Here is a 60,948-nt window from a genome sequence, read left to right as displayed (position 1 = left end):
AATGTATATTTTTTTCCTAAGAAAAAATTCATAATACATTCTTAAGTGCCATAATGTTCTGAATATTAAGAAGCCATTTGTAATTACAAAACATAGGTTCATTTGTTAACATATATGTTATTTCTTGAAAACTATTTGTAGCCAGGCAATTTGCAGTTTTCCTTGTTCTTCCATAAACTGCCACTTGTAGATTTAAATATATACTACAAAACTATATAAACTCATCTTTAATCGTATAAGTAGTTTCATGCTTATGAATATTTGCACAGATTATAAAAACCTTGCAAGTGATTTTTAGTCTCTTTCTAATTAAGAACTTACCAGGAGCTACTAATAAAATTGACGGGCTGAATATTTTCTATGTTGCTTGTTTGAATAACATAATGATATATAGCAATAACTTTTTAATTGATTTGAATAAATCTGTTGAATAGAAACAAGGTGCACTATTGTGATTGGCATAGACTTTATTTAAAGAATGCAATTTAAAATAAATTCCACACATAAATAATTTTAAATCCTCAACTCAATTTTCTTTCGTTTATATCAATCTAATTGTTAAATATATCCTGTTAGACTATTTTAATCCCCTCTCCCTGGAAGATAAGGAAATTTGAAAGACTGTAGAAATTTATTTTAAGCATAAGCAGATACCTACTATATATACATTTTAATTTTAATTTTTTTTTTTTTTTTCGGCTGCCCACGGCATATGGAGTTCCTGGCCCAGGGATCGGATCCAAGCCACAGTTGCAGTTTACGCTATAGCTGTGGCAATGCCAGATTCTTTAACCCATTGTGCCAGACCAGGAATCGAATCTGCATCCTGGAGCTGTTGAGATGCCGCCGATCCCGTTGTGCCACAACGGGAACTCTGTTTTAATGTTTTATTCACATATCATCCCAGTTATCAAATTAGCATAAAATATATACTCATTTGGTAAATTTTAGACCAAAGGCATGAGTTGATCATTGTTCTAGAAAAATCTAAATTTGATCTTGGTGAAGACTAAATATGAAACATCTTGAGCAATAGTAAGAGCCATGTACTACAGAACAAATGATGAAAACCTGTAAAGAGAAGAGAAAAAAAATCCAAATTTGGAAATATTTATTTTAGGTTTGCTAAATCTACTTACTGTGCATAACAACCAGAGATATTGTGACCTGACAACTAATAACTTTACAATAGAGCCTTCTCACAGAGATTTGTGAGAAGTTTCATCATGAACACTTGGCTGACAAATTGTAAACTTAAAGCCACATTTCTTATGTTAAAAAGGATTAAAATGTTTGATTATAAATTCCCAGGGTTAAGGATATTAGGAATAATTTTATATGGCTCAGGCAAGGAGAAATCTATTTAAGATTACCCAGAACTATTTTGGAAAAAAGTAACAGTGGGAAATAGAAATTAATCAGTTAGAAGATAATTGCCTTCTTTAATTATGTTATGAAGACTTAATCTGTTAGGAATGTTTAGCTATTTACTATTTGTTGAATATAGTAAGAGAACTTAAGTGATTTTTAAATGTAGCCCAAAGATAGTTATATAAGGTCCATATATTATTGCTAATACTGTTCTAAATATGAATAAATATTACATTATAGGATGTGGTATCAAGTAATAGAATGGCATTAGGTTTTGAAAAATTATTTTGACACCTTGACAAATACGGAGGGTCTCCTGTATATATGAGATGCTGTGCTAGATGCTATGGGGGCTAGGAATATCAATAAGATATAGTCTTCTCACTCAAAGAGTAAAATATAGTGAGAGAGACCTGTATCCAAATAACTGTTATGGTAAAGTGTGAATCTAATTCCTTATTTCCAGCATCATAGGAAGTGATTGGAGATCCAATTTATATTATAAACATTTGTGTCCTTTAGTGTCTAATTAGGTTTTATTGACAGAAGAGAATTATTTTTTAAAAAAACTCTAATATTTCCAGAATTCCAACTTTCCTAGAATTGGATTATATATTTTCTAATAGAAAAACAATTATAGAAACTTAAAAAAATATTTACTATGTTATCAAGGCTCTGGCTAACATCGAAGGATGTACATGTAAATATAATCTTGTTTGTTTTCAGTTTTGGTGTTGGATTTCTGGTATTGTCACCTAAGTGCTCATTTTCAGGAAAATCAGATTCTACAATAAATATACTGCTTAAAGTTCAATAAACTTGTGACAACCTCTATAACCTCTATAGTCTAAAAGTTAAGAACTTATAAAAATGTCACATGTCAAGTTAACATCCAGTTCTACTTCTTAACCTTTTTTTTCTTTGTAAAACAGCACTTTAATTAGACATGATTTAATTAGAGACAGTTACTCTGTGACTGGGTATATATTGGATTTTCACATACAGTATATCGATTCAGTGTTGATAGGCATTTGAAAAGAGTGACTAATACAATAAGTTTAAAATATTATATATAGGTTTACAAGTTTTCTTACTGGTGTGAATATGGAATCAAAAATCCAGTTTACATCTCTGCAGAGAAAAAACTGTTATCTATGTCTTTTTATATTATACATATTTAACTAGAGATAATTTATTGTTAATTTCATCAAGTTATCATGTGTAGGTCCCATTTATTTTAAAATACTAAGCAAAAAGTTCCAAGTTTGCCTTAAAAACAAGAGAAATTAAAGAACTGGATGATAATGCCTACATTTTTGCCTTATGAATTGTGCTGTATCATAAACCAGAAATGGTTTAGATTTTAACAGGATTCTGAAATTTTGTAGATGTAGAGTACTAAGAGCTGTACTCTCTTGCAAAGAATGTGATCTAGTTGTGGATTATGTTAATGTTTAAGTGTTTTTTTTTTTTTTGTATGTGTATTTTACCTCTGATTATATACCTTTTTAGCATCAGGGTTTTATTTTATTTCTGTTTACATAGTAAAGTGGCATTTAACTTGTTGAAGGTTGCATTCTTTTGTCTTTTGTTTTAAAAGTTCCTTATGTGTACTTTTGTGGTAATGCTCTGTTATGACTATGGTTCAATTTGATTTAATGTGAAATATTTAAAATAAATTTGAAAAACAAGACTTTATATGTGTTCAGTGTTTGAACTGACCCAAGCTAACTTTGTCATGCTCATCCATCTCTTAGATTCTTTTGGGTAGGTAGTGGCTAGTTGAGGTGTGGGATAGCCACTCTTTTACATCCTCATTATCGGGTTACAGTGAAAACATGTCTTAGATTAAATTCTGCCACATATTTATATACTTATTAAAGAAACATTAGTTAACAAAGCAGGCACAAAAGAGTTCAGTTGGTAAGATCATTGCAGTCCCAGCTTTCTATCTTTTTAGATTCATGAACTAGCCTTCTAAGGGGGGTTTACTTGAGGCAGACAAGGCAACATTCCAGAGGGTTCTGTGATTTTTATGGCTAGTGAGTGGTATCCAGCCATCCTCCTTCTTTAGGCTTGCATCCCAGGTACTGTCTATAAGAGCTGTGAACTACAGGCTTGAATGGATGCTGATAACTGTCCGTACAAGGATTGGAAATACCTCATGTTTGTAGACAATCCACGTATCTTTAAACTCTTCACCAGTAAGAACAACTTTGTAATTCATATTAAGCTAGGAGCTGCTCTTCCTAATTAAATGTCCCTGACATTTAATATTACTAATTAGCAAAACACTGGATTTTTTTTTTATCATATTATTGATAAACAAAGTATTTGTAGCTGCCTTGAGCATGGGTTTCGGAGTTGGAGTGCCAGCTAACCATCCCTCACTTGCATTTGAGGGAAACTTCTAGAGTTGAAATGGAAACTTACCAAATATATCCTGAAGTATGTAAAGTATTATAGATGACATATGTACATATGTGTTTTGTGAATACATGTTAAAATATTAGAATTAAGACTTGATGCTTTTAAATTTCTGCTTTTCACGTTATCCAGAAGTCATTGTAAAATCTGTCAGTAGATTAAGAGCTTAGTATGTTTAAGACATGGCAGAAGGTGTAAAGGAGCAACAAGCCATTTCCTGCATTCTGCCTAAATAATAAAAAGTTAAGCTTGGTTATTTTTCTTCAGGGAGGGAGAAAAGAAAAATGCTACTCTGGCAGAGCTCTAGCAGTGCCTCCTATGTTCTTTCTGAAATTACTAGATGGTTCTCTTCTTTAGGGCCAGTGCAGTAATGGGAGTGAAGTTTCGACTCATTTGAAAGACCAGGAGTTCCTGCTGTGGCGCAACGGGATTGACAGCCTCTTGCAAGCACTGGGACAGGTTCCATCCCTGGACCCATGGTGCCGCACTGTGGCTTAGGTCACAACTGTGGGTCCAATCTGATCCTTGGCCTGGGAACTCCATATACCATAGGGAAACCAAAAAGGAAAAAAAAGACCATGTGATGAGTGGATTGTAAGAGGTGGTAATAGACTCATAGTGGAGTACAAAAAGCTGTTAGAGTGAGGAGTCCAAAGCCTTAAGGCTAGGAATGAAATTGAGTTCTGTGTTATTAGAACAGTTTGAGTGGGTTTTGATTTGTCTTCCAGCGCCCCCCCCCCTTTTAATAGAAATGGGATTTCATGTACCCACCACTCAGCTTCAACAATTAAACACATTTTGTTAATCCTACTTTCTCCTTGTCTATTCACCTATTCTTTATGCTGGAATATTTTAAAGATAATGCAAAAAACGTAATATAACATGACTGGTAAATAATTGAGGCTGCATTTCTAAGTGATAAGGGCAGTTGAAAATTTCATTCTATAAACTGCACTTGTATAATTGCATTTAAATGTATTACTTTTGTAATATTTAGTAGGTTTGTATTCAAATTTCCCTTATTATCTCCCAATTTTTTTCCTGTTTGAATCAGGATCTGAAAAAGGTTTATACATTGCATTTGACTGTTATATCCCCAAGTACCTTTTAATCTTTACCAGTCACTACCTTCTTCCCCCTCTTCATGCCATTTCCTTGTTAATAAATAAAATTGTTCACATTCTAGGTTTGGCTGATTGCTTTTTTTGTGTATTGTTTAACTTGTCCTATTCTGCAAATTTTCTATAAAACAACTGATAGTTGCCTGTAGAGGCTTGATAAAATTTAGGTCTTTTGGGAGGGGGGCAAGCATAGTTTATGCTGCATACACTTCCTGTTCTGCTGCATCTGAGGTATATTATGTCTGGTTATCCCACTTTTAGCGATGCTAATATTAATCACAGTTTGGGTTCAGTGGTTGTCAACCTGATTTCTTTGTTATCGAGTTCCCCATCAAACCCTCACCTGATGGTTTTAGCAGCTATGGGTGATTACCGCTGGATCCCTTATTACATTGCATTGTAAAATGGTAATTTTTTAAATATTTGTTTGGATATATGCATTTCAATCTTTTTTTTTTTTTTTTAGGGCCACACGTGCAGCATGTGAAAGTTCCCAGGCTAGGGGCTGAATTGCAGCTGCAGCTGCTGGCCTACACCACAGCCACAGCAACATAGGTTCTGAGCTGAGTCTGCTACCTCAACCACAGCTCACAGCAATACCGGATCCTTAACCCATTGAGCGAGGCCAGGGATTGAACCAGCATCCTCGTGAATACTAGACAGATTCGTTACCACAACTCCCTCAATCAATAATCTTAAATGGATACCTCCATTAAGTTCTTTTGAAAGCCTCTTTGCTTTTAAAGACTTATTTTGACGTAATTTTATTTTTTTGGTCTTTTTGCCATTTCTTGGGCCGCTCCTGCGGCATATGGAAGTTCTCAGGCTAGGGGTCTAATCGGAGTTGTAGCTGCCAGCCTACGCCAGAGCCACGCAGGATCTGAGCCGCGTCTGCGACCTATACCACAGCTCACGGCAACGCCGGATCGTTAACCTACTGAGCAAGGCCATGGATCGACCCTGCAACCTTATGGTTCCTAGTTGGATTCCTTAGCCACTGCGCCACGATGGGAACTCCTGACGTAATTTTAAATAACGACAAACCTTGGAAGTTGTAAGAATAATACCTAAAATTTTTGTACATTTTTCAAGGTTCACCAATTTTTGACATTTTGCCACATTTGTTTTATTATCCTTTCATTATTTTCAGGCCATTTGAAAGTAAGTTACATACATTATGTCTTTTTATCCCTTAATTCCTTTTTTTTTTGTCTTTTTGTCTTTTTAGGGCTGTATGTGGCATGTGGAGGTTCCCAGGCTAGGGGTCTAATCTGAGCTGTAGCCCCCAGCCTATGCCACAGCCACAGCAACGCCAGATCTGAGCCGCATCTGTGACTTACACCATGGGTCACGGCAACACCAGATCCTTAACTCACTGAGCGAGGCCAGGGATTGAAGCCTCAACCTCATGGTTACTAATTGGATTCACTTCTGCTGCGCCGTGACGGGAATTCCCATCCCTTAATTCTTAAGCACATATATCCTAGGGCTTAGGGTATTCATTCTCTTATATAACCACAATTCAGTTATCAAATTCAAGCTTTGTTGTGTTTTTACATTTTCTTCCTTAGATCTAGAATCAGCCATTCCTTCAAGGGACTCTGGCACTTTTTGCTGAGAAGTGGTATTTAGAGAGCCCTATGTTTTGCTTGTGGTGCTTTCTACTACTGAGTTCTCTTTGTTTATAGGCTATTCAATAGGCAGAGTTAGGAAATACCTCCTTTTCAATTTTATTATTATACTTAAATGCTTGGATTTTAATGTTTTTTTCTTAGCCAGAAAATCTTGGTTTCTATCAACATAACAATTTAATTACCTATTTGATTTATCTTACAACATACTTATAATTGTTTCAAAATAACATTTTAAACAATGCTAATATAAAAAGACCAGTGATGCAGTTGATTCCTTTGTGATATTTTTCCTTTATGTTTTTTTGTCCTTAGAATATGTTTCATAAGGGTAAACAGTAAACACACTGGTTTTAGAGTCTAATGAAGTAATATTTTTATTTGGTTAGAGCATAATTGATGTACAGTTATTTTAATTGAGGTTTTAATTTTTAGGGATATACTTTAAAATTTTATCTATCTATCTATCTATTTATTTTTGTTTTTTTTTCTTCTCTAGGGCCGTACCCGCAGCACATGGAGGTTCCCAGGCTAGGGGTCCGATAGGAGCTGTAGCTGCCAGTTTACGAGACAGCCACAGCAACAACACGAGATCCCCAGCCTTGTCTGCGTCCTACACCACAGCTCACAGCAATGCCAGATCCCTAACCCACTGAGCGAGGCCAGGGATCAAACCCGCAGCCTCATAGTTCCTGGTCAGATTCATTCACCACTGAGCCACGTTGGGAACTCCTAAATTTTATTTTTAAATTATATAGAATACCTGATTCCAGTTGACATGAGAAGATGCATTCACAGAAATTTTGTCTGCATTTCCATCTCTTCCACTTTGTATGGCATCAGGCATCACCACTGTATGTTATCCCCAAGTTATGAGTGTGTATAGTGTCACAGAACTGAAGGAAAAGTGGACTTGCCTCACTCAAATGACAAAGTTATTACCTAAGGCCAGCAAGTTCAGGCGTGGTTCGCGTTCCTTTACATTTTGTATTGAGAAGCTTCTGCCACCTAGTGTTCATTTGGGAAAATGGCAAAAGTTGAAAATCTCCAATCCTGTGTCCTTCCCAAGTCTGGGAGCATTTATATAGGACTTGTCCCACTGGCCCTCTTGCTTTCCTCTCAAGCTATCTTCTTTCCTATGAAAATTAGGAAAAATTTAATGCTATTAGTTCCTGCAGATAACTTCAGCTACAATAACTTTCTTTTAAAATGTTATGGTGTTTTGAAATTTATCTTTAATTTTATGATTGATAGCTTTCTAATGGAAGTGAAAAGTGGTTAGGCTTTAGAGTCAAATGTAGAGGCAGTAGGTCCTTACATTGCCCTTGTAATTGCAAGTTGAACAATCTGTAGTCTCTGTCCCCTGAAACCTCCTCCAGGGATGCTAGGCAGCAACTGGGAAAGGACTGTTTCAAAGACCTCAGAGCAGCTGTCTGTAGAGCTCTCTGTACTCAGAGCCTAAGGTGCTCGCCCTGCCATAGTATTTCCCTCTGTACAGTCATCACTGACTGCTTCACCTTTCCTCCTTTTTAGACAGGTATACCCCTCCAGGCAGAAATCATTGCTAATTCCACGAGCAAATCATAGATTGTGTGTATTAAAAGAATGCTGCAGAGAAAGTATGCCTGCTATTGTTTGAGCTTGTAGCTCTCCTTCAAAAAAGTTCAGCCTGCTTGGGCGAAGATTTCCCTACCAGCTAGCCATTTCCTTTAAGCTTTAACACTGTCCCTTCTTGACTTGAGCACAAGTCAACTCTTCTGGTGTTAACTGCTGCCTTCTCTCCTCTCCTTTCCTCTGCTCCAGTATTCCCACATGTTGGGTGTACAGAACTATTTATTTTGCTGGTTTCCCTCCTCTTCACAAAATCCCTCAGCCAGCTTTTCCCTATCATTAGAGCAAGCTAATTATGCTGAGTGTATTTTAATTTTTCTTTGTTCTTGGTTCTTTTTAGTACTATGGAGCCATGCTGAACTTTTTTTTCTTTTGGCTGCACCTGTAGCCAGGATTGGCCACAGCAGTGACCTGCCCCACAGCAGTGACAACACTGGATCCTTAACCCACTGAGCCACTGAGAAACTCATGCTGGACTTTTCAAAAAGTCTTTACCAGTATGAACCAAAGATTATCACAGGGTGGAGAAATCGTGGATGATCATTTTCTTCTTCAAACTTTTTTTCTAGTTTATTGATTTCTTACTGATTCATATATTATATTTATAATCATATTAAAATTAGACTTTGCAAAATTCAAAGGGGAAAAAAAGCAAGTAATGAAAATAAAGCTAAGCACACAAACAGCAGGTTTCTAATTTTACCACATCGTTGTTTACATAGCTCATTGGCTCCCCACACTCTTGCTCCATACCATGTCATTTCTGAGAGCCCTGCTAGAGCAGCTCACTTGCTCATTTTCGGTGATATTCCCCTTGATACCTTGTAGACCTCACTGAGAAAACAATGAATGGACCATAGAGCTGATTGCTCACTAAAGGTAAATAATCCAGTATATATCCTCAAGTAGATATCAGCATATAAAGAAATCATTTAGCTGCAGAAGCCTCTCCACCCACTTGCTCAACTTCCTAGAAATAACATAAAAAAGTTTTCCTTGGAAACCAATTAAATTTGAAGTTAAAGACTGTCCAGTTAACTAGATTCTGAACCCTGGGCCAGTTAGATGGGTAGGAACCCCGTTTAGGAAGGCATCAAGTCATTAAGATGAACTTCAATAGCTATGTGATTTTAGTTTTTTACAAAAATCAAAGGAAGATGTGAAAAACATAAATGTTTGCTTAGGCTGCAGTTCAGTAGTACTAACTGAAGTCATTTTTTCATGAACTGCTTACCCTACCTGCTGACTTACAGTATATTACAGTTATTGTCAAATAATGCTATGTCATTAAATTATTTAATTCTAAAACTGAACTGCTGATATGCTCAACATATAGCTTTTTAAGTGTCATAGTGGTCATATGCTTATATGGCTTAGTTTGCTCAGTATCTAAGAATGAGAATCTTAGGATTCACCCTAGTAAGAATGTCTGTGGTGGTTATCTTTAGTTTTCTTCCTCTTTGATTGGGTCAGACTCAGTATCAATGCCTCAGATGTCAAGTAAACCTTAACAATAATGACAAGCCACTTTATAAAGGATAAACCTACAATATTTGTCAAGTTTGGTGGGGGTTAAGATTTCTTTTGCTGAAGAGAAGTTGGAGATTTCTCTGTAAAGGTTAGCAAGTTCTCTTTAAATTTGCTTTATTTGTTCTTTATCCCCCCTTTGATTGAGGTCAGGGTTTAAAAATTTCCGCTCTCCCCATAGGTCTAGTTGTAGTTTGTGGTATTCTGATTAAAAATACATTCTTATTATTCCCTTATATCTTTTGCCCTACTATCCTAGCATTCCAACCTCTCTAAGGGTGTTTAAGGTTATAAAAAATTTCCATACCCTTTCACATTTTGTGATAGTCTTGTTTACTTCATACTTTCCCCACCCCTTTTCTACTCACTACTTGATCATCGGGGAATAAGTTCTTCAACTACCATCATAACAATAAAATATCTATTATCTTTATATCCTAACCATCTGGGGTCCAGAAGGCATACTTACATTCCATTACACAGTAGTTCCATACCGATGTGAGCTACTGCACAAGTAAATAATTTTTACTTTCTTCTTATAGCCACACTTATGGCATATGGAAGTTCCCGAGCTAGGGGTTGAATTTGAGCTGCAGCTGCTGGCCACAGCCACAGCAGCGCAGGATGGGAGCCGCACCTACGACTTATGACAGAGCTTGCAGCAATGCCAGATCCTTAACCTGGTGAGCAAGGCCAGGGATTGAACCTGGATCCTCATAGAGACAACACTGGATTCTTAACTGCTGTACCACAACTGGAACTCCAATTTTTTAAAAAAAATCTGAAAAGTTCATTAATAAGAGAAAATCTAGGAGACTTGCCTGTACAGAAAAGAGGTAGAAAAAATGTTTTTTTTATTAGCATATTTAAGGTAGTCAAGATATTAACAAACATTTTAATCCTCACAACAACCCTGTGAGGTAGGTAAGTCAATGTTTCATGATACACTATTATTATTTCAAATAAAGTGCAATTCATAAAATAATAAATCTGCATTAGGAATAATTTTTTTAATGATACCATTTATATATGTTAATGTTCGTGTTTTTTGTACTTTGATTCATGTCCCCAGGAAAGTTTACTATAAATTAAATCCTATTTAAAGACATGTGGGGAACTATTTAAGTAAACCCCGGGGTTAATTTTTTAGTAAAATAAATCACTATTTTGAGCAAATGCTATGAATATTCCTTTTTTTACTTAAGATAAAAAGGCATTTTCATCAGCATTGCACTCACATTTATCCATTCTTCAGTAAGTTATCTCAGCATGGCACCAAAGCATGTAAGACTTAATTTATTGAATTAAACCTTTGCAATTTGGTATACGGCAGTGAACTGCATTGCTATGTAGAAATCTCCAAAAATATTGCACTCAATCTCAACCTGAAACCTAAGGTAGGCTGTTTATTGAAATATAAACACTAAAATAAATGGTGATAAATTTCAAAAAGTATTTTCCCTTGAGAATAGTACTTAATTTTTTTCTTTTAAATTGCAAAAGAAAGAGAGATCTTCGGGTCTGTGAAAAGAAACATAATATTCTGATAACTATAACATTCTGGTGATTTATATTGCAAATCAAAGAAAGGCTCATGCTATCAATTTACTATTTACAAGGGAGCACACAGATGTTACCACAAAAATTGAAGTATTTTTTCCTCTGTGCCAATATGACTTACTAGGTAGAGAAATACAGTTGACCTTGTACAGCATGGGTTTGAACTGTGTGGGTCCACTTACACATGGATTTTTTTCAATAAATACGTACTATAGTGCTACATGACCCAAGGTTGTTTGGAAGGCAGCTATGCTCATCACTATACCACCAACACACATGACCCAAGGTTGTTTGATTTGGAACCACAAATATGGAGGGACGACTGTAAAGTTACATGGGGATTTTTGACTGGGGTGGAGGGTCAGTGCCCCAGCCCCCGAGTTGTTTAAGGATCAACTGTATTCCCAGGCACCCATTTTCTCTTAAATATATATTTAAAGTACATTTCCATTGTTAATCCAACATTAGTAAACATATAGTTTGCCTAATATTTTTTAAAATAATTGTCTTTTTGCAAAATAAATTTTTGCTAGAGAATTTCTATTACATTTATTATAAATATTTAGATTAGCTATATATTTGTAACAATAACTTTAATTAAGCTTAGGATCTTAGTTAACACTTAAATACACTTGTAGATTTTTAATATTTTAGCAAGTGGTTATTAAAGTAACTTGCCATTATAAAGAAATAATTCAAGTTCAGAAGAACATTCTCACCAAAGTATTTTAAAAAATTGCTGCAGGGCCATTAGGCAAATCAACAGATAAAATAGACAGCCATCTATAAGTTGTACATTCAAACCCATACTAGATCCAATAGTGCACTTTGGATTATAGTGAGGTAGGGCAAATAAATACAGTCAGATAAATTTTGAATTTATATAAACTGAAAACTGACTTATACCCAGGTTTTATTTGGCTATCCAAAAAGAAAAATTGAGAATTCAAATGATGAAGTATTTTCTTGGATTCAAAGACAGAATTGTAAAAAAAAAAAACACAAAAAACAAACTTGAGGTACATATAAATAACAAATACAAAGGCCACAAGATACATTTTATTTAACATAAAAAATGCTTGTATAAAAATAACCTGGGATATAGAAAAAAAGAAATACAAACATTTTTTGCATAGATTCTCTATATAAAACATTTACCTGGGGGTAAACACTAGAAAATACACCTTTGAAACTAACATAGTTGAACTATTTCCTTGGATACCAAGTATATACAAAATAAAAGCCCTTCATTTGGGGGAGCATGGCAGGAGGGAAAACAATTTAATTTAGCATCAGTCTATATTTATTTCTCTGTTGCTCGAATATAAACCAATGATGACAAGAGGAGAAACTCTGGGGGTTTATTTAACAAAATTAAATTCACATTTCTGAGGCCATCATAGTGCATCCAGTGTCCATCAATTTGGAAAGCTGCAGAATAATGATGTTCCTCTTTGTTAAACAATGTGGCACCTTCCAACAAATACCTGCAAATTAAATGACAAAGTACAGTAGAAAATGACAACACTCTTCTTTAAAAAAAAAATCCCTAGAGTTCCCATTGTGGCACAGCGGTAATGAACCCTACTAGTATCCAGGAGGATGCAGGTTCAATTCCTGGCCTTGCTCAGTGGGTTAAGTATCTGGAACTGCCATGAGCGGTGGTATAGGTCACAGACGCGGCTCAGATCTGGCATGGCTATGGCTGTGGCATAGGCCAGCAGCTGCAGCTCTGATTTGATCCCTAGCCTAGGAACTTCCATATGCCTCACATATGGCCCTAAAAAAAAAAAAAGCAAAAAATAAAAAATAAAAAAATTTCTTGAATTCTTAACTAAGGAATAAGAAAACTGAGATTGCTCACATTCTTTTCCCTGAAAAAGATATCCATCTGTAAAAAGTATGTACTATATAATTGGTAATTTGGAGTAAGATGCTTAAGAATTTTAAAAGTTCATATAGTTTAAGAATTTTAATAAACATATTTTAACAGATTAATTTATAACCTGCATGGTTGTATTATATAAGAGAAAACACACAAAAAGGATTTTACTTTATTTTATTTTTTATTTCATTTTATTTTTTGGCTGCACCCATGGCATGCAGAAGTTCCCAGGCCAGGGACTGAACCTGCACCACAGCTGAGACCCAAGCCACAACAGTGAAACCTCGGATCCTTAACTTATGATTGTGCCACAAAAAATCTCCACAAAAAAGCTTTTAATGACAAAAAGTTCAAAGACCCATGAATGCCCTAATTTGTATGCAGATATTTTAAATGATGGAAGTAACATTTTGTGTTTAAATGGTGACCTCATGCTATACACCACTTTGACTTGAAATACAAGTAATAGCCAGCCAGTATTTACTTTTTACTATGTCTCAGGTACTATCCTAAACACTTTACATATACTCTTATTAAATAAATCCTCACAATAATGACAGCAGATAGGTACTGTCATCTCCATTCTATAGATAAGAAAACTGATGTATAAACTGGTTAAGTTATAGGCTCAAGGTCACATAGCTTATAAGGTAGTGCTGGGAATTGAGCCCAATTCAATCTATTCTATAGTCTGAGCACCTAATCCCTATGCACACTGCCAGCACCTGACTCCCTGCCGTAGATTACCTCATTCAGGTTGCATAAATCTAGAGATAGCTATGACTTGAACTTCAACAATATCCATTTCCTTGGGCTGTCAAAATCATGACAGAATAGCAGAAAAATATAAATTTATTTTTTACTAGTTTTATAAAACAAACCATAAAAACCACGTACTTGTGATCAGATAAATCCAAGTAATAAGGTACATATGCCAGATCTTCAGACTTCCAATGCTGCATATTTAAGACAACAAAAGGGGGTGCCCCATGGCAAAACACTCGTTGGGAAAATTCTCTTAAGCCACCGCACCTAAAATTGAAAATAGGCATGAACTTTAATACACTGGGACAAAGATGACTTTTACCACTCTGAGTTGTCTTTATTACTTAATTTCATAATAAGCATAATTAACTATTTTAGGTATGGGTAAATGTTATGACTAAACAGCTTACATACCTAACTCCCAGTGTTTATAAACTGTGAGATTCTAAATAAAAAATGATACTTTTAAAAGTCCAGGAAAAACTATTTTTATCTAAGCTTATAAAAGCATGTAGTTTTTTGAAATGAGATAAAAATTTTTATTTGTAAATACACATTTCTTTCTCTGGGCTGGTTTCAAACAGGAATAATGGCAGATAGGGAATAACATGACTCTTACCGTCCTCTTCAGACTGGAGAAAATTCGTGAATTGCTTCTTTTTTAAAAAAATTGAAGTATAGTTGCTTTACAATGTTATGTTAGTTTCAGGTGTTAAGAGATTTGGTTATACACATATACATTCTTTTTCAGATTCTTTTCCATTAAAGGCTTTTACAAGATACTGAATGCAGTTCCCCCTAAATGCTTCCTTTTGCCATTAGGATGAAGAGAATTTTGTTTTCTAAGAACGTATCAGGTATTAAGTATATGGGTCAGAATAAAACAAATACAATTATACAATAAAATCTGAATCCAGAATGCTCGGGGCACAGTATTTTGGTTGACACACATTGACTAAATAAGTTACTAGAAAACCATTTTGTTTCTGTATTTGTTGCAAAAATATACTAGTTCACTTTCTGGACTTAAGTACAATTAACCGAAGGTATTTTATTCTCTCCTTCTTTTGTGAATAATTAGGCATAAGATTATCCTTCTAAATATTAAATCTCATTGCACAATACTGCAGACATAAAAATTGTTGAGATTGAGATGAATATGTTCTGCCCCTTTGAATTTACTTTTCTAGAAAGACTAAATTAAACTTTTTGGTTGTCTTTTACCTTTCTCCTAAATGAGGAGTGCAGAAAAAAATTCCAGTTAATTTTAGGGACCTGATTTAGGGTTCTGGTTAACCAAGGTTTTATTGTACCTACTCAGTAGTGGGGAAAAAAAAAGGCATTTGCTTTGTATTCATCAAGTAACTGTAGTATTATATTCTATATAGTAATGTTAATACCACATAAAATGGCACAGTAAACTAGACAGTGTTAAGATTCCAAACTACTAGGCTTCCTAAATACTTCTGAGTGGCCACTTCATAAAGTATTAACATCAAAGAACTTATCAGTCCAGATTTCTTTATAAAAAAACATAGAAATATTTTCATCTTAAATGTCTATCATGTACTCACCCACGCTCTTCACACAGTTCAATCCTGGAACAGAATAACTCATCCACAGCCAGTCGTATCAAGTTTCCATGTGGAATTTCTTGAGGAGGACTATAACAATTGTAAAATGCATGTAAGAACTGTTTTAATGCATGTAAATACATTATTAGGATAGCAAAATTTACAGGTCTTCATTTACAGGTCAATGCATTGCACAAGCAAGCCGAGTATAACCTCTGTTATTCATCTTTACATTTCTTATGGAGAATACAGAAACCAGTTGAACTTAAACATTAATGCATGAAGCTTTCTAAGAAACACCAAATCTTTCTGTAACCTGATTTTAAAATATGTAGTTGTTGTTACTTTTAAAATTCCAAGAGGATTCAATAGAGGGGATTCTGGTGGTGTTGGAAGAAAGCAGGACCCAGAATTAGAACAGTAGCTGATTAGTGACCTGACTCAGTGCAAGTTAGAGCCACTGTTGGTCTCAATTTCCTGATTTGTTAAAAGATCTTTTCCTACATACTTTAGAAGTTTTTTTTTTTCTTTCTTTCTTTTTGGCCATACCTGTGGTATATGAAATTTCCTGGGCCAGTGATCAAACCTGCAACACAGCAGTGACCTGAGCCGCAGCAGTAACAATGCTGGATCCCTAATCTGCTAGACCACCAGGGAACTGAAGATGTGATTTTAAATACAGGATAAAAACAAGCAAAAGACTTAACAAGTTATATAGAGTATGATAAGAAATATTAAGAGAAGCATAAAATACTGGTATTAATATAGGATTGAAGGTGTTTCATTATAGCTTCAAAATACACACAGATTAAAAGATACTAGTTTTTTAAAAGCAAGACAAATTTCTGAAACACTTTTTTTTTTAGTCCTTTATGATTTAGAGTAACAACTTTTTTTTTCTTCTGATGGAGATTTCAAAATCATCATCAGTGATACAGCAAAATGGACAAAGTGTGTATCAGGACAAAAGGGACATTAATTGGTAGACTCTAAAAAGAATAATGTATCTTCAGCTTTCCCTAAGTAGCATGATGTTATAATAGTAAACTAAATATGCTATACAGAAAATGTGAATTTAAAAAGTTGGGATATGTGACATACATTCCCAAAAAGGGAACAATCTATTAGGCTGTTCTTCTGACCCACAGAGCCAAATATGCTTCTGACAACAATGTGTTTGGGTCTGTTTTTCTGTCCTGTTTCCCCGCCCCCCCCCCCCCCCCCCCCCCCCCCCGCCACACACACACTGGCAATTATCCTTTTTCCAGCTCATGTCCCCTGGGGGTTTTAATGTTTCCTAATACTCCACTGGGTCTTGCCAGTTTGGCCATCCTCCCTGTCATTTACCAACTTGGAGGTCTGCCTTTTCTCTGAAAGCCTAAAATACTCAGCAGGCTATCAGCACCTTTCCTAGCCAAGTGTTCACATACATACCCTTTTCAGGTATTCATTATTTCAGGTTTGAAGTTTCTGTCTCTGATTATGCCCTAGCCATGACATGGATCTTCCTGTTCATATAGAACTAGCCCACTTATATTCAAACAGCGAAACATTCCAATACAGTATTGTTTTTTGAAAGTTGAAATTTGTGACATAAGGGATTATCTTCATAGTCATATTAGTAAATTCTGAGCAAAACATTTTGCATACTGAATAGGTCATTACTTTGCAGGTGAAATAGTTATCAACTGGTTTTGCAAAGTAAATTCTGAGATGTTTGGATGTAACAGAAGATTAACATTTTTGTCATGGGACCTAAAGTCTTGCATTGGTGTGGTTGCTTTATGCCTAAGTTATTAAACAGGATCTGTACTTTAAAACGTACTTTGACTCTATCTATCCATCTATCTATCATTCATTATACAAAAGTATGCTATTTTTCCTAGGTGACAAAACAGACTTTAGAGCAACTTACTTTATATTAATTGTGCGCTGCTGATCTTCCTGCACTCGAGTTGGGCATCGCCAGTTGGAACAGTAACTCTCTTGTATGGTTGACATGAGATTTTCGAGATTTTTTGTAAAATTATCATGCTCATTCCCAAACAAATCTATTATTAATGAAGCTTTATGAACTTCAGATTTATATTGCTGTTTTTCCATCTTGTCCCAAATCCAAAGTAGCTTCACAGTTGTAAAACTGTAGGTGTCCATTAAATAAAGAAAACAGTCTACAAATTCTCTACCTAAATGAAGAGAGAGTTCCCTAGGGAAATTTTCATTTTCATTGAGAATGACATACAATAACATCAAGAATCCATCTATGGTGCAGGTATTTTTCAGTCTTATTTCAACATAGAGTGGTGTACAGGATACTGCTTTGCGGCCAGCTTTGATAGTAAAAACACCTCCCCAAGGAAGAACAGGCCTCCAAAATGAGCGATCTTGATTATAGTTATTTTTAATTGATGCTTTGATCTCTTCAAACAGTGTCTTCATCCTGCATTTTAAAAGTTTAAGATAGTACTTGTAAATTTGTGACTTTATATTTTAAATGCATGAGATATGTTTAAATGAAAATAAAACTATCTAAAGATTCAAATTAGGAGTTTCTGCTGTGGCACAGTGGGTTAAGGATCTGGCATTGTCTCTGTGGCAATTCTGGTGGCTGCTGGGACAAAGGTTTGATCCCCTGGCTCAGTGCAGGGGGTTAAGGATCCAGCATTGCCGCAGCTGTGGTGTAGGTTGCACATGCAGCTCAGGTTCAATCCCTGTTCAGGGAACATCCATATGCCACAGATGCCAAAAAAGGAATAAAGATTCAAATTAAATTTGGCTAGATGGACTCCCAACATAACAGAAAAATTTAAAACAATTTAAGTTATGAGTCATTTTTTGGCAAAATGCATAGTCTCCGGAAAGACCATTTAAGAAGTTTGCAGCCTTTTTTTGAGATACAGAATGGTCATTTGATAGGACTTTATACTAATTATATGGCATTTTATCACTGATAGAGGAAACCCCTGTAGTAAAAAAAATCCTAAATAAAAATGAAACTATTTAAAGATACAATCTAAATTTGGTTGAATGTATTCCTAATGTAAACCTCTTCCTCCCTCCAAAATACAAGCTGTGCTTCATTTTCTTGTTAATATGTGTGATTCCACTTATGAAATTGATATAAAGGAATTCTTAGGCTATAGAATAATGGCCAATTGGCTTTTTTTTTTCTTTTTTCTTTTTTCTTTTCATGGCAGCACCTGTGGCATATGGAAGTTCCCAGGCTAGGGGCTGGATAGGAGCTGCAGCTGCCAGCCTAGGCCACAGCCACAGCCACAGCCACACTGGATTTGGGCCACACTGCAACCTATGCTGCAACTTGGAGCAACTTAACCAACTGGGCGAGGCCAGGGATCTAATCCATATCCTCATGGAGACTATGTCAGGTTTTTAACCTGCTGAGACACAAGGGGAATTTCAGCCAGTTGGCTTTGAAAGATAACATATGAAGAGTAATCCTAAGAACTTAATTGAATAGTAGCAGAGCTAACACAAAAATCATTTCAATACACTTTGGGGTTTTTACTTGCAATTGAGGACCATGCTAGATAGTCTATAATTTTAACTACGGAGGCCATGCTGTGAAGATCTAATTGAGAACTTGATAATTATCCTGATTCCCCTCTCTGCATGTTTTGGGAATGAACTCCCTATTTGAAATGGCATCCATCTTACCTCTATCTTGAGGATAGCTAAGCATTTTGTTTTTAAAGCCACTGACAGTATTCTAATAAACATGTTGGTGTCATATGCATGTTTTATACAGCAAAATTTTAAAAATTAAAGAATAAGGTCCTAATGAAACCAAACTGAAATACTGCTTTACTTTATCTGGTACAAACAAGTGTCTAAACTAAGAATACCATAGGGTTTCCCAATATGTTACTTTTATGGAAATGAATTTTTTTAATGAAAAAGGGAAGCATCTGAAGAACAGAAACAGAAATTAGTGGCTGAGGTCAGTGTCTTACTTTATCTTTTCAAGTGCCACATCCTCCCAAGCACAGTATGAATCCAACACTCAAAGCTGCAGACCTATGTGTTTTATTTGAGTAAAGAATTACGTTCAAACCCATTTTGCAACACTGGCAGACTAAAAATTCAGTTTCCACACACACGCACACAGTATTTTCAACTGGCAAGATACTGTGGACTCTAAAATATTCAACACTATATTTAGTCTTAAGTGTAAATGTTTATATATGGCGAACATGTTGGCTGTAGTCAACCACTCAGGAATAAGAGGGCGTGGCAAATCTAGAGCCTAGGAAACCACAAACTCAGTTCCCTCTTAACAGGAACTGACATGTTCCAGAGCAGATTATTTAAAAATCATAAAACACTTAAATACTTTAAAAATAAAAATAACTTTCTTCGTGGCTTGATTGATATCTATTGAATTTTAAAGAACTTTGTAGCAAGGTTACATATTAAGCCTCTGTGTTCAGATTCCTAAATATTGCATTGGAAAGAAATTGTAAATTTCTGCAGTATTTTTGGCCAAATTATCTTTTAGACATTACAAATGAGCAACTATAGCTCTATAAAGCAATAGTTACACTCTAGGAGAATTAACTACAATTATACACACATACATACAAAATGAAACTAACTTCTCCAGCCTTTTTCTGGAAAAAAAGGGAGGGGGTAAGAGAGGATTAAAAGAACTAGAGGACACAATTTTGCTTCTGTATGAATGAGCAGATTTGTTTCAAAGCAAATGACAATAAAAATGACTTTAAAAGATGGCGAAATAGCTGCAAAGAGCTTTACTTAAATTGCCTTAAGTTTTGGCCATATATCAAAAACATTGTTTCGTTAGGCACTGATTTAGAAGCCATAGAGAAGGCACCCTGCTGGCTTTATTTTCCTGCCTCAACAGGCCTTCCAGTTTGAATAAACATAGAAAGCGCACCAGACCTCTATTTTCTTGGCAAAACGACACCTTTCTTTTGGGGTCATTTCAAAGGGTAGCAAACCACCCCACGCGGGTCGTGAGCACCAGACCATTTGCCCAAGGCACTGAATGTCGGGCTCCCTAAGAGCTCGAGGGTCCTAAGGGTTCGTTCCCGAATCAGCGCCCCGAAATAATCTGTAAAGCGGCCACGCGCTCCAGCTCGAAGCAGCGCGAGTCTGAGGGCAGGACCCGCTGGAGTGGCGGTGTGCGCCCTCCTCCGTCCGCCGCACTCCGGCCACGCCCACCCCGCCCCCGGCCCAGAGCGCAGGGGGGAGGCCCGGCACTGACGGCTGGCCCCGCACAACGGGAGGGTCTCCAAACCAGAAGCGGGTGAAAGGGATGGGCGTCCCCTGCCCGCCTGGGGCTGCGGGTAATGGGCGGGAGGGCCTGTATGTGGAAGGCATTCCCACACGAGCCAGTCTCCGTTCATCCGGAAGCCGACTTTCGTACCTCCTCGGGGACCGAAAACCGCCGGTGCCGCCGCACCCGTCGCCGCCTCCGCTTGCTCATGGAGAGTCCGTGCTGCCGCCACCGCCGCCGCCTCATCTACCAGCACCGCCGGCTGTCTCGGCCTCCCCCGGCGTGACCGCTGGGCTCCGGTACGGCCTCCATCGCACCCGCCGCGGCGGGAGCCACAGCTAGCTCCAGCGCCCAGGCCCGATCCGACCGGACCCACCGAGCCAGGACCGCGGGGCGCGTAGCTTCTTATTACGGAGGAAGGTTCGGCTTGACCTCCGCCCCCCTCCCCCCAGTCCCCACTCCCCTGTTCACAGCTGCCTGACGACGCTGCTGCGCAGGCGCGAAGACGCCCCTGCCAAACGTGCGTGTGTTGGGTGTGTACCCAGCATCCAGATTCGCCCAATGGGCACCAGGATCAGGTGTAGGGGGCGGGACCTCGCAGAGAGGGGCGGTATTCCACTGTCAGAAAGTGGGTGGGGTAGCCGGAAGTGGGCAGGGTTTACACCGAGGCGGAGCTTTGTAGGCAAAACTTGCCTGGCTTTTTGAGGTTCGTACCATTTTAGGACTTAACTTGATTTTGGCTTGTTTCTAGGTCTGGTCTTTTCATATTCTTAACTCAAAAAGGGAAAGCTTTGTTTTCTTAGTAATTTATAGTTATGGAAGCTTTTGACTTAGGTATAAGTTTGGGAAAAAAGTTGAATTACTGTGTTAAACGCTATCTTTAATAGTTCAAGGTAAGAATTGGCCAAAGTACTGTAATTTATCATGGAAGTTAATAACACTTAAAGAAATTAGGTGGCTTTAGCCCCATTATAGGGATGAACAAAATTGAGTTTTGGAGATGATAAAGTCCCACACATAGACAACTGGAAATTGAAGCTATAGCTGCTTAATGCTAGTCTGTGAGCCCAACCCAACCACTATTCCTGTTCAGTAGGTCTTGGTTCTTGTATCCTCCCTTAAAGGGTCACAGCCAACATGGTTCTGCTTACAGAGAACACAGGCCATCCTGGAAAATTACCTCCACCCGCAGTTAGAAATGAGGATGCTGTTGAAATACTGTCGGTTTAGCTGTGCAATAAAAAATGTCTGGAAAGTGAAGCTCAACTTCTAGAATACACGATGCACAGAATACACAATAAACTCAGCCCAAAATGCACAGCATTTAAGCCCAGCCCAGCGCATCAGTATGGTCTGCATTCACAGCTGAGTGTGGCAGAGTCTTGGACACCTTCTTGACGAATTTAATGGTTAGCCAGGGATATATGGCAGGGACCTACCTCTTGGACCTCTCTTGAGAAGTCTAGTGATAGAGGGATGGAACTTCTGGGAGAGAAGCTTGACTCATTCAAGATAATTACTGCTGGTGGAGTTGGGAAGAAATGGAAACCTCTCAGAGCAGAGGGAGAAGAGTCTGCCCAAAAAGGAAGAATTAATCACTCTGGCAAAAATCTGCTCTTTTTAGTTTCCTAGTTTTTCTTATTTCTTATAGCATTTCACAGCTGAGGAAACTGAGGCTTTGAGGCTTAAAATAATGAGTGTATTGTATCTGTATTGGAATTCACATACACACAGTTCACTCTCGATACTAAAACCATCTTGTAAGGAGAAAGCCCTTTAAAAATGTTTATAAGTATGGATTAGGTGTTTAACTGAAATCTCTCTTACGACATGGAATTCATTTTATACTTATTGGATCATTGTCTTCCTGAAAACAGAGTCGGTAGTGGTTATTGTCACCATTTCTGGAGAATAACAGGGAGATGGCTTATTAAATTCTGATGAAGCCTGGTGAGGCATGGATCCTTGCATACTTGGATAATTCACAAGAGACCTTTAGCTAAGATTCCACTCTGTTAAAGGTCTCACTGAGACCTTTAACCAAGATTTCCATTCTGCATCCTTTCTGCTCTGTTCAAAATCTGACACCTGAATTGCTGTTTTTTTTTAAAGACAGCTTTATTGAGGTATAATTGACATATAATATATGAAGCATATTTAAAGAATACAATTGGATAAATTTTTATATGTATATCCCCTTGAAACTATCACTATAATCATATGAATAAATCCATCATCCTTAAATTCCTTCATGCCTCTTTATAATTTCTTTTCTCATTCCTCCCTACCTCCCACACCTAAGCAACCATTGATCTGCTTTCTGTCGTTATAGATTCATTTGCCTTTTCTCAAGTTTTACATAAATAGAATGAGACAGTATGTATTTTTTTTTTTCCTGGGCTGGTTTCTTTTCCTCAGAGTTGTTACTTTGACATTCATCAAGATACCAGTAATAGCTTTGTATGCCATTCTTTTTTATTGATGAGTATATTCCATTATGTGGATGTACTGAAATTTGTTGTTTATGGAAATTTGAGTTGTGTTTAGTTTGGGGCTGTTACTAATAAAGTTGCTGTGAACATTTGTGTACAAGTCTTCATATGGACATAGATTTCCTTTTTATCTTGGATAAAAATCTAGAAGTGGAATGGTTGGGTCATAGGTAGATGTATGTGTATATATACCACTTCTTCCGAATCCAGTTGTCTGTCGATGGACATTTGGGTCGTTTCCATGTCTTGGCTATTGAGAATAGTGCTGCAATGAACATGCGGGTGCATGTGTCTCTTTTAAGTAGAGTTTTGTCCGGATAGATGCCCAAGAGTGGGATTGTGGGGTCATATGGAAGTTCTCTGTATAGATTTCTAAGGTATCTCCAAACTGTTCTCCATAGTGGCTGTACCAGTTTACATTCCCACCAAGAGTGCGGGAGGGTTCCCTTTTCTCCACACCCCCTCCAGCATTTGTTATTTGTGGACTTATTAATGATGGCCATTCTGACTGGTGTGAGGTGGTATCTCATGGTAGTTTTGATTTGCACTGCTCTTATAATCAGCGATGTTGAGCATTTTTTCATGTGTTTGCTGGCCATCTGTATATCTTCCTTGGAGAAATGTCTACTCAGGTCTTTTGCCCATTTTTCCATTGATTGATTGGCTTTTTTGCTGTTGAGTTGTGTAAGTTGCTTGTATATTCTAGAGATTAAGCCCTTGTCGGTTGCATCATTTGAAACTATTTTCTCCCATTCTGAAAGTTGTCGCTTTGTTTTCTTTTGGGTTTCCTTTGCTGTGCAAAAGCTTTTCAGTTTGATGAGGTCCCATGGGTTTATTTTTGCTCTAATTTCTATTGCTTTGGGAGAGTGACCTGAGAAAATATTCATAAGGTTGATGTCAGAGAGTGTTTTGCCTATGTTCTCTTCTAGGAGTTTGATGGTGTCCTGTTGTATATTTAAGTCTTTCAGCCATTTTGAGTGTATTTTTGTGCATGGTGTGAGGGTGTGTTCTAATTTCATTGTTTTGCATGCAGCTGTCCAGGTTTCCCAGCAATGCTTGCTGAGTAGACTTTCTTTTTCCCATTTGATGTTCTTGCCTCCCTTGTCAAAGATTAATTGACCATAGGTGTCAGGGTTAATTTCCGGATTCTCTATTCTGTTCCATTGGTCTGTCTGTTTTGATACCAGTACCACACTGTTTTGATGACTGTAGGCTTTGTAGTATTTCTTGAAGTCTGGGAGAGTTATGCCCCCTGCTTGGTTTTCTCAGGATTGCTTTGGCGATTCTGGGTCTTTGGTTGTTCCATATAAATGTTTGGATTGTTTGTTATAGTTCTGTGAAAAATGTCATGAGTCATTTGATAGGGATTTCATTGAATCTGTAGATTGCTTTGGGTAGTATGGCCATTTTTACAATATTGATTTTCCCAATCCATGAACATGGAATATCTTTCCATTTCTTTACATCTTCTTTGATTTCTTTGATTAAAGTTTTATAGTTCTCGGCATATAGGTCCTTTACCTCCTTGGTCAGGTGTATTCCGAGGTATTTGATTTTGTGAGGTGCAATTTTAAAAGGTATCGTATTTTTGTATTCCTTTTCTAATGTTTCATTGCTGGTATACAGAAATGCAACTGACTTCTGAATGTTAATCTTGTATCCTGCTACTTTGCTGAGTTTATGAATCAGTTCAAGGAGTTTTGGGGTTGAGTCCTTCGGGTTTTCTATGTATAGTATCATGTCATCTGCATACAGTGACAGTTTTATCTCTTCTCTTCCTAGATGGATGCCTTTTATTTCTTTTGTTTGTGTAATTGCTGTGGCTAGGACTTCTAAAACTATGTTGAAGAGCAGTGGTGGGAGTGGGCATCCCTGTCTTGCTCCAGATTTGAGTCCTAAATTTTGAGAATTCTTTGTATATTTTGGATACAAGTTCTCAATCAGATAGATGCTTTGCAAAGATTTCCTCCCAGTATATGGCTTGTCTTTTCATTCTCTTAACAGTGTATTTTTAAGTACAGAAATTTACATTTTAATAAAGTCCAAAATATTCTTTTGTTAATTGTGCTTTCAGTATTATTTCCAAGAAATCCTTGCCTACCCTAAACTGAAAAAGACATTTTCCTGTATTTTCTTCAAGAAATTTTACATTCTAGGATCTATAGTTAAGTCTGTGATGCATTTTGAATTTTTATTTGTGTTTACTACATATGGATACCCATTATGTTCCAGTAATATTTGTTGAAAAGTCTTTTTTTTTTTTTTTTTTAAGGGGCACACTCACAGCATATGGAAGTTCCCAGGCTAGGAGTCCAACTGGAGCTGCAACTGCCAGCCTAAACCACAGCAATGCCAGATCCTTAACCCACTGAGTGGGGCCAGGGATCGAACCTATGTCCTCATGGATGCTAGTTGGGTTTGTTACCACTGGGCCACAACAGAAACTCCCCGAAAAGGCTATCCTTTTTCCACTGTGTTGCCTTGATGCTTTTGACAAAAATCACTTGTTCAATATCATTTTGTAAACATTTTGTTTTATATTTGTTCATCTTAAACTATTCATCATCATGTGCTAGCACTGAAAATAAGTATCAGTAAGTAAGTATTCTTTGCAAAAAAAGAGAGCAAATATTTCAAAATTAAATAAAATAAAAATTTTATTGGAAGAATGTTAAGTATAACATAATTTTTTTTCTTTTTTTGTTTTTTTTTTTTTGGCTGTGCCTGCAGCATGTGGAAATTCCCAGGCCACAGCAGTGACAACACTGGATCCTTAGTGTGCTGTACTACAGCAGAAACTCCTAATACATGTTTTTGAAAAACTGAACAATAATCAGGTCTCAGCTACCTTGATTCACTCAAAGGGAGTTAGTTCCACAAAGGACAATGAGACTCGAGCGCTATGTTGGATGCTCTGCTCATTGAGTGAAGAAAATCCGCCAGCATCGCCTGACCCCAGCTACCGAGAAGGGCACCGCATCCCCAAGGGAGGGGGATAAAGACCCCCCCCCCCAACCGCTGCCGGCCCCTGAGGATATTGCCGTGAAAAAAACTGGCTCTGAAATCAGGCTCAGCGGGCTGCAGCAGGAACTGGACCTGGCACTGGAGCGGCGGCAGTGGCAGCAGCAGCAGCAGCGGTACCACCTCCTCACCCTCCAGCAGCAGCGGCGGTGGCAGTGGTGGTGGCGGCGGCGGCAGTGGCCCCTTCTCACCCGAACATCAGGGCCCTCCAGACCCAGGCGCCCCAACAAATTGCTAGAGGACCTGTGCAACAGACTCTCGAGGATCGAATCTTCACTCCTACTGTCTCAGCAGTGTACAGCTCGGTAAGACAAGTAGCAACCCCCAACCCCTTCCCCTTACTCAGCACATGAAATAAACAAGGGGCACCCAAATCTTGCAGCAACACCCCTGGGACATGCATCGTCCCCTGGACTCTCTCAAATGGTGGAATAGAAGGACTGGAGCTCAACTTCTCTCCTAAAAACAACAAAATTCACAACTAAAGACTGAGCACTCTTCACCCAAATGGGCCGGAAACTTTAAAAAAGATATCCTACTCCAGAAGAAAAAGAGGAGGACACATCAAGAGGTAGGAGGGGTGATTCCATGATATAAACAACCCCATGCCTCCTGGGTGGGAACCTCCACAGACTGGAAACTAACTGGTTCACAGAGACTCACCTACAGGAGTGAGAGTTCTGAGCCACACATCAAACCCTCACGTGTGGGGATCTGGCACAGGGAGAAAGAGTCCCTGGAGCATCTGGCATTGAAGGCCAGTGGGGCTAGTGTGCAGGAGCTCCATGGAACTGGGGGAACAGAGACCTCATTCTTAAAAGGCGCACACAGACTTTCACGTGCACTGGGTCCCAGGGCAAAGCAAACTCTCCAAGGGAATCTGGGTCAAAACTGACTGCAGTTCTTGGAGGACCTCCTGGGAAAACAGGGGTGAATGTGGCTTGTTGTGAGGGAAGGACACTGAAAGCAAAGCTCTTGGGAATATTCAGCAGCAGTGCCTTTCTCTGGAGGTGGCCATTTTGGGAAAATCTGGCCCCACCATGAGTCAGCTGCTGAGAAGCCCCAGGACAAACAACAACCCAGGTGGGATCACAGCCCTGCCCCTCAGCAAACAGGCTACCTAAAGACCCCTTAGGCATACAGCTGCCTCTGATCCTATCCAGAGACTAAGCCCCACCCACCAGAGGGATTAGAATCGGCTCCACCTACCAGTGGGCAGGCATCAGCCCCTCCCATCAGGAAGCCTACAGCAAGCCCCCATACTGACTTCAGCCACAGGGGGGCAGACATCAGAAGTAAGAGAGGCTACAACTCTATTAGCTGTAAGAAGGTCACCGCACCAAAAACCTATAAAAATGAAAAGACAGAGGACTATAAACCAGATGAAGGAGAAAGGAAAAACCCCAGAAAAACAGCTAAGTGAGGAGGAGATTCTTAGCCTCCAGGAAAAAGATTTTAGACTGTTGATAGTGAACATGATGCAAGACATTGGAAATAAACTGGAGGCAAAGATGGATAACTTACAGGAAACACTGACCAAAGAGATACAAGATATAAAACTTAAACAAGAAGAGATGCAAAATACAATAACTGAAATAAAAAATTCACTAGAAGCAGCTAACAGCAGAATACAGGAAACAGAAGAACGAATAAGTGAGGTGGAGGACAGATTAGTGGAAATTACGGATGCAGAACAGAAAAGAGAACAAAGATTGAAAACAAATGAAGAGAGTCTCAGAGAACTCTGGGACAATGTTCAATGCACCAACATCCATATTATAGAGGTGCCAGAAGGAGAAGGTAGAGAGAGGAGACAGAAAAAATACTCCAAAAGATAATAGTGAAAAACTTCCCTAACGTGGGCAAGGGACCACTCACTCAAATCCAGGAAGCACAACGAGTACCATATAAAATAAACCCAAGGAGGAACACCCTGAGACATATACTAATCAAACTGACCAAAATTAAAGACAAAGAGAAAATCTTGAAAGCAGCCAGGGAAAAGAAATAAATAACATACAAGGGAACCCCAATAAGGTCATCGGCAGATTTTGCAACAGAAACTCTGCAGGCCAGAAGGGAGTGGCATGATATACTTAACGTGATGAAAGGAAAAAACCTCCAACCAAGATTACTCTACCCAGCAAGGCTCTCATTCAGATTTGAAGCAGAAATCAAAAGCTTCACAGATAAGCAAAAGCTAAGAGAATTCGGCAACACTAAACCAGCTTTGCAACAAATACTAAAGGAACTTCTCTAGGCAGAAAAGAACAAGAGAAGAAGGAAAGGAAAAAGAGCAGCAAAAACAAATCCAAAGCAGTTAATAAAATGGTAATAAGAACATACATATCAATAATTACCTTAAATGTGAATGGACTAAATGCCCCAACCTAAAGACATAGGCTGGCTGAATGGATACAAAAACAAGACCCATATATATGCTGTCTTCAAGAGACGCACTTCACTTCTAGGGACACATACAAATTGAAAGTGAGAGGATGGAAGAAAATATTTCATGCAAATGGGGATCAAAGGAAAGCTGGAGTAAAACAATACTCATATCAGACAAAATAGACTTTAAAATGAAGACTATTTTAAGGGACAAAGAAGGACATTACATAATGATCAAAGGATCAATCCAAGAAGATGATATAACAATTTTAAATAGTTACGTACCCGATACAGTTTCACCACAATATATAAGGCAACTGCTAACAACCTTAAAAGGAGAAATAGACAATAACACAATCATAGTGGGGGACTTTAACACCCCACTTACAGCAATGGACAGATCATCCAGACAGAAAATCAGTAAGGAAACACAGACCCTGAATGAAGAATTAGACCAGGGGGATTTAAAAGGTATTTATAGGATATTCCATCCATAAGCAACAGAATACACGTTCTTCTCAAGTGCACATGGAACATTCTCTAAGATTGATCACATCCTGGGCTACAAATCCAACCTCAGTAACTTTAAGAAAATTGAAATCATATCAAGCATCTTTTCTGACCACAACGCTGTACGACTGGAAATCAACAACAAGAAAAAAATCTGCCAAAAACACAAACATGTGGAGACTAAACAACATGCTACTAACCAACCAATGGATCACTGAAGAAATCAAAGAGGAAATTAAAAAATACCTAGAAGCAAATGACAACAAAGATACAATACTCCAAAACCTATGGGATGCAGCAAAAGCCGTTCTAAGAGGAAAGTTTATAGCAATACAAGCCCACCTCGGGGAAACAAGAAAAACTCAAATAAACAAGCTAACATCACATCTAAAGCAGCTCGAGAGAGAAAAACAGACAAGACCTAAAGTTAGTAGAAGGAAAGAAATCATAAAGATCAGAGCAGAAATCAATGAAATAGAAACAAAGAAAACCATAGAAAAGATCAATGAAATGAAAAGCTGGTTCTTTGAAAAGATCAATAAAATTGATAAACCCTTAGCCAGACTTAGCAAGCAAAAAAGAAAGAGGACTCAAATCAATAACATTAGAAATGAAAAAGGAGAAGTAACAATGGACATCACTGAAATACAAAAGATCATAAGAGACTACTACATGCAACTATATGCCAATGAAATGGAAAACCTAGAAGAAATGGACAAATTCTTAGAAAAGTACAATCTTCCAAGACTAAACCAAGATGAAATAGAAAAGATGAACAGACCAATCACAAGTACTGAAATTGAAACTGTGATTAAAAACTTCCAACGGGAGTTCCCGTCGTGGCGCAGTGGTTAACGAATCCGACTAGGAGCCATGAGGTTGCGGGTTCGGTCCCTGCCCTTGCTCAGTGGGTTAACGGTCCGGCGTTGCCGTGAGCTGTGGTGTAGGTTGCAGACGTGGCTCGGATCCCGCGTTGCTGTGGCTCTGGCGTAGGCCGGTGGCTATAGCTCCGATTCAACCCCTAGCCTGGGAACCTCCATATGCCGCGGGAGCAGCCCAAGAAATAGCAACAACAACAACAACAACAAAAAGACAAAAAATAATAATAATAATAAAAAAAACTTCCAACGAACAAAAGTCCAGGACCAGATGGCTTCACAGGCAAATTCTATCAAACATTTAGAGAAGAGCTAACACCTATCCTTCTGAAACTATTCCAAAAGATTGCAGAGGAAGGGATACTCCCAAACTCATTCTATGAGGCCACCATCACCCTGGTACCAAAACCAGACAAGATTCCACAAAAAAAGAAAACTACAGGCCAATTTCACTGGTGAACATTGATGCAAAAACCCTCAACAAAATACTAGCAAACCAAATCCAACAATACATTACCAGGATTGTACATCATGATCAAATGGGATTTATCCCAGGGATGCAAGCGTTCTTCAACATCCGCAAATCAATCAGTGTGATACACCACATTAACGAACTGAAGAATAAAAACCATATGATCCTCTCAACAGATGCAGAAAAAGCCTTTGGCAAAATCCAACACCCATTTCTGATAAAAACCCTTCAGAAAGTGGGCATAGAGGGAACCTACCTCAACATGATAAATGCCATATATGACAAACCCACAGCAAACATCATTCTCAATGGTGAAAAGCTGAAAGAATCCCCACTGAGATCAGGAACAAGACAAGGATGTCTGCTCTGGCCACTACTCTGCAACATAGTTCTGGAAGTCCTAGCCACAGCAATCAGAGAAGTAAAAGAAATAAAAGGAATCCAAATTGGAAAGGAAGAAGTAAAACTATCCCTATTTGCAGATGACATGATACTCTACCTAGAGAATCCTAAAGACTCTACCAGAAAACTGTTAGAGCTCATCCACAAATTTGGCAAAGTTGCAGGATACAAAATCAATACACAGAAATCGATGGCATTTCTATACATTAGCAATGAAAGAGCAGAAAAGGAAATTAGGAAAACCATCCCGTTTATCATTGCATCCAAAAGAATAAAATACCTAGGAGTAAACCTACCTAAAGAGACAAAAGACCTGGACTCTGAAAACTATAACACACTGAGGAAAGAAATCAAAGATGACACAAACAGATGGAAAGATATACCATGCTCGTGGATTGGAAGAGTCAATATTATCAAAATGACTATACTACCCAAGGCAATCTACAGATTCAATGCAATCCCTATCAAAGTACCAAGGACATTTTTCACAGAACTCAAACAAAATATTTTAAAGTTTGTTTGGAAGCACAAAAGACCCAGAATAGCCAAAGACATCCTGAAAAAGAAAAATGGACCTGGAGGAATCAGTCTCCTGGACTTCAGACTATACCACACAGCAACAGTCATCAAAACCGACATGGTTCTGGCACAAAGACAGAAAGATAGATCAGTGGAACAGGTTAGAAAGCCCAGAATTAAACCCATGCACCTACAGCCAACAAATCCATGACAAAGGAGGCAAGGATATACAATGGAGAAAGGACAGCTTGTTCAATAGTGGTTCTGGGAAAACTGGACAGCCACATGGAAAAGAATGAAATGAGAACACTCCCTAACACCATACACAAAAATAAACTCGAAATGGATTAAAGACCTAGATATAAGACCAGACACTATAAAACTCCTAGAGGAAAACATAGGCCAAACACTCTCCGACATAAACGACAGCAACATCTTCTCAGATCCACCTCTTAGAGCAATGACGGTAAAAACACAAATAAACAAATGGGACCTAATCAAATTAAAAGTTTCTGCACAGCAAAGGAAACCCTAAACAACACAAAAAGACAACCCACAGAGTGGGAGAAAATCTTTGCAAGTGAATCGACTGACAAGGGATTCATCTCCAAAATTTATAAACACCTTCTGCAGCTCCATACCAAAAAAACAAACAACCCCATCAAAAAATGGGCAGAAGGTCTAAACAGACAATTCTCCAAAGAAGACATAAGGATGGCCAAAAAACACATGAAAAGATGTTCAACATCACTCATTCTTGGAGAAATGCAAATCAAAACCACTATGAGGTACCACCTTACACCAGCCAGAATGGCCATCATCAAAAAGTCTACAGACAATAAGTGCTGGAGAGGATGAGGAGAAAAAGGAATCCTAGTACACTATTGGTGGGATTGTAAATTGGGGCAACCGCTGTGGAAAGCAGTATGGAGATTCCTCAGAAACCTAAACATAGAAATACCATTTGTTCCAGCAATCCCACTCCTGGGCATCTACCCAGAGAAAACCACAACTTGCAAAGACACATGTACTCCAATGTTCATTGCAGCACTATTTACAATAGCCAAGACATGGAAACAACCGAAATGTCCATCAACGGAGGAGCGGATCAAGAAGATGGGGTACATATACACAATGGAATATTACTCAGCCATTAAAAAGAACGAAATACCAGCATTTTTTGCAACATAGATGGACCTAGAAGCTATCATGCTAAGTGAAGTTAGTCAGACAATGAGACACCATCAAATGCTATCACTGACATGTGGAATCTGAAAAAAGGACAGACTGAACTTCTTTGCAGAACAGATGCTGACTCACAGACATTGAAAAACTTATGGTCTCTGGAGGAGACAGTTTGGGGGGTGGGGCGATATGCTTGGGCTGTGGGGTGGAAATCCTGTGAAATCAGATTGTTATGATCATTATACAACTACAAATGTGATAAATTCATTTGAGTAATAAAAAATAATTTTAAAAAAAGGACAATGAGACTCATTACAGAAGAAGAGAGAATGGTGCTGGGTAGGTATCTCCTATTGCAGTACTTTTGAAACTTTTTTTACATCAGTGCATGGTAAATGATCAGAATTGGGCAGTGTCCAAGGGTAAACTGATGCATATTAGGAAGTGCCTGGGATGTGGTGAAAACATTCATTACTTTTCTTTATATTACATAATTGTAAGAAAAGGGCAAAGTATCAGGGAGATATGAAACATTGAATTTATATAAAACTCCTATATAAAACCTAAAAATTTAATGAGAAACTTGCGCTTGTTTCCATGATATGATTTTTCTTTCAATCCTAATTATAGTATTCATGAGGAAAAGTGTATACAGTTGTCCCTTCATATGCACTGGGGATTGGTTCCCCTCCTCTCACCATTGAGGATACCAAAATTTAAGTTTAAGTTCCTTATATAAAATGGTGTAGTCTTTGCATATAACCTATGCATATCCTCATCTATACTTCAAATCATCTCTAAGTCACTTATAGTACTTAATACAATTTAAATGCTATGTAAATTGTTGCCAACGTGCAGCAAATTCATGTTTTGCTTTTTGGAATTTTCTGGAACTTAAACATTTTTTTTTCATCTGCAGTTGGTTGAATCAGCAGATGCAGAGCCCATAGATAAGGAAGGCCAGCTGTATATCATAATTATGCAGCTTAATGAATTTTCACAAAGCAAGCATACCTGTTATCTGTTCTAGTCACATATACTTTCAGAACAAATCACTCCTAAATTTAGAGGCCTAAAACAATATTTATTTTGCTTATAGATTTGCAATTTGGGTAGAGTTTTTGTTGGGGGCTGGAATCATCTGAAGTCTCCTTCATTTCTATGTTTGGATTTTGATGCTACCTGTTGACTGGAACCTTAGCTATGTTGGTGACTAGAATACTTCCACATGGCCTTTCCATGCGACTCGACTTTCCAAAAGCACAGTGGCTGAGTATCAAGGGTGAATGTCCCAAGAATGAGAGCCAGGTGGAAACTCTAGTGGCTTTTCTAACCTTGCATTGAAGTCATATGGTGTCAAATCCAGTGCATTCTGTTTGCTAGCCATATTCAAGGGAAGGGAAGTGGATTTCGTTTTCTGATGAGAAGAGTGTCAAAGGAACCATGGAGATGTTTTTAAACTACCATGCACATCTAACCAGCTTCCTGATCAAGAAATAGAACATTATTGCTAGTGACCCAAACTCGCATTCCTCTCATTACCTGCTGCCCCAATGTTAACCACTACTTTGGTTTCTAAGATCACAGACTGGTTGTTGTACATTATGTACATGGAATAATACAATATGTTCTTTTTTATGCTTTTTTCTCTAAGAATTTTGAGGTTCATTCGTGTCTTTCCACATAGATTATTCTTTTTTCTTTTGCTTTTTGGGGCCCCACCTGTGGCATGTGGAAGTTGCCAGGCTAGCGGTCAAATTGGAGATGGAGCTGCAGCTGCTGGTCTACGCCACAGCCACAGCACTGCCAGATCTAAGCCACATCTGCAACCTATGCCATAGCTTGGGGCAATGCCAGATCTTTAACCCACTGAGTGAGGCCAGGGGTTGAAGCCACATCCTCATGGATACTAGTCAGATTCTTAACCCACTGAAACACAATAGGAACTTCTTGATAGACTAGTTTTAGTAAATAGTCTTTAGGATTCAAATTAGTAGTAGTAAACTATTTTCAACATCTAAAATTTGAATTTTTGCTTTGAATCTGTTAAGTTTATTAGTTGATGTTAAAGAGGTTCAGAGTCTATCAGAAGGGATAGTGAAGAGAGTACTCTGGGATATTAAGAACTCCTGAAACAGCAAGAGAAGATGTTGGAGCCAGAGAGCCTGTTTGAAGAGCCAGCCAATGATGGGCCCTGAAGAAGAGAAGTGGAGGAATCAATACCCTAATATTGTTCTCCTCCACCTTCTGATACTGTGATGTATGGTCTATATATCCAGTCTTGGACTATTTGAAAGTTGTTCCTTTTCTATCTCCCTTGCTTTGTTGGTTGACAGTATTGACAATTCTGGCTGGTAATGAGTGATTCTGCCTGCACTTCCATAAGATCGGAACTATTTTACTTATTCCTGTCTTTTATGTTGTAGTTGTATATTTTTTTCAGCTGCATGGGAACTTGATAATTTTTTTCTTTGATTTTTAGGGCCACCACATGTGGCACAAGGAAGTTCCTAGGCTAGGAGTCAAATCAGAGCTGTAGCTGCCAGCCTATGCCACAGCCACAGCAACCTAGGATCTGAGCCACATCTGCAACCTGCACCACAGCTCACAGCAACATCAGATACTTAAACCACTGAGCAAAGCCAAGGGTTTAACCCTCATCCTCATGGATACTAGTCAGATTTTGTAACCTGCTGAGCCACAACAGGAAGTCCTGATAATTTTTTTGTGTGTGTGTGGCTTTTTAGGGCTGCACATGCAGCCCTAAAATTCCCTGGCTGGGGGTCAAATCGGAGCAGCAGCTGCTAGCCTACACCACAGCTCTTTGGCATTCTTCCCTTCTTCAGGCCTATGTTCTTTCCTCTTGAAAGGCATGAGCTTGTGATTTATTCATCTAATAGGGTATGGTATAAGTAATGCTTTGTGAATTCTGGGTATAGGTCAAAAAGACGATGTAGATTCTATCTTATTTGCTAAAATTCTCACTCTTGAGGCCACTAGGTAAGAAGTATGACCATACCAAGAGCCCATGTTGGTGAGGTTGCAGGTAGGCTCATTGGTCCATGGTTCCTGGTAAGCCTGGCCTTTAGCCACCTTGGGCCAACTTGCTGTATCCCTGAGGGAAGCCATGCATATGAGGTGAACACTTCCAAGTGGACTCAGTTGATGTCACATGGAAAAGAGGGATCACCTAACCAAATCCTGCATAAATATCTGACTCATAGTATTATAAAATATGACTGCATATTTGATATTTCAAGCCATAGAGTTTCAGAGTAGTAACACACAACTTGAAGATATGTTGATGATGAATTCTTTCTACTTTTTTTTTTCCCTCTGGAAAACTAAAATGCCTCTCAGACTTGGGTGAACTCTAGTGTTGTTCAATTCACAGCAAAAAAACCTACTTTTTCCAATAGTAGTTCTTTGTGCAGCTTTGTCCATTCTCCGAGTGTCTATGCACAACTTAACACTTGACAGAAGTCTCAAGGGATCCTATGCCGGTTTCTGGATTATTTTCTCTGGGCAGCTCCCTTCTCTTTGGTACTCTGCCTCACAACTTCAAGCAACTTTGTCAATTTTACCTAGTAAAGCTGGAAAAAAGATAATATTAATAGTCAGATATTATCCCCATTGATTTCTTATACCTTCCTACCTTCCTCCCTACCCTGCTGATGACATCCCTCTACTTGATTTTTTTTGTTGAGGTATAATTTACATGCACTATTATATTAGTTTCAGATATGGAACATAGTGATTAAATATTTATATGTATTGTGAAATGATTAACATTCATCACCATACACAGCTGTGGATTTTTTTGCCCCTCTACTTAATTTTTCAAGAGTGTAAGCAGAACTAGAAACATCTCATTAGTCTTTAATCATAGAAGAGGTGGACTGAAAGAGTATGATCATGGTCAAGTTCTGGAAATTACCTAATTATTGCTTTGTCCCTCTGTCATTATCTGACCTCTGAATTTATACCAAGATTTTATACCAGTGATGATATATGATTACTACTTTTCTTCTTTTTTCCTTTGAGGGCTGCACCCATGGCATATGGAAGTTCCCAGGCTAGGGGTTGAATTGGAGCTACAGTTGCCAGCTTACACCACAGCCACAGCAATGCCTGATCCAAGTCATGTCTGCAACTTGTACCACAGCTCATGGTAACACTGGATCCTTAACCCACTGAGTGGGGCCAGGGATTGAACCTTCATCCTCATGGATACCAGTCAGGTTTGTTAACCACTGAGTGAGGGTGGAAACTCCTCTCTTTATTATTTTCTTCCTTCTGCTGACTTTTTGGGCTTTGTTCTTCTTTTTCTAATTCCTTTAGATGGTAGGTTAAGTTGTTTTGAGATTTTTCTTGTTTCTTGAGGAAGGCCTGTGTCACTATAAATTTCTCTCTTAAAACTGCTTTTGCTCTATCCTATAGATTTTGGAAAGTTGTGTTTCCATTTTTATTTGCCTCAAGGTATTTTCTGATTTCCTCTTTGATTTCTTCATTGACCCACTGATTTTTAGTAGCATGTTGTTTAGTCTCTACATGTTTGTATTTTTCCCATTTTTTCCTGTTGTAATTGATTTCTAGTTTCTTACCACTGTGTTCAGAAAATATACTTGATATAATTTAAGTCCTCTTAAATTTGTTGAGAGTTGTTTTGTGCCCTTGCACGTGATCTGCCCCAGAGAGTGTTCCATGTTCATTTTAGTGTTCCATGTTGCTTTATTGATTTTCTCTTTGGATGATCTGTCCATGAAAATTTGGTGTTAAATCCCCTAATATTATTGTCAATTTCTCCCTTTATGTCTTTTAGTATTTGCTTCATCTACTTGGGTGCTCCTTGTTGGGGACATACATGTTAACAAGCATAATATTCACTTCTTGTATTAATACCTTTGTTATTACTATAATGCATTTCTTTGTCTTCGTTATAGCTTTTGTTTTAAAGTTTGTTTGATATGAGTATTGCAACCCTTGCTTTCTTGACATTTGTGTAAAGTATCTTTTTCCATCCTCTCACTTCCAGAGTGAACGTCTTTACGTCTGAAGTGAATCTCTTGTATGTACCATATATAGATGGTTCTTGTTTTTTTCTTAACCCAATCAGCAACCTTAAGTCTTTTGATTGGCACCTATAGTCCATTGACATTTAACATAATTATTAATAGGTATGTACTTATTGCCATTTTATTACTTGTTTCCGGTTGTTTTTGTAATTCTTATGTTTCTTTTTTCTTAGTACTATGCTTGTGTTCCTTTATTTTTAGGGTTTTTTTTTGTATTGTAGGTTTTTGATTTGTGTTTACATGGGGTTCATGTATGTTGACCTAAACTATATCCACTTGTTTCAAACTGGTAGTCATGTAAGTTCACACATTCTGAAAGATCTACATTTTTTACTCTCCTCCCCTATACTTTTTGGTTTCCATGTCCTATTTATTTTATATCTTCATGTTTATCCTTTAATTGTTTATTGTAGTTACAGTTTTTTTTTTACAATTTTTTTTGTCTTTGTCTTCATACTGGCTTAAAGTGGTTGTTCCTCAGTCCTTACTATATATTTGCTTTTCATAGTGAGATTTTTTCCCCTCTTCTATAGCTTTTTCTGTCCACTTAGAAAAGACCTTTTAATGTTTCTTTTAGGGTTGGTTTAGTACTGATGAATTCTTTTAGTTTTTGCTTGCTGAGAAGTTCTTTATCTCTCCTTCGATTCTAAATGATAATCTTGCTAGGTACAGGGGGTGTTCTTTAGCATTACGCACTTAATCATATGATGCAAAGCTATTGGGGTCACCAAATTTCAAGCAGAAAATTTCTGTTTGAGTTATTGTACAGGTTAAGTATAGAATATACTTTACCATTTGAAAACTGTACCTTCTCCTAACCCTGATTTTCATGAGTGTGGCAGGCAGCCCTCTAAAATATCTGCCAATGATGCCCTTCTCTTGCTATTTACACTCTGGTGTCATCCCCTTTCTCTCTGTCTGGGCTATACCTAATGATTTGCTTAATGAAGAGAATATGCAAAAGTGGTATGATGTCACTTCCAAGATTGGGTTATGACTGTGACTTTCATCTTGTTGGCACTTTCTTGCCTTGTGCTTTCCTTACTTCAATGAAGAAAGCTGTTGGAGAGGCCCAAGTGGCAAGGAACTGAGGGCAGCGTCTGGCCGATGGTCAGCAAGAAAATGAATCTTGCCGAAAACCTCATGAGCGAGGTTGGAAGCACATCCTTCCCTAGCAAAGCCTTGAGATGATTGCTGCCCCAGCCAATATCTTGACTGCAGTTTGTGAGTGACCCTGAGCCTGAGAACTCAACTAAGTTGTGCCCAGATTCCTGACCTAATGAAATGGTGAGATAATAAGTGTTGTTTTAAGCCACCAATTTTGGATAATTTCTTATATAGCAATAGATAACAAATACAATGAGAGAGTTAACATCAAAATTTTAATATTCTATCAATCCACTTCATGGGTTATTGGAGTGCACTTGCTCTCCTAGGTTTATTTATTTATTTATTTTTGTTTTCATATTTTATTGGTTCCCATATTTTCTATATTTCATTGTTTTATATTTTGACATTTACATTATTTTTGGCATTTTTTAAAATAATTTTTTTATTTTCCCACTGTACAGCAAGGGGGTCAGGTTATCCTTACATGTATAAATTACAATTACATTTTTCCCCCAGCCTTTCTTCTGTTGCAACAATGAGTATCTAGACAAAGTTCTCAATGCTATTCAGCAGGATCTCCTTGTAAATCTATTCTAAGTTGTGTCTGATAACCCCAAGCTCCCAATTCCTCCCCCTCCCTCCCCCTCCCATCAGGCAGCCACAAGTCTCTTCTCCAAGTCCATGATTTTCTTTTCTGAGGAAATGTTCATTTGTGCTGGATATTAGATTCCAATTGTAAGTGATATCATATGGTATTTGTCTTTGTCTTTCTGACTCATTTCACTCAGTATGAGAGTCTCTAGTTCCATCCATGTTGCTGCAAATGGCATTATGTCATTCTTTTTTATGGCTGAGTAGTATTCCATTGTGTATATATACCACCTCTTCCGAATCCAATCCTCTGTCGATGGACATTTGGGTTGTTTCCATGTCCTGGCTATTGTGAATAATGCTGCATTGAACATGCGGGTGCATGTGTCTCTTTTAAGTAGAGTTTTGTCCGGATAGATGCCCAAGAGTGGGATTGCGGGGTCATATGGAAGTTCTCTGTATAGATTCCTAAGGTATCTCCAAACTGTTCTCCATCGTGGCTGTACCAGTTTACATTCCCACCAAGAGTGCGGGAGGGTTCCCTTTTCTCCACACCCCCTCCAGCATTTGTTATTTGTGGACTTATTAATGATGGCCATTCTGACTGGTGTGAGGTGGTATCTCATGGTAGTTTTGATTTGCACTGCTCTTATAATCAGCGATGTTGAGCATTTTTTCATGTGTTTGCTGGCCATCTGTATATCTTCCTTGGAGAAATGTCTACTCAGGTCTTTTGCCCATTTTTCCATTGATTGATTGGCTTTTTTGCTGCTGGGTTGTATAAGTTGTTTATATATTCCAGAGATTAAGCCCTTGTCGGTTGCATCATTTGAAACTATTTTCTCCCATTCTGAAAGTTGTCGTTTTGTTTTCTTTTGGGTTTCCTTTGCTGTGCAAAAGCTTTTCAGTTTGATGAGGTCCCATGGGTTTATTTTTGCTCTAATTTCTATTGCTTTGGGAGAGTGACCTGAGAAAATATTCATGATGTTGATGTCAGAGAGTGTTTTGCCTATGTTCTCTTCTAGGAGTTTGATGGTGTCCTGTTGTATATTTAAGTCTTTCAGCCATTTTGAGTGTATTTTTGTGCATGGTGTGAGGGTGTGTTCTAATTTCATTGCTTTGCATGCAGCTGTCTGGGTTTCCCAGCAATGCTTGCTGAATAGACTTTCTTTTTCCCATTTGATGTTCTTGCCTCCCTTGTCAAAGATTAATTGACCATAGGTGTCAGGGTTAATTTCCGGATTCTCTATTCTGTTCCATTGGTCTGTCTGTTTTGATACCAGTACCACACTGTTTTGATGACTGTGGCTTTGTAGTATTTCTTGAAGTCTGGGAGAGTTATGCCCCCTGCTTGGTTTTCTCAGGATTGCTTTGGCGATTCTGGGTCTTTGGTTGTTCCATATAAATGTTTGGATTGTTTGTTATAGTTCTGTGAAAAATGTCATGAGTCATTTGATAGGGATTGCATTGAATCTGTAGATTGCTTTGGGTAGTATGGCCATTTTTACAATATTGATTTTCCCAATCCATGAACATGGAATATCTTTCCATTTCTTTACATCTTCTTTGATTTCTTTGATTAAAGTTTTATAGTTCTCGGCATATAGGTCCTTTACCTCCTTGGTCAGGTGTATTCCGAGGTATTTGATTTTGTGAGGTGCAATTTTAAAAGGTATCGTATTTTTGTATTCCTTTTCTAATGTTTCATTGCTGGTATACAGAAATGCAACTGACTTCTGAATGTTAATCTTATATCCTGCTACTTTGCTGAGTTTATGAATCAGTTCAAGGAGTTTTGGGGTTGAGTCCTTCGGGTTTTCTATGTATAGTATCATGTCATCTGCATACAGTGACAGTTTTATCTCTTCTCTTCCTAGATGGATGCCTTTTATTTCTTTTGTTTGTGTAATTGCTGTGGCTAGGACTTCTAAAACTATGTTGAAGAGCCGTGGTGAGGGTGAGCATCCCTGTCTTGTTCCAGATTTGAGTGAGAAGGCTTTCAGGTTTTCCCCATTGAGTATTATATTTGCTGTGGGTTTATCATAAATGGCTTTGATTATATTCAGGAATGTTCCCTCTATACCCACTTTGGTGAGGGTCTTGATCATGAATGGATGTTGGACTTTGTCAAATGCTTTTTCTGCGTCTATTGAGATGATCATTTGATTTTTGACTTTTTTTTTGTTAATGTGGTGTATGATGCTGATTGATTTGTGTATGTTGAACCATCCTTGTGAACCTGGGATGAACCCAACCTGGTCATGGTGTATAATTTTTTTGGTATGTTGTTGGATTCGGTTGGCTAAGATTTTGTTGAGAATTTTTGCATCTATATTCATCAATGATATTGGGCGATAGTTTTCTTTTTTGGTGGTATCTCTGTCTGGTTTTGGAATGAGGGTGATGGTGGCTTCATAGAATGTCTTTGGGAGTATTCCTTCTTCTTCACCCTTTGGAAAGAGTTTAAGGAGGATGGGCACCAATTCCTCTTTATATGTTTGATAGAATTCACCTGTGAAGCCATCTGGTCCTGGACTTTTATTTGTAGGGAGTGATTTTATGACCTCTTCAATTTCATTTCTAGTGATCGGTCTGTTCAGTTGGTCTGTTTCTACTTGACTCAGTTTTGGCAGGCTGTAAGATTCTAGAAAATTGTTCCATTTCTTCCAGATTGTCAAACTTGTTGCCGTATAGTTGTTCATAGTATTCTCCTATGGTTTTTTCTATTTCTGCTGTATCCGTTGTGATTTCTCCTTTTTCGTTTATAATTTTGGTTATTTGGGTTCTTTCTCTCCTCTTTTTAGTGAGTCTGGCCAGGGATTTGTCAATTTGGTTCACCTTTTCAAAGAACCAGCTCTTGGTTTTATTAATTTTCTCTATTGTTTTTTGAGTCTATATTTTATTGATTTCTTCTTTGATCTTTATAATTTCCTTCCTTCTGCTGACTTTAGGTCTTTTTTGTTCTTCTTTTTCTAATTTGTGTAGGTGGAGGGTTAAGTTGTCAATTTGGGATCTTTCTGCTTTTTTGAGAAAGGCCTGTATTGCTATAAATTTCCCTCTGAGCACTGCTTTCGCAGCATCCCATAGACTTTGAGCGGTTGTGTCTTCATTATCATTTGTTTCAAGGTAGTTTTTAATTTCCTTCTTGATTTCCTCATGGACCCATTGGTTTTTGAGTAGCATGTTGTTTAGTCTCCATGGACTAGGTTTTTTCTCTTTCCTTTTCCCATGGTTGGTTTCTAATTTCATGGCATTGTGGTCAGAGAAGATACTTGAGATAATTTCTATGCTCCTAAATTTATTGAGATTAGCTTTGTGTCCCAATATGTGGTCGATTCTTGAGAATGTTCCATGAGCATTTGAGAAGAATGTGTATTCTGCTTTTTTTGGATGTAGTGTCCTGAAGAGATCAATTAAGTCTAACTTTTCTATTGTTTCCTTTAGGATCTCTGTTGCTTTATTGGTTTTCTGTCTAGAGGATCTGTCCATTGATGTGAGGGGGGTATTAAGGTCTCCTACTATAATTGTATTCTCATCAATATCTCCTTTTATGTCTGTTACTATTTGTTGTATGTATCTGGGTGCTCCTGTACTGGGGGCATATATGTTGACGATAGTAACATCCTCTCCTTGGATGGATCCCTTAATCATTAAGTAGTGTCCTTCTTTGTCTTTCTTTATGTCTTTTGTTTTAAAGTCTATTTTGTCTGATATGAGTGTTGCGACTCCTGCTTTTCTGTCATGTCTATTGGCGTGAAATATTTTTCCCCACCCTTTCACTTTCAATCTATATGTATCTTTTGTCCTAAGGTGAGTTTCTTGTAGGCAGCATATTGAAGGTTTTTGCCTTTTTATCCACTCAGCCACTCTGTGTCTTTTGATTGGGGCATTCAGTCCATTGACATTTAAGGTGATAATTGATAGATGATTATTTATTGCCATTTGAACCTCGTGTTCCAGTTGATTCTATGGTTCTCCATTCTTCCTTTCTTTTTTGTTTGGTTGGATGGTCTCCTGTTATTATCTGCTTGAGTGTATTTTTTTTTCATTTTTTGAAAATGCAATATTTGCTTTTGGCTTGTGGTTGCCCTGTTTTTTAAGTATGCTAACCCCTTCCCATAATTGTGTGTTTTAGCATGATGGTCCTGTAAGTTCAAACACTTCATTACTATATTAAAATTAAGAAGAGAAACATACAAACAAACAAACAAAAAGGGTTATTTATTTCCTAACATCCCTTGCCCACATTTTATGGTTTTGATGACTCTTTTTTATTTTTTATTTTTAATTTTATTTTGTTTGAAGCATGTTCGTGATTAAATCTCTATGCTGGCTTATTTGAGTGACTGCTCTCTGATTGCGGTTTCCTCAGTCCTAGTTCTTCCTCTTCTTCTTCTTTTTTTTTTCTTTTCTTTTTTTCCCCTTGCCTTCCTTTCTTTTTGGTTTAGAGAAGCCCTTTCAATATTTCCTTTAACCTGGGTTTTGTATTGCACTATTCTTTAAGTTTTTGTTTGTTGGAAAAAATTTTTATTTCCCCTTCTATTTTAAATGATATTCTTGCTGGATAGAGTATTCTAGGTTGCATATTTTTTCCTTTTAGCACTTTAAATATCTCTTGCCATTCCCTCCTGGCCTGTAGTGTTTCTGTAGAGAAGTCAGCTGATATTCTTATGGGGGTTCCTTGTAGGTAACATTCTGTTTTTCTCTTGCTGCCTTTAGGATCCTCTCTTTATCACTAACTTTTGCCATTTTTATTATGATGTGTCTTGCTGTGGGTCTGTTTGGGTTCAGTTTGTTCGGGGCCCTCTGTGCTTCTTGTATCTTGAACCCAGCATCCTTTAGATTTGGGAAGTTTCCATTGATAATTTCTTCAAATATATTTTCCATCCCCTTATCTTTTTCTACTCCTTCTGGAATTCCTATTCTGCATAGATTGGCCCGCTTTATATTATCCCATAGGTCTCTTATATTGCTTTCCAGTTTTTTGATTCGGTTTTCTGTCTGTTGACCGGATGGAGTGATTTCCATTATTCTATCTTCCATACCACTGATTCATTCTTCTGCATTATCCATTCTGGTTTTTACTGCCCTTAGTTCAGTGTGCATCTCTGCAAATGAATGTTCTAGTTTTTCTTGGCTCCTCCTTATATTTTCTAGTTCCTTTCTGAGGGTATCTGCATTACTGTTCATATCTTCTCTTAATTCCTTCAGTATTTTCACTATTTCTCTTTTGAACTCCAGGTCTGTCAGACTGCAGAGATCTGTTTCATTGTTGACTGTTTTAGGTGTTTGTTGGTTTGACTGGGGGTGGTTTCTCAGCTTCTTCATCTTGCTTGTTGTTTTCTTTCTCCTGAGGGAGTTGTACTCTCCGTTATCAGGCAGTGTTTGCCTTGTCACTGCCATGGAATATTTCCTGAGGGCTGGCATTGTTGGTCAATCTTTTTTGAGGCAGTGTGGCTTTTCTGGAGTGTTGATGGGGCTAACAGTGTTTCTTTGAAGCAAAGGAGGGCTTCCTGAGGGCAGACAGGACTGGGAGGTCCACAGCACGATGGTAGCAGATTTCACTTGGTCATGCAGAGCTTGCTCTGGTGTTTCTAGGCTGTGGGGTTCTTGCAGGGGGTTGGCGGTGTTGGGTAGCTATTCCTCAGGAGTGCAGCACCCCCTGGGGGCTGGAGCAGATATCTGGGTCACTGAGAACCTAAGAGGCTCTTCCCTAGGGCAGCCCAACTCAGAAGGATGGCCTGAGAATGCAGGCGGATCTTTTCACAGTCTGGCCAAGCTTGTTGCAGCTTTTCTAGGCTGCAGGGGCTCCTCCAGGGAGCTGGTGGTGCTGAGCAGCTATTCTGTGGGAGTGGGGCACCCCCTGGGGGCTTGGGCGTGTAGCAGTGCTGCTGGAAACCCAAGAGGCTCCTCCCCAGGGCAGCCCAACTCAGAAAGACCGTCTGAGATCTTTTCCCGGCTCGGCTAGGCTTGTTGCAGCTTTTCTGGGCTGCAGGGGGTCCTGCCTGGAGCTGGCAGTCCTATGCAGCTGATCCACTAGGTCTCAGCACCCCCTGGGGTCTTGGGCGGGTAGCAGGGCCGCTAGGAAACCGAAGAGGCTCCTCCCCGGGGGAAGCCCTGACTCAGAAAAACCATCTGAGAATTAGGCAGATCTATTCACGGCCTGGCTAGGCTTGCTCTAGCTTTTCTGGGCTGCAGGCCTTTTCTCAGGGGGCTGGTGGTGTTTGGTGCTGCTCTGTGGAAGTGTAGCCCCTCCAAAGGGCAAGCAGGCCTGTGCTGGGACAGCCCCTGTGGTGGTAGGCTTCAGGTAATTGTTGAGGCCAGCCCTCCTGGATGGCAGGCAGCCCCAGGTTCAGTGAGAGCATAGGGGGTGGTGGGGGGGAGGAGATGCAATGGGAAGCACAGCTTTCAGCTAGCTAGCGGGCCTGTAAGCTTGCTGTAGCATGGGGGGTATTCTATGGGGACCCACCCCTTCTTCTCTCCCCTCCCCTGCACAGGCGTAGACCAGGCTCTTCTCCCAGGTTCCCTCTGATGCAGCTTTCCACTTCCCCACCGCTAGAGTATTGCTCCCTTCCTCTGAGACAGCTTTGTTTTCTAGTCTCCCAGGCAGTCTCTGCCCCATCAAACGGTTTCTAGACCTCCCAAGCAGTCTCCACTCCACCCCGCCCCCCCTAGCCCGTTCTCGGGGACTAACCTCTGGAGCCGAGGTCTCGGTGCCCAGCCCCCATCCAGGCGTCCCCTGTCCCTTTCCCGGAGACTAACCTCTGGAGCGGAGGTCTCGGTGCCCAGCCCCCACCCAGGCGTCTCAATTTTTTGTGACTGTGCCCGTAGTTCAGATGGTCCGTTCGGTTCTTGATCGGCTTTTCCGTACTCCAACTTACTGCTACACTCTTCTCTGCATCTGGAGATTCCTCTGGTTCGTTTGATCTTTCCCCCATGTAAGTGACTTTCCAGGGTGCGGGATCCCTTTCTCCTCCGCAGTTCCCTTTCAGGAGCGCCGGTCCGCTCGGATTCACCTTCTCTCACTCTCCTCTTTTCTCCCGTTCTGCCCCGTAATGTCACGAACTTCTTGCGGTTATTGGAGTTTAGGTTCCTCTGCCAGCGATTGGTTGCTGTTCTGCGCAAGTCATTTATTCTGTAGATGTGCCTTTTTTGTTGTGTTTGTGGGAGAGGGCGAGCATGTCCCCCTACTCCTCCGCCATCTTGTCCTCCCTCCTCTCCTAGATTTAGGTTCCAGTTATCCAGTGATGACTGCTGAATCATTGCATTTTCCCTAGTCTCCTTTGTAGTTAGATTTCTGTGCTTCCTTTGCATTCACCCCTAAATCATGTTGATTCCCACCCCATATGTGAATTCAGTCCAGGACCAGGAATAGGTTTTGGCAACTGAGAAGCATAGGCACAAAATTTAAGGAGGCTAGGCACCATACATGGCTCACCCTGGTCCCAGCCTTGATTCAGGCAATAGAGCTTGTTTTGCATCTTAGTTTCTGTTTATCTGTGATGGTGTCCTAATTCTCCTATAGAAATTAAGCTTTGTTCTATACTCAAGTCTAGGTAGATACCCATTGTATGTATGTCTTTGTGTATGGCAGACATGTGTTTGTGTAAATCTCTTTATCTTTGCTTCCTATCCTCTGTTAATCCTTTTCTTTTAAAATTTTTCTTATTTTTATTTTTTCTTTTTACAGCTGCACCTGCAGCATGTGGAATTTCCTGGGCTAGGGGTCCAATCAGCGCTGTAGCCTATGTCACAGCCTCAGCAACATGGAATCCAAGTTGCATCTGCCACCTATGCTGCAGCTTATGCAATGCCAGATCCTTAACCCACTGAGTGAGGTCAGGAACTGAACCCACATCCTCATGGATACTAGTCGGGTTCTTAACCTGTTGAGCCACAGTGGGAACTTCTGTTAATCCTTTTCTTAATGTCTCCTCCTAAAGGGAGGAAAAGTTGATGATGTGGTTGTCCAGAGCCCAAGGCATTACTTATGCCCTGCATTACTAGCAATCAGGATAAAATGTCAGTATCTATGAGTGGTGTCCCATTCTGTTCTTCCCACTCTCATGGTAAGCACACCCAATCAGGTCCTGACTTTGGCTGCCCTAATAGTATATGGAGTTCCTGGGCCAGGGATCAGTTGCTGGCCCAGCTGCAATTTCGACCTATATTGCAGCTGCAGCAATACTGGATCCTTAACCCACTGGATTGAACTGATTGGCTTAGGATTAGACCTGTGTCCCAGAGCTCTCCAAATGCTGCCAATCCCGTTGTACCACAGTGGGGACCCTAGGTCCTGTCTTTTTAAGACAGGCATCTTCCTTTTCTTTTGCATCTTGAATTGTTGTGTTGAGCTGACTAGACCGGATTATCTGTCTGCTTGTTTCTCCCACCACCACCCCCTTTCATGTCAGCAACTGAGTCGTTGTGAAGCTGCACTCCTTCTTGGGTAGGACTTGAACCCGACCAAAACTCAGATTGGGACTCAAACCCACTTGCTGGGCTTCAAATTCACTGGCACCTCAGATTGGGACTTGAGCCCGTGATTCCTGACTTAAGAGGACACCAGAACCCACTGTCTTATAATTGAAACTGCTCCCAGGTGTCACGACTTACTGAAGCTCAGGTTTTTTTTATGTCACCACAGAAAGAATTCAGTGCGAGACAAAGTGGAAGGCACAGAGTGAGTTTATTAGTATAGGGTGCTTGTGAGAGACACAAAGGGGCTGGCAAAGGAATGTAGCAGCCCTGAGAACAAAGAGGGCTGTGTTTTTATAATAAAAGAAAAAGTGGGGCTACCTTTTCCCTCATTTTTGAGTAGATGTCAAGGTATATGTCATTAGTTTCTCCTTTGACCCTATATGATTTAACTGGGACTGTCATGGTGCTATTTAAATCATATGTATGTTAGCAAAAGCTTGGTAACATATATTAAACATGGTAATTCATCTCAGGTTTCAGTATAATGTCCCCCCTCACCTAGTTTTTCCCCCTTTCATCTATATTTCTGCATTCAGAAATGCTACTGTTTACAGACTGTTAACTCCTTCATTTAATAAGATTTAGACCCCATATCTATTGTCTTATATTCTAACTATCGGGGTTTGTGGCTTGAGTGTGTCTGGAGCTTAGATGCTTCCTTCAAGGTAGTGTAGATTGTTGCCAGTTTACTAAATTATTTGCCCGAGTGGTCATTAGCTTACAATAGTCTCACAAAATTTCTCAAAATTCCCTGTCTTGAATCCCCTAGTGGGATTTTTAAACTGACATTTTAGTCATCCTACTCTATCCCTATCAGTTGCAGAGTCTGTTTTCTCTTCAAATTTTGCTGTTTTAGATTCGAGGGGAGGAGATGGGAAACCCCATTTAGGTTTTCAGGACTGAGCTGTATTCCTCAATCCAGCTTCTGTCAGACCTCAGTATTGGGACTTATTGGGTGCTGGCTTGGCTTTTAATAAAGTGGCAATTTTCCCACTAGTTCCCTAACTATAGCTATCTTGGTTGGAAAATTTATAGGTCGAAGAGGTGGGTGGCGGGGCAGAATCTGAGTTTGATACCAGCCTAATGTCATCTAAACTTCACCTTGCATTTCTAAATATTGCTCTTCGCTGTGGGGCTGAGTGAGAATAAACAGTCTGGAACTTAGAGTCAAAGTGCTTTGTGGGAAGGCTTGGGCTCCCGTGTGGTATGCAGCAGCTGGCTTACATTGTGGCAGCCCAGCTGTAGCAGATGGAATTGCTGGCATGGGGCTATGGCTGGGTTTGGCAAGAAAAAGAGTTCATTTTGGGCTTAGGAGAGGACTGACTGACACCAAAGCTTGAGCCAATAGGCATATGGTCTTGCCAAGGGAGACAAGTATTTTTTTGTGGTGAGGAGAACCTCTTTAGGTGTTTATAGATTTGTAGAGACAGCTGCATATGTTATAAGCAGAGTACACAGAGAAAGGTCAAACTCTCTCTGGGGCCAGAGAAAACTAATTTAAAAATGGAAGAGCTTCGGTGCTGCAGATTTTTAGGAATATGTTTTGCAGTAGGCAGCACTAGCTTGCTCTCTTCCCCATCTAGTTAGTGCCTCTGGTCTTTCAGCAAGTGTAAGTTTTGTTCTCCAGGGAAGATCAGCTCCTTTTGCAGTGGGAAATGAAATGTTAGTAAGGGATTATTATTTATTTGGACTTTTATTTTTTGATGCTGCCCTTGGAGTAGTGAAGATTAACCAAAGACTTGGGAGTTGAAAAATAGAGGAAAACAACTTTTGTGGACCAGCACTCAGCAGATTGTTGCTTCTCTTTGGACTCCTAAGAATAAAAGAAGACAACAGCAACCTTGCAGATTGCCAACACCTTGAGTTTCTGTAAGCTTTGGATTTAATTAAATTCACTTGCCTTTAATTTTATAAACTGTGGTCTCCAAATGTTTAGCATAGACTAACCAGCATCCTGGCAAGATGGAAGCCACAAAGCATTGCCTATTTTTCCCCTTTCTACCTGTCCTGGGAAAAGGATACCTGAGTAAAGGACCCATCTATCCTCCTTTTCTCTGATAACACCAAATCTCTACTGTGGTCCATGGCAGGTGAGAGCAATGTAGGAATTTGCTTTGCCTGGGAAATGCCTCTGGGGCAGTTGTCGCATTTGGTTCTAAATTTTAAGAGAAGGGGAGGAAATCTGTGGCACAGAGGATTAAGGATCTGGTGTTGTCACTGCAGCAGCTTGGGTAACTACTGTGGTGTGGATTCCATCCCTGGCCTGGGGACTTCCACATGCTGAACAGGCATGGCCAAAACAAATAAACGAACAAAACAACAAAAAACAAAAGAGTAAGGGAGTGGCATTAATATTTGTTTGTTTTACTGACACACTGAAGTTGAGAAATGAGATACCTGAGGGTTGAGGTTAGAATTAATTTAATTTTGGTGGCACTGAAGGAACAAAGCTCCATGGAAAGACAGGGAGTTCCTCTTGGGTTACTCTGTGACTGATACTGAACGTTAACGAGAGATTTAACAGGGAGAACTATGAGCTCTAATTTCCTTGAGATTTTAATTTCTTCACATTTGGATTTTAATTTCTCTATGGGAATTTAGCAAGGGTCAGAGTTAGGAGTATATAATTTTAGATTGTTTAACTTTCTGCTATACTGAACATTTTAAAATTTGAGGTATAATTGACTTTATTTTAGCTTCAGGTGTATAACAAAATGATTCCACATTTGTATATGTTATAGAATGATCACCACAATAAGTTAACATTCATCACCGTACATGACTACAAACTTTTTACTTGAGGAAGAAGAGAACTTTTAGGATTTACTCTTAGCTACTTTAAAATAGTTACTACAATTTTGACACATGCGAGGGGATGGGAGGAGTGAAAGAGGGAGGGGCAGAGCTTTCCCAGGCCAGCGCACAGGCATATGGGCTAGAGCACCTTCAATGAAGTATAGGACCTCTCCGAGGACAGGTTTCTGCTGCTGGATGTGCTCCAGGGGGTGGCTGCCGAACTCACAAGAGTGGAAATATGCCTAGAAGTAGGGTCAGGGTCTGGAGTGGTATCTGCATTGTGAGCCTCTATGATAGGTCCTCAAGCTTTGTACATGTGTACTGATGTCAACCCTGAGGCAGCAGCCTATACCCTGGAGAACGCATGCTGTAACAAAGTCCACATTCAACCAATAATTACAAATTTGGTCAAAGCCTTGCTACTGAGATTGAAGGAAAAATTTGATATTCTGGTGTTTAATCCCCTCTATGTACTGACTCAATCTAAAGAGATAGGGGGTCGCAGGATAGAAGCATCTTGGCCTTGGTGGCAGAAATCATCATGAAGTCATGGACAGATTCTTTCCACTGGCTTCAGTCCTCCTTTCACCAAGAGGATTGTTCTATTTAATTACCATTAAAGAAAACAATCCAGAAGAAATTTTGAAAACAATGAAGACGAAAGGTCTCCAAGGGACTACTGCACTTTCCAGGTAAGCAGGCCCAGAAATTCTTTCAGTCCTCAGGTTCACCAAGTCCTAATCTAAAGTGTGTGCTGCTTAAAGCTGAATTTATTTAGCATATTTTGAAACTGAAGTCATTTCTTGGTTAAAAAAGTAAAATTGTCAGATATTTGTCATATAGCAAAAGATAGAAGAGTAAGGCATTTCCTTTTACTCAGGAATCAGGCCTACAAAGATATTTGAACAATTGCAGGTAAAAAATATATTGTATATATAATTTGCAGTTTATGCATTATTATATTTGGAGAATATATGAGTTATATTTATATTATATGAGAGGATTCTCATTTCAGTATTATTGTAATGGCAAAACAATGAAGTTAACTTAAATGTCCATCAGCAAAGTGATTGGTAAAATAAATTACAATACATTCATGTTACTGAACATGAGTGAATATCTAGCATTAAATATGAGTCAGAAGAGTTCCCTTGTGGTGCAGTGGGTTAAGGATCTAGCGTTATCACTACAGAGACTTGTTATTGCTGTGGTGCAAGTTTGACCTCTGGCCTGGGAACTTCCATATGCCCTGGGCACAGCTAAAAAACAAAATAAAACAAAACAAAACAAAAAACCATGACTCAGGTCTGTATATACTGAACCAGAAGGGATTCGTGATGTACTATTGAGTAGTGAAAAAAAGCATGTTACAAAATAGTATTAACCTGTGTGTATATTTTTGATAAACTAACAAAGAGGGTATGTGTATATAAGAAATTCTCAGAAGCTAAATAATAGGTGGGAATAGAGGAACTTTCTTTTGTGTTGTATTTTTATAATAATGCATACTTCCATAAGTAAAATTTCTTATTAAAATTTTTTTAACTTAAAAAGTACTTGGAGTTCCCATTGTGGCTCAGTGGATTAAGGACATGGTTATAGTCTCCTTGAGGTTTGATCCCTTGTCTCACTCATTGAGTTAAGGATCTGGCAGTTCAATAAGCTGCAGCATAGTTCGTAATTGCAGCGAAGGTCGAAGTCCCACCTTGGATCTGGTGTTGCCATGGCTCTGGTGTAAGCCTCAACTGGGGCTCCAATTCAACACCTGGCCTGGGAACTTCCATGTGGCCCAGGTGCAGCTGTAAAAAGAAAATTTAATACAGTGTTATTAAATATAGTCACCATGTGATACATTACATCCCCAGAATTTATTTACATAAAACTGAAATTTTATGCCTGAATCAAAATTTTTAAGCTGATAAAGTTACCTTCTGTATCTCAAATAATAATTTTTGCTTTAAAGCCTATTTTTTTTTTGGCTTTGCCCAAAAATATGCAGAAGTTTTAGGTCAGGGATGGAACTTGTGCTGCAGTAGTGCCCCTAGCCACAGCAGTGACATTGCTGGATCCTTAATCCACCGAGCCACCGGGGAGCTTCTTTAAAGTCAATTTTTATTATTATTTTTTTCAGTTTCATTATGTTAACATTATATTAGCATTTTCATTCATAGTGAATGAACATATATTAGCATTATATTAACATTATATTAGCATTTTCATTCATAATGAGGAAGCATTCTGTAAGATCATTTGGAAGAGAGAGAATGAATTTCAGGCAATAAAAGCTGAAAAATGAAACTACTGTATATACATATATATATCCACTCAATTTATTCAACCACAGGGCCAAGTACTTACAATCTGTTCATATAAAATGAAAAATGAGCATGAAAGTTCAGAAGTAATGCAATCAAAATGCTAAAATAAGATGTAGCATCAATTTTTTTTTAAATTAATGAATATTATTACATTTATAGGTGTACAACAATTATCGCAACCAAATTTTATAGCATTTCCATCCCAAACCCTCAGTGCGTCCCCCCACTCTCCCAACCTGTCTCCTTTGGAAAACGAGTTGTTCAAAGTTTGTGAATCAGTATCTGTTCTGCTATTCCGCAAAGAGTTCATTGTGTCATTTTTTTAGATTCCACATGTCAGTGATAGCATTTGATGGTGTCTCATTGTCTGACTAACTTCACTTAGCATGATAGCTTCTAGGTCCATCTATGTTGCAAAAATGCTGGTATTTCGTTCTTTTAATGGCTGAGTAATATTCCATTGTGTATATGTACCCCATCTTCTTGATCCGCTCCGCCGTTGATGGACATTTCGGTTGTTTCCATGTCTTGGCTATTGTAAATAGTGCTGCAATGAACATTGGAGTACATGTGTCTTTGCAAGTTGTGGTTTTCTCTGGGTAGATGCCCAGGAGTGGGATTGCTGGAACAAATGGTATTTCTATGTTTAGGGTTTCTGAGGAATCTCCATACTGCTTTCCACAGCGGTTGCCCCAATTTACAATCCCACCAATAGTGTACTAGGATTCCTTTTTCTCCTCATCCTCTCCAGCACTTATTGTCTGTAGACTTTTTGGTGATGGCCATTCTGGCTGGTGTAAGGTGGTACCTCATAGTGGTTTTGATTTGCATTTCTCCAAGAATGAGTGATGTTGAACATCTTTTCATGTGTTTTTTGGCCATCCTTATGTCTTCTTTGGAGAATTGTCTGTTTAGACCTTCTGCCCATTTTTTGATGGGGTTGTTTGTTTTTTTGGTATGGAGCTGCAGAAGGTGTTTATAAATTTTGGAGATGAATCCCTTGTCAGTCGATTCACTTGCAAAGATTTTCTCCCACTCTGTGGGTTGTCTTTTTGTGTTGTTTAGGGTTTCCTTTGCTGTGCAGAAACTTTTAATTTGATTAGGTCCCATTTGTTTATTTGTGTTTTTACCGTCATTGCTCTAAGAGGTGGATCTGAGAAGATGTTGCTGTCGTTTATGTCGGAGAGTGTTTGGCCTATGTTTTCCTCTAGGAGTTTTATAGTGTCTGGTCTTATATCTAGGTCTTTAATCCATTTCGAGTTTATTTTTGTGTATGGTGTTAGGGAGTGTTCTCATTTCATTCTTTTCCATGTGGCTGTCCAGTTTTCCCAGAACCACTATTGAACAAGCTGTCCTTTCTCCATTGTATATCCTTGCCTCCTTTGTCATGGATTTGTTGGCTGTAGGTGCATGGGTTTAATTCTGGGCTTTCTAACCTGTTCCACTGATCTATCTTTCTGTCTTTGTGCCAGAACCATGCTGGTTTTGATGACTGTTGCTGTGTGGTATAGTCTGAAGTCCAGGAGACTGATTCCTCCAGGTCCATTTTTCTTTTTCAGGATGTCTTTGGCTATTCTGGGTCTTTTGTGCTTCCAAACAAACTTTAAAATATTTTGTTTGAGTTCTGTGAAAAATGTCCTTGGTACTTTGATAGGGATTGCATTGAATCTGTAGATTGCCTTGGGTAGTATAGTCATTTTGATAATATTGACTCTTCCAATCCACGAGCATGGTATATCTTTCCATCTGTTTGTGTCATCTTTGATTTCTTTCCTCAGTGTGTTATAGTTTTCAGAGTCCAGGTCTTTTGTCTCTTTAGGTAGGTTTACTCCTAGGTATTTTATTCTTTTGGATGCAATGATAAACGGGATGGTTTTCCTAATTTCCTTTTCTGCTCTTTCATTGCTAATGTATAGAAATGCCATCGATTTCTGTGTATTGATTTTGTATCCTGCAACTTTGCCAAATTTGTGGATGAGCTCTAACAGTTTTCTGGTAGAGTCTTTAGGATTCTCTAGGTAGAGTATCATGTCATCTGCAAATAGGGATAGTTTTACTTCTTCCTTTCCAATTTGGATTCCTTTTATTTCTTTTACTTCTCTGATTGCTGTGGCTAGGACTTCCAGAACTATGTTGCAGAGTAGTGGCCAGAGCAGACATCCTTGTCTTGTTCCTGATCTCAGTGGGGATTCTTTCAGCTTTTCACCATTGAGAATGATGTTTGCTGTGGGTTTGTCATATATGGCATTTATCATGTTGAGGTAGGTTCCCTCTATGCCCACTTTCTGAAGGGTTTTTATCAGAAATGGGTGTTGGATTTTGCCAAAGGCTTTTTCTGCATCTGTTGAGAGGATCATATGGTTTTTATTCTTCAGTTCGTTAATGTGGTGTATCACACTGATTGATTTGCGGATGTTGAAGAACGCTTGCATCCCTGGGATAAATCCCATTTGATCATGATGTACAATCCTGGTAATGTATTGTTGGATTTGGTTTGCTAGTATTTTGTTGAGGGTTTTTGCATCAATGTTCACCAGTGAAATTGGCCTGTAGTTTTCTTTTTTTGTGGAATCTTGTCTGGTTTTGGTACCAGGGTGATGGTGGCCTCATAGAATGAGTTTGGGAGTATCCCTTCCTCTGCAATCTTTTGGAATAGTTTCAGAAGGATAGGTGTTAGCTCTTCTCTAAATGTTTGATAGAATTTGCCTGTGAAGCCATCTGGTCCTGGACTTTTGTTCGTTGGAAGTTTTTTTTTTATTATTATTATTTTTTGTCTTTTTGTTGTTGTTGTTGTTGTTGTTGCTATTTCTTGGGCTGCTCCCACACATATGGAGGTTCCCAGGCTAGGGGTTGAATCGGAGCTATAGCCACCGGCCTACGCCAGAGCCACAGCAACGCGGGATCCGAGCCACGTCTGCAACCTACACCACAGCTCACGGCAATGCCGGACCGTTAACCCACTGAGCAAGGGCAGGGACCGAACCCGCAACCTCATGGCTCCTAGTCGGATTCGTTAACCACTGCGCCACGACGGGAACTCCCGTTGGAAGTTTTTAATCACAGTTTCAATTTCAGTACTTGTGATTGGTCTGTTCATCTTTTCTATTTCATCTTGGTTTAGTCTTGGAAGATTGTACTTTTCTAAGAATTTGTCCATTTCTTCTAGGTTTTCCATTTCATTGGCATATAGTTGCATGTAGTAGTCTCTTATGATCTTTTGTATTTCAGTGATGTCCATTGTTACTTCTCCTTTTTCATTTCTAATGTTATTGATTTGAGTCCTCTTTCTTTTTTGCTTGCTAAGTCTGGCTAAGGGTTTATCAATTTTATTGATCTTTTCAAAGAACCAGCTTTTCATTTCATTGATCTTTTCTATGGTTTTCTTTGTTTCTATTTCATTGATTTCTGCTCTGATCTTTATGATTTCTTTCCTTCTACTAACTTTAGGTCTTGTCTGTTTTTCTCTCTCGAGCTGCTTTAGATGTGATGTTAGCTTGTTTATTTGAGTTTTTCTTGTTTCCCCGAGGTGGGCTTGTATTGCTATAAACTTTCCTCTTAGAACGGCTTTTGCTGCATCCCATAGGTTTTGGAGTATTGTATCTTTGTTGTCATTTGCTTCTAGGTATTTTTTAATTTCCTCTTTGATTTCTTCAGTGATCCATTGGTTGGTTAGTAGCATGTTGTTTAGTCTCCACATGTTTGTGTTTTTGGCAGATTTTTTTCTTGTTGTTGATTTCCAGTCGTACAGCGTTGTGGTCAGAAAAGATGCTTGATATGATTTCAATTTTCTTAAAGTTACTGAGGTTGGATTTGTAGCCCAGGATGTGATCAATCTTAGAGAATGTTCCATGTGCACTTGAGAAGAACGTGTATTCTGTTGCTTATGGATGGAATATCCTATAAATACCTTTTAAATCCCCCTGGTCTAATTCTTCATTCAGGGTCTGTGTTTCCTTATTCCTTTTCTCTCTGAATGATATGGGTCGTGTTTTTGTATCCATTCAGCCAGTCTATGTGTTTTGGTTGGGGCATTTAGTCCATTCACATTTAAGGTAGTTATTGATATGTATGTTCTTATTGCCATTTATTAACTGTTTTGGATTTTTTGTTGCTCTTTTTTCTTCCCTTCTTCTCTTGTTCTCTCCTCTTGTGGTTTGATGACTATCTTTAGTGTTGTATTTGAGTTGATTTTTCTTATTTGTGTGTGTATCAATTGTAGATTTTTGGTTTCCAATTATTCTGATGATTTGATGTAAGAGTCTATATATATATATATATATATATATATATATGCGATTGTTTTAAGTTGTTGGTGTCTTAATTTTAAGTGCATCTCCAGTGTCCTACATTTGTACCCTCCTCTTACGATTTCTGATTTTGGTGGCATAATTGTGTGTGGATGATTTTGTGTCTTTACTGTATATATACCTTTCTGGTGAGCCTTGTCGTTTGTGGAATTTTTATTTCTGGTTGTGGCCTTTTCTTTTCTGCCTAGAGAAGTTCCTTTAGTATTTGTTGCAAAGCGGTTAGTGTTGCCGAATTCTCTTAGCTTTTGCTTATCTGTGAAGCTTTTGATTTCTGCTTCAAATCTGAGTGAGAGCCTTGCTGGGTAAAGTAATCTTGGTTGGAGGTTTTTTCCTTTCATCACGTTAAGTATATCATGCCACTCCCTTCTGGCCTGCAGAGTTTCTGCTGAAAAATCTGCCAATAACCTTATTGGGGTTCCCTTGTATGTGACTTGTTTCTTTTCCCTAGCTGCTTTCAAGATGTTCTCTTTGTCTTTAATTTTGGTCAGTTTGATTAATATGTGTCTCAGGGTATTCCTCCTTGGGTTTATTTTATATGGTATTTGTTGTGCTTCCTGGATTTGAGAGAGTGGTTCCCTTCCCATGTTAGGGAAGTTTTTGGCTATTATCTCTTGGAATATTTTTTCTGTCCCCTTCTCTCTCTCTTCTCCATTGGGCACCCTGTAATACAGATGTTGGTGCATTGAACATTGTCCCAGAGTTCTCTGAGACTCTCTTCATTTGTTTTCAATCTTTTTTCTCTTTTCTGCATCAGTGATTTCCACTAATCTGTCCTCCACCTTGCTTATTCATTCTTCTGCCTTCTGTATTCTACTGTTGGTTGCTTCTAATGAATTTTTAATTTGAGTTATTGTATTTTGCTTCTCTTCTTGCTTAAGTTTTATATCTTGTATTTCTCTGCTCAGTGTTTCCTGTAAATTATCCATCTTTGTCTCCAGTTTTTTTTTTTTTCCAATGTCTTGCATCATCTTTATCATCAATAGTCTGAAGTCTTTTTCCTGGGAAGCTGAGAATCTCCTGATCACGTATCTGTTTTGTTTTTTTTTTCTTTCTCCCTTATCTGAGTTGTCATTCTCTGCCTTTTCATTTTTATTGGTTTTTGGTGTGGTGACCTTTTTACACACAATAGAGTTGTAATCTCTCTTCTGGTGTCTGCCCTCCTTGTGATGGAAATTAGTACAGGGGCTTGTTGTAGGCTTCCTGATGGGATGGACTGGTGCCTGTCCACTGTTATTTGGGGCTGATTCCTACCCCTCTGGTGGGTGGGGCTGTGTCTCTGTGTGAGATTAGAGTTGGCCGTGTGTCTGGGGGATCTTTAGGCAGCCTGTTTACTGATGGGTCAGACTGTGACCCCACCTGGATTGTTGTTTGGTCTGGGGCTTCTCAGTGCTCATGGGTGGGGCCAGATTTTCCCACAATGGCCACTTCCAGAGAAACACGCACCTGATGGATATTCCCAAAACTTTGCCTCCAACACCCTTCCCCACAACAAGCTACATTCACCCCCTGTTTTCCCATGAGATCCACCAGGAACTGCAGTCAGGTCCAGACCAGATTCCTATGGAGCCTTTTCTTTACCCTGGGACCCAGTGCATGTGAATGTTTGTGTGTGCCTTTTAGGAATGGTGTCTCCATTTCCCCCAGTCCTGTGGAGCTCCTGTGCAGATATCCCATTGACCTTCAATGGCAGATGCTCTGGGGGCTCTTTCTACCAGTGCCAGATACCCAGGTGTGGGGATTTGATGTGGGGCCCAGAACTGTTACTTCTGTAGGTGAGTCTCTGTGATACAGTTACTTTCCAGTCTGTGGGCTTCCCACCTGGGAGGTATGGGGTTGCTTATATCATGTAATTGCCCCTCCTACCTGTTGATGTGACCTCTTCTTTGTCTTTTGGAGTAGGATATCTTTTTGAGAATTTTCAGTCCATTTGGTTGAAGGTTGCTCAGCATTTGGTTGTAATTTTGTTGTTTTTATGAGAGAAGCTGAACTCCAGTCCTTCTATTCCACCATCTTAATCCCATCTCCTAAAATCTATTTTTTTGTATTAATATCATTAACATGCCAGCTTTCTGTTGGTTATTTTGCATGTTGTATCTTTTTGTGTTCTGTTGTACTTTGACCTTTCTGTATCTTGTATTTTAGATGTGTTTCTTGTAAACAGCACATAGTTGGGTTTTGTTTCTTTAATCCAATCTAATTTTGTCTTTTAATAGGATATTTACACTTAGTACAATTATTGATATATTTCTGTTTACCATTTTACTATGTTTTTCTATTTGTCCAACCTATTCTACAACCTTTTTCCGCTGCTTTTATGTTTTGGACTCTTTGTGTTTATTATTCCATATGTTTACTTTTTCCCTAAATGATTTTAAAATCTTGGATCATTTTTAACTCCCCCATGACTTAATATGCTGTTGCTAAGCATATTAAAAATATACATTCTATATTTTTGAAGCCCCATACAAATTATTATTATTGATCTCTGTGGTCAAATTTACCTACATGGAGTTTCTGTTGTGGATCAGTGTTTTAGGAACCCAACTAGTATCCATGAGGATGCGAGTTCAATCTTTGGTCCTGATCAGTGGGTTAAAGGATCTGGTGTTGCCACAGCTGTGGTGTTGGTCACAGATGAGGCTCAGATCTCATGTTGCTGTGGCTGTGGCATAAGCCAGCTGCTGCAGCTTTTATTTGACCCCTAGCCTGGGAACTTTCATATGCTGTAGTTTCAGCCATAAAAAAAGCAAAAAAATAAGAAATAAATAAAAAAATAAATTCACCCACATATGTACCATTCCCATTACTTTTTATTCCTTTAAAATCTGTCCTTCTATCTCAGGTCATTTTCCTTATGCCTGAGAAATATTGTTCACTCAGTGTGTCCTTAAGAACTCTGTAGATAGCCAAGGTGTATGGGAGAGGTTTGACCTCCTCCAGCATCATAAAATCTGACAAAGAACTGAGATGACAGAGGCTAGCCACTCCTGAAGGTAGACTATGCCAGAGGGTCTAGGTTTGGCTCCACTCTGTAGCACATAGGTCTCTGCTCTCTTGAGCTTGTGGGGGTGCTTCTTTCCTAATGGGCAAGTATGGGCAAGGCACAATGGGCAATTGAATATGCAGGGTCATGGACTTGGAGCCTGTGAGAGCTTCTATTTCCAAGAGAGCCGGATATGTGGCCCACAATTGCTGTTCTAATGGGGGATAGACTGCTCTTCTCACAGGACTGAGAAGAGCAGTGTCTTGCATAAGAAACTGATAGACAACTTATGGACATAATAGGTGGGTCCAGAGACTCCTGAAGACTTGAGAGTAGGTTGATAAAGTTTCTATAGTGAAGGAGTATCTGGGGCGCAAAAGAGAGTGCCTGTCATACTGCAGTTTGTGTAGATCCTAAACCCTTTGTTGGAGACCTACTGTGCAAGGTAGGCCGATTTTCAAGTAGTAGTATAAATGGGCTTAAGTAAAATTTGTAAATGAGGAATATGTTGTCTCTAGAACCTAAGAAGAGCTAAAAGATATTGTGGGTGCTGAGACAGTCCAACAGTGTCAGGGATGGGAGTGGCCCTTGATTTACCAAATGCTTTTCAGGGATTTGACTGAAGCAGTGGGGCTTTGCATTACATATGAGACAATGACTTACCTCTTTTCTGAGCTCCTTTGTGAGT

General features: G+C 38.9%; 1 protein-coding gene and 1 pseudogene across 1 annotated transcript; one reads left to right on the top strand and one right to left on the bottom strand.

Moving 5' to 3' along the window:
- Positions 1-10,525: 10,525 nt before the first annotated feature.
- C2H14orf28 (chromosome 2 C14orf28 homolog) lies at positions 10,526-21,198 on the bottom strand. Its single transcript, XM_047767240.1, has 5 exons — positions 20,880-21,198; positions 17,388-17,912; positions 15,473-15,562; positions 14,031-14,165; positions 10,526-12,735 (listed from the first exon to the last, which is right to left on the bottom strand). Exons 2-5 carry the CDS (start codon positions 17,909-17,911, stop codon positions 12,552-12,554), a joined length of 933 nt encoding a protein of 310 aa, XP_047623196.1. The 5' UTR covers position 17,912; positions 20,880-21,198; the 3' UTR covers positions 10,526-12,551.
- Positions 21,199-21,866: 668 nt separating this feature from the next.
- LOC125120791 (methyltransferase N6AMT1-like) lies at positions 21,867-51,393 on the top strand (annotated as a pseudogene).
- Positions 51,394-60,948: the final 9,555 nt, after the last annotated feature.

Source organism: Phacochoerus africanus, chromosome 2 (assembly GCF_016906955.1).
Source record: "Phacochoerus africanus isolate WHEZ1 chromosome 2, ROS_Pafr_v1, whole genome shotgun sequence".
Lineage (NCBI taxonomy): Eukaryota > Metazoa > Chordata > Mammalia > Artiodactyla > Suidae > Phacochoerus > Phacochoerus africanus.
The sequence above is the reverse complement of the archived record's forward strand: the minus strand, read 5'-3'. Positions and strand labels throughout refer to the sequence as shown.

Excerpts from the sequence above, each read along its gene's own strand:
- C2H14orf28 (XM_047767240.1), bottom strand. The coding sequence starts at position 17,911 with ATGAAGACACTGTTTGAAGAGATCAAAGCATCAATTAAAAATAACTAT. Across the intron at positions 14,166-15,472 it reads GAACTGTGTGAAGAGCGTGG|GTGCGGTGGCTTAAGAGAAT; the intron begins GTGAGTACATGA and ends TTTCAATTTTAG. Across the intron at positions 12,736-14,030 it reads TTGGATTTATCTGATCACAA|GTATTTGTTGGAAGGTGCCA; the intron begins GTACGTGGTTTT and ends TTTAATTTGCAG.